The sequence below is a fragment of the Podarcis liolepis genome (genome assembly GCF_965112155.1).
Source record: "Podarcis liolepis genome assembly, chromosome: 17".
NCBI lineage: Eukaryota > Metazoa > Chordata > Lepidosauria > Squamata > Lacertidae > Podarcis > Podarcis liolepis.
The window spans coordinates 15,874,986-15,944,861 of NC_139571.1; positions in this window are offsets into that span (position 1 = coordinate 15,874,986).

The window sequence follows — 69,876 nt, forward strand, 5'->3', positions numbered from 1 at the left end:
AAAAGCCTTCTGTTTCCATCGCCAAAGCATTCAGGGGATCATTTGCAAGCTTCTGGCACCATTTTTCAGTGAACTGCCAAAAGTCAGATTTTTGCTGAATTTGTGACCCCGGGGCTTAGGGATTTTTTCAAAAAAATATTTTCTGCCGGTTAAGTTTTTGAGGGCTGATTTCTTGTCCTGTGATAAAAAGCCTTCTGTTTCCATCGCCAAAGCTTTCAGGGGATCATTTGCAACCTTCTGGCACCATTTTTGAGTGAATTGCCAAAAGTCAGATTTTTGCTGAAATTGTGAAATTGCAAGCTTCTGGCACCATTTTTGAGTGAATTGCCAAAAGTCAGATTTTTGCGGAAATTGTGACCCCGGGGCTTAGGGATTTTTTCAAAAAAATATTTTCTGCCGGTTAAGTTTTTGAGGGCTGATTTCTTGTCCTGTGATAAAAAGCCTTCTGTTTCCATCGCCAAAGCTTTCAGGGGATCATTTGCAACCTTCTGGCACCATTTTTGAGTGAATTGCCAAAAGTCAGATTTTTGCTGAAATTGTGAAATTGCAAGCTTCTGGCACCATTTTTGAATGAATTGCCAAAAGTCAGATTTTTGCTGAAATTGTGACCCCGGGACTTAGGGATTTTTTCAAAAAAATATTTTCTGCCGGTTAAGTTTTTGAGGGCTGATTTCTTGTCCTGTGATAAAAAGCCTTCTGTTTCGAGTGCCAAACCTTTCAGGGGAGCATTTTTAAGCTCTTGGAACCATTTTTGAGTGAACTGCCAAAAGTCAGATTTTTGCTGAAATTGTGACCCCGGGGCTTAGGGATTTTTTCAAAAAAATATTTTCTGCCGGTTAAATTTTTTGAGGGCTGATTTCTGAGGGCTTAGGGATTTTTTCAAAAAAATATTTTCTGCCGGTTAAGTTTTTGAGGGCTGATTTCTTGTCCTGTGATAAAAAGCCTTCTGTTTCCATCGCCAAAGCTTTCAGGGGATCATTTACAAGCTTCTGGCACCATTTTTGAATGAATTGCCAAAAGTCAGATTTTTGCTGAAATTGTGACCCCGGGACTTAGGGATTTTTTCAAAAAAATATTTTCTGCCGGTTAAGTTTTTGAGGGCTGATTTCTTGTCCTGTGATAAAAAGCCTTCTGTTTCCATCGCCAAAGCTTTCAGGGGATCATTTGTAAGCTTCTGGCACCATTTTTGAGTGAATTGTCAAAAGTCAGATTTTTGCTGAAATTGTGACCCCGGGGCTTAGGGATTTTTTCAAAAAAATATTTTCTGCCGGTTAAGTTTTTCAGGGCTGATTTCTTGTCCTGTGATAAAAAGCCTTCTGTTTCCATCGCCAAAGCTTTCAGGGGATCATTTGCAACCTTCTGGCACCATTTTTGAGTGAATTGCCAAAAGTCAGATTTTTGCTGAAATTGTGAAATTGCAAGCTTCTGGCACCATTTTTGAGTGAATTGCCAAAAGTCAGATTTTTGCTGAAATTGTGACCCCGGGGCTTAGGGATTTTTTCAAAAAAATATTTTCTGCCGGTTAAGTTTTTGAGGGCTGATTTCTTGTCCTGTGATAAAAAGCCTTCTGTTTCCATCGCCAAAGCTTTCAGGGGATCATTTGCAACCTTCTGGCACCATTTTTGAGTGAATTGCCAAAAGTCAGATTTTTGCTGAAATTGTGAAATTGCAAGCTTCTGGCACCATTTTTGAATGAATTGCCAAAAGTCAGATTTTTGCTGAAATTGTGACCCCGGGACTTAGGGATTTTTTCAAAAAAATATTTTCTGCCGGTTAAGTTTTTGAGGGCTGATTTCTTGTCCTGTGATAAAAAGCCTTCTGTTTCGAGTGCCAAACCTTTCAGGGGAGCATTTTTAAGCTCTTGGAACCATTTTTGAGTGAACTGCCAAAAGTCAGATTTTTGCTGAAATTGTGACCCCGGGGCTTAGGGATTTTTTCAAAAAAATATTTTCTGCCGGTTAAATTTTTTGAGGGCTGATTTCTGAGGGCTTAGGGATTTTTTCAAAAAAATATTTTCTGCCGGTTAAGTTTTTGAGGGCTGATTTCTTGTCCTGTGATAAAAAGCCTTCTGTTTCCATCGCCAAAGCTTTCAGGGGATCATTTACAAGCTTCTGGCACTATTTTTGAGTGAATTGCCAAAAGTCAGATTTTTGCTGAAATTGTGACCCCGGGGCTTAGGGATTTTTTCAAAAAAATATTTTCTGCCGGTTAAGTTTTTGAGGGCTGATTTCTTGTCCTGTGATAAAAAGCCTTCTGTTTCCATCGCCAAAGCTTTCAGGGGATCATTTGCAACCTTCTGGCACCATTTTTGAGTGAATTGCCAAAAGTCAGATTTTTGCTGAAATTGTGAAATTGCAAGCTTCTGGCACCATTTTTGAGTGAATTGCCAAAAGTCAGATTTTTGCTGAAATTGTGACCCCGGGGCTTAGGGATTTTTTCAAAAAAATATTTTCTGCCGGTTAAGTTTTTGAGGGCTGATTTCTTGTCCTGTGATAAAAAGCCTTCTGTTTCCATCGCCAAAGCTTTCAGGGGATCATTTGCAACCTTCTGGCACCATTTTTGAGTGAATTGCCAAAAGTCAGATTTTTGCTGAAATTGTGAAATAGCAAGCTTCTGGCACCATTTTTGAATGAATTGCCAAAAGTCAGATTTTTGCTGAAATTGTGACCCCGGGACTTAGGGATTTTTTCAAAAAAATATTTTCTGCCGGTTAAGTTTTTGAGAGCTGATTTCTTGTCCTGTGATAAAAAGCCTTCTGTTTCGAGTGCCAAACCTTTCAGGGGAGCATTTTTAAGCTCTTGGAACCATTTTTGAGTGAACTGCCAAAAGTCAGATTTTTGCTGAAATTGTGACCCCGGGGCTTAGGGATTTTTTCAAAAAAATATTTTCTGCCGGTTAAATTTTTTGAGGGCTGATTTCTGAGGGCTTAGGGATTTTTTCAAAAAAATATTTTCTGCCGGTTAAGTTTTTGAGGGCTGATTTCTTGTCCTGTGATAAAAAGCCTTCTGTTTCCATCGCCAAAGCTTTCAGGGGATCATTTACAAGCTTCTGGCACTATTTTTGAGTGAATTGCCAAAAGTCAGATTTTTGCTGAAATTGTGACCCCGGGGCTTAGGGATTTTTTCAAAAAAATATTTTCTGCCGGTTAAGTTTTTGAGGGCTGATTTCTTGTCCTGTGATAAAAAGCCTTCTGTTTCCATCGCCAAAGCATTCAGGGGATCATTTGCAAGCTTCTGGCACCATTTTTCAGTGAACTGCCAAAAGTCAGATTTTTGCTGAATTTGTGACCCCGGGGCTTAGGGATTTTTTCAAAAAAATATTTTCTGCCGGTTAAGTTTTTGAGGGCTGATTTCTTGTCCTGTGATAAAAAGCCTTCTGTTTCCATCGCCAAAGCTTTCAGGGGATCATTTGCAACCTTCTGGCACCATTTTTGAGTGAATTGCCAAAAGTCAGATTTTTGCTGAAATTGTGAAATTGCAAGCTTCTGGCACCATTTTTGAATGAATTGCCAAAAGTCAGATTTTTGCTGAAATTGTGACCCCGGGACTTAGGGATTTTTTCAAAAAAATATTTTCTGCCGGTTAAGTTTTTGAGGGCTGATTTCTTGTCCTGTGATAAAAAGCCTTCTGTTTCGAGTGCCAAACCTTTCAGGGGAGCATTTTTAAGCTCTTGGAACCATTTTTGAGTGAACTGCCAAAAGTCAGATTTTTGCTGAAATTGTGACCCCGGGGCTTAGGGATTTTTTCAAAAAAATATTTTCTGCCGGTTAAATTTTTTGAGGGCTGATTTCTGAGGGCTTAGGGATTTTTTCAAAAAAATATTTTCTGCCGGTTAAGTTTTTGAGGGCTGATTTCTTGTCCTGTGATAAAAAGCCTTCTGTTTCCATCGCCAAAGCTTTCAGGGGATCATTTGCAACCTTCTGGCACCATTTTTGAGTGAATTGCCAAAAGTCAGATTTTTGCTGAAATTGTGAAATAGCAAGCTTCTGGCACCATTTTTGAATGAATTGCCAAAAGTCAGATTTTTGCTGAAATTGTGACCCCGGGACTTAGGGATTTTTTCAAAAAAATATTTTCTGCCGGTTAAGTTTTTGAGAGCTGATTTCTTGTCCTGTGATAAAAAGCCTTCTGTTTCGAGTGCCAAACCTTTCAGGGGAGCATTTTTAAGCTCTTGGAACCATTTTTGAGTGAACTGCCAAAAGTCAGATTTTTGCTGAAATTGTGACCCCGGGGCTTAGGGATTTTTTCAAAAAAATATTTTCTGCCGGTTAAATTTTTTGAGGGCTGATTTCTGAGGGCTTAGGGATTTTTTCAAAAAAATATTTTCTGCCGGTTAAGTTTTTGAGGGCTGATTTCTTGTCCTGTGATAAAAAGCCTTCTGTTTCCATCGCCAAAGCTTTCAGGGGATCATTTACAAGCTTCTGGCACTATTTTTGAGTGAATTGCCAAAAGTCAGATTTTTGCTGAAATTGTGACCCCGGGGCTTAGGGATTTTTTCAAAAAAATATTTTCTGCCGGTTAAGTTTTTGAGGGCTGATTTCTTGTCCTGTGATAAAAAGCCTTCTGTTTCCATCGCCAAAGCATTCAGGGGATCATTTGCAAGCTTCTGGCACCATTTTTCAGTGAACTGCCAAAAGTCAGATTTTTGCTGAATTTGTGACCCCGGGGCTTAGGGATTTTTTCAAAAAAATATTTTCTGCCGGTTAAGTTTTTGAGGGCTGATTTCTTGTCCTGTGATAAAAAGCCTTCTGTTTCCATCGCCAAAGCTTTCAGGGGATCATTTGCAACCTTCTGGCACCATTTTTGAGTGAATTGCCAAAAGTCAGATTTTTGCTGAAATTGTGAAATTGCAAGCTTCTGGCACCATTTTAGAGTGAATTGCCAAAAGTCAGATTTTTGCTGAAATTGTGACCCCGGGGCTTAGGGATTTTTTCAAAAAAATATTTTCTGCCGGTTAAGTTTTTGAGGGCTGATTTCTTGTCCTGTGATAAAAAGCCTTCTGTTTCCATCGCCAAAGCTTTCAGGGGATCATTTGCAACCTTCTGGCACCATTTTTGAGTGAATTGCCAAAAGTCAGATTTTTGCTGAAATTGTGAAATTGCAAGCTTCTGGCACCATTTTTGAATGAATTGCCAAAAGTCAGATTTTTGCTGAAATTGTGACCCCGGGACTTAGGGATTTTTTCAAAAAAATATTTTCTGCCGGTTAAGTTTTTGAGGGCTGATTTCTTGTCCTGTGATAAAAAGCCTTCTGTTTCGAGTGCCAAACCTTTCAGGGGAGCATTTTTAAGCTCTTGGAACCATTTTTGAGTGAACTGCCAAAAGTCAGATTTTTGCTGAAATTGTGACCCCGGGGCTTAGGGATTTTTTCAAAAAAATATTTTCTGCCGGTTAAATTTTTTGAGGGCTGATTTCTGAGGGCTTAGGGATTTTTTCAAAAAAATATTTTCTGCCGGTTAAGTTTTTGAGGGCTGATTTCTTGTCCTGTGATAAAAAGCCTTCTGTTTCCATCGCCAAAGCTTTCAGGGGATCATTTACAAGCTTCTGGCACTATTTTTGAGTGAATTGCCAAAAGTCAGATTTTTGCTGAAATTGTGACCCCGGGGCTTAGGGATTTTTTCAAAAAAATATTTTCTGCCGGTTAGGTTTTTGAGGGCTGATTTCTTGTCCTGTGATAAAAAGCCTTCTGTTTCGAGTGCCAAAGCTTTCAGGGGAGCATTTTTAAGCTCTTGGAACCATTTTTGAGTGAACTGCCAAAAGTCAGATTTTTGCTGAAATTGTGACCCCGGGGCTTAGGGATTTTTTCAAAAAAATATTTTCTGCCGGTTAGGTTTTTGAGGGCTGATTTCTTGTCCTGTGATCAAAAGCCTTCTGTTTCCATCGCCAAAGCTTTCAGGGGATCATTTGCAAGCTTCTGGCACCATTTTTGAGTGAATTGCCAAAAGTCAGATTTTTGCTGAAATTGTGACCCCGGGGCTTAGGGATTTTTTCAAAAAAATATTTTCTGCCGGTTAAGTTTTTCAGGGCTGATTTCTTGTCCTGTGATAAAAAGCCTTCTGTTTCCATCGCCAAAGCTTTCAGGGGATCATTTCCAACCTTCTGGCACCATTTTTGGGTGAATTGCCAAAAGTCAGATTTTTGCTGAAATTGTGAAATTGCAAGCTTCTGGCACCATTTTTGAGTGAATTGCGAAAAGTCAGATTTTTGCTGAAATTGTGACCCCGGGGCTTAGGGATTTTTTCAAAAAAATATTTTCTGCCGGTTAAGTTTTTGAGGGCTGATTTCTTGTCCTGTGATAAAAAGCCTTCTGTTTCCATCGCCAAAGCTTTCAGGGGATCATTTCCAACCTTCTGGCACCATTTTTGGGTGAATTGCCAAAAGTCAGATTTTTGCTGAAATTGTGAAATTGCAAGCTTCTGGCACCATTTTTGAGTGAATTGCCAAAAGTCAGATTTTTGCTGAAATTGTGACCCCGGGGCTTAGGGATTTTTTCAAAAAAATATTTTCTGCCGGTTAAGTTTTTGAGGGCTGATTTCTTGTCCTGTGATAAAAAGCCTTCTGTTTCCATCGCCAAAGCTTTCAGGGGATCATTTGCAACCTTCTGGCACCATTTTTGAGTGAATTGCCAAAAGTCAGATTTTTGCTGAAATTGTGAAATTGCAAGCTTCTGGCACCATTTTTGAATGAATTGCCAAAAGTCAGATTTTTGCTGAAATTGTGACCCCGGGACTTAGGGATTTTTTCAAAAAAATATTTTCTGCCGGTTAAGTTTTTGAGGGCTGATTTCTTGTCCTGTGATAAAAAGCCTTGTTTCGAGTGCCAAAGCTTTCAGGGGATCATTTACAAGCTTCTGGCACTATTTTTGAGTGAATTGCCAAAAGTCAGATTTTTGCTGAAATTGTGACCCCGGGGCTTAGGGATTTTTTCAAAAAAATATTTTCTGCCGGTTAAGTTTTTGAGGGCTGATTTCTTGTCCTGTGATAAAAAGCCTTCTGTTTCCATCGCCAAAGCATTCAGGGGATCATTTGCAAGCTTCTGGCACCATTTTTCAGTGAACTGCCAAAAGTCAGATTTTTGCTGAATTTGTGACCCCGGGGCTTAGGGATTTTTTCAAAAAAATATTTTCTGCCGGTTAAGTTTTTGAGGGCTGATTTCTTGTCCTGTGATAAAAAGCCTTCTGTTTCCATCGCCAAAGCTTTCAGGGGATCATTTGCAACCTTCTGGCACCATTTTTGAGTGAATTGCCAAAAGTCAGATTTTTGCTGAAATTGTGAAATTGCAAGCTTCTGGCACCATTTTAGAGTGAATTGCCAAAAGTCAGATTTTTGCTGAAATTGTGACCCCGGGGCTTAGGGATTTTTTCAAAAAAATATTTTCTGCCGGTTAAGTTTTTGAGGGCTGATTTCTTGTCCTGTGATAAAAAGCCTTCTGTTTCCATCGCCAAAGCTTTCAGGGGATCATTTGCAACCTTCTGGCACCATTTTTGAGTGAATTGCCAAAAGTCAGATTTTTGCTGAAATTGTGAAATTGCAAGCTTCTGGCACCATTTTTGAATGAATTGCCAAAAGTCAGATTTTTGCTGAAATTGTGACCCCGGGACTTAGGGATTTTTTCAAAAAAATATTTTCTGCCGGTTAAGTTTTTGAGGGCTGATTTCTTGTCCTGTGATAAAAAGCCTTCTGTTTCGAGTGCCAAACCTTTCAGGGGAGCATTTTTAAGCTCTTGGAACCATTTTTGAGTGAACTGCCAAAAGTCAGATTTTTGCTGAAATTGTGACCCCGGGGCTTAGGGATTTTTTCAAAAAAATATTTTCTGCCGGTTAAATTTTTTGAGGGCTGATTTCTGAGGGCTTAGGGATTTTTTCAAAAAAATATTTTCTGCCGGTTAAGTTTTTGAGGGCTGATTTCTTGTCCTGTGATAAAAAGCCTTCTGTTTCCATCGCCAAAGCTTTCAGGGGATCATTTACAAGCTTCTGGCACTATTTTTGAGTGAATTGCCAAAAGTCAGATTTTTGCTGAAATTGTGACCCCGGGGCTTAGGGATTTTTTCAAAAAAATATTTTCTGCCGGTTAAGTTTTTGAGGGCTGATTTCTTGTCCTGTGATAAAAAGCCTTCTGTTTCCATCGCCAAAGCATTCAGGGGATCATTTGCAAGCTTCTGGCACCATTTTTCAGTGAACTGCCAAAAGTCAGATTTTTGCTGAATTTGTGACCCCGGGGCTTAGGGATTTTTTCAAAAAAATATTTTCTGCCGGTTAGGTTTTTGAGGGCTGATTTCTTGTCCTGTGATAAAAAGCCTTCTGTTTCGAGTGCCAAAGCTTTCAGGGGAGCATTTTTAAGCTCTTGGAACCATTTTTGAGTGAACTGCCAAAAGTCAGATTTTTGCTGAAATTGTGACCCCGGGGCTTAGGGATTTTTTCAAAAAAATATTTTCTGCCGGTTAGGTTTTTGAGGGCTGATTTCTTGTCCTGTGATCAAAAGCCTTCTGTTTCCATCGCCAAAGCTTTCAGGGGATCATTTGCAAGCTTCTGGCACCATTTTTGAGTGAATTGCCAAAAGTCAGATTTTTGCTGAAATTGTGACCCCGGGGCTTAGGGATTTTTTCAAAAAAATATTTTCTGCCGGTTAAGTTTTTCAGGGCTGATTTCTTGTCCTGTGATAAAAAGCCTTCTGTTTCCATCGCCAAAGCTTTCAGGGGATCATTTCCAACCTTCTGGCACCATTTTTGGGTGAATTGCCAAAAGTCAGATTTTTGCTGAAATTGTGAAATTGCAAGCTTCTGGCACCATTTTTGAGTGAATTGCCAAAAGTCAGATTTTTGCTGAAATTGTGACCCCGGGGCTTAGGGATTTTTTCAAAAAAATATTTTCTGCCGGTTAAGTTTTTGAGGGCTGATTTCTTGTCCTGTGATAAAAAGCCTTCTGTTTCCATCGCCAAAGCTTTCAGGGGATCATTTGCAACCTTCTGGCACCATTTTTGAGTGAATTGCCAAAAGTCAGATTTTTGCTGAAATTGTGAAATTGCAAGCTTCTGGCACCATTTTTGAATGAATTGCCAAAAGTCAGATTTTTGCTGAAATTGTGACCCCGGGACTTAGGGATTTTTTCAAAAAAATATTTTCTGCCGGTTAAGTTTTTGAGGGCTGATTTCTTGTCCTGTGATAAAAAGCCTTCTGTTTCGAGTGCCAAACCTTTCAGGGGAGCATTTTTAATCTCTTGGAACCATTTTTGAGTGAACTGCCAAAAGTCAGATTTTTGCTGAAATTGTGACCCCGGGGCTTAGGGATTTTTTCAAAAAAATATTTTCTGCCGGTTAAATTTTTTGAGGGCTGATTTCTGAGGGCTTAGGGATTTTTTCAAAAAAATATTTTCTGCCGGTTAAGTTTTTGAGGGCTGATTTCTTGTCCTGTGATAAAAAGCCTTCTGTTTCCATCGCCAAAGCTTTCAGGGGATCATTTACAAGCTTCTGGCACTATTTTTGAGTGAATTGCCAAAAGTCAGATTTTTGCTGAAATTGTGACCCCGGGGCTTAGGGATTTTTTCAAAAAAATATTTTCTGCCGGTTAAGTTTTTGAGGGCTGATTTCTTGTCCTGTGATAAAAAGCCTTCTGTTTCCATCGCCAAAGCATTCAGGGGATCATTTGCAAGCTTCTGTCACCATTTTTCAGTGAACTGCCAAAAGTCAGATTTTTGCTGAATTTGTGACCCCGGGGCTTAGGGATTTTTTCAAAAAAATATTTTCTGCCGGTTAGGTTTTTGAGGGCTGATTTCTTGTCCTGTGATAAAAAGCCTTCTGTTTCGAGTGCCAAAGCTTTCAGGGGAGCATTTTTAAGCTCTTGGAACCATTTTTGAGTGAACTGCCAAAAGTCAGATTTTTGCTGAAATTTTGACCCCGGGGCTTAGGGATTTTTTCAAAAAAATATTTTCTGCCGGTTAAGGTTTTGAGGGCTGATTTCTTGTCCTGTGATAAAAAGCCTTCTGTTTCCATCGCCAAAGCTTTCAGGGGATCATTTGTAAGCTTCTGGCACCATTTTTGAGTGAATTGCCAAAAGTCAGATTTTTGCTGAAATTGTGACCACGGGGCTTAGGGTTTTTTTTTCAAAAAAATATTTTCTGCCGGTTAAGTTTTTGAGGGCTGATTTCTTGTCCTGTGATAAAAAGCCTTCTTTTTCCATCGCCAAAGCTTTTAGGGGATCATTTGCAACCTTCTGGCACCATTTTTGAGTGAATTGCCAAAAGTCAGATTTTTGCTGAAATTGTGAAATTGCAAGCTTCTGGCACCATTTTTGAATGAATTGCCAAAAGTCAGATTTTTGCTGAAATTGTGACCCCGGGGCTTAGGGATTTTTTCAAAAAAATATTTTCTGCCGGTTAAGTTTTTGAGGGCTGATTTCTTGTCCTGTGATAAAAAGCCTTCTGTTTCGAGTGCCAAACCTTTCAGGGGAGCATTTTTAAGCTCTTGGAACCATTTTTGAGTGAACTGCCAAAAGTCAGATTTTTGCTGAAATTGTGACCCCGGGGCTTAGGGATTTTTTCAAAAAACTATTTTCTGCCGGTTAAGTTTTTGAGGGCTGATTTCTGAGGGCTTAGGGATTTTTTCAAAAAAATATTTTCTGCCGGTTAAGTTTCTGAGGGCTGATTTCTTGTCCTGTGATAAAAAGCCTTCTGTTTCGAGTGCCAAAGCTTTCAGGGGAGCATTTTTAAGCTCTTGGAACCATTTTTGAGTGAACTGCCAAAAGTCAGATCTTTGCTGAAATTGTGACCCCGGGGCTTAGGGATTTTTTCAAAAAAATATTTTCTGCCGGTTAGGTTTTCGAGGGCTGATTTCTTGTCCTGTGATCAAAAGCCTTCTGTTTCCATCGCCAAAGCTTTCAGGGGATCATTTGCAAGCTTCTGGCACCATTTTTGAGTGAATTGCCAAAAGTCAGATTTTTGCTGAAATTGTGACCCCGGGGCTTAGGGATTTTTTCAAAAAAATATTTTCTGCCGGTTAAGTTTTTGAGGGCTGATTTCTTGTCCTGTGATAAAAAGCCTTCTGTTTCGAGTGCCAAACCTTTCAGGGGAGCATTTTTAAGCTCTTGGAACCATTTTTGAGTGAACTGCCAAAAGTCAGATCTTTGCTGAAATTGTGACTCCGGGGCTTAGGGATTTTTTCAAAAAAATATTTTCTGCCGGTTAAGTTTTTGAGGGCTGATTTCTTGTCCTGTGATAAAAAGCCTTCTGTTTCGAGTGCCAAACCTTTCAGGGGATCATTTGCAAGCTTCTGGCACTATTTTTGAGTGAATTGCCAAAAGTCAGATTTTTGCTGAAATTGTGACCCCGGGGCTTAGGGATTTTTTCAAAAAAATATTTTCTGCCGGTTAAGTTTTTGAGGGCTGATTTCTTGTCCTGTGATAAAAAGCCTTCTGTTTCCATCGCCAAAGCATTCAGGGGATCATTTGCAAGCTTCTGGCACCATTTTTCAGTGAACTGCCAAAAGTCAGATTTTTGCTGAATTTGTGACCCCGGGGCTTAGGGATTTTTTCAAAAAAATATTTTCTGCCGGTTAGGTTTTTGAGGGCTGATTTCTTGTCCTGTGATAAAAAGCCTTCTGTTTCGAGTGCCAAAGCTTTCAGGGGAGCATTTTTAAGCTCTTGGAACCATTTTTGAGTGAACTGCCAAAAGTCAGATTTTTGCTGAAATTTTGACCCCGGGGCTTAGGGATTTTTTCAAAAAAATATTTTCTGCCGGCTAGGTTTTTGAGGGCTGATTTCTTGTCCTGTGATAAAAAGCCTTCTGTTTCCATCGCCAAAGCTTTCAGGGGATCATTTGTAAGCTTCTGGCACCATTTTTGAGTGAATTGCCAAAAGTCAGATTTTTGCTGAAATTGTTACCCCGGGGCTTAGGGATTTTTTCAAAAAACTATTTTCTGCCGGTTAAGTTTTTGAGGGCTGATTTCTGAGGGCTTAGGGATTTTTTCAAAAAAATATTTTCTGCCGGTTAAGTTTTTGAGGGCTGATTTCTTGTCCTGTGATAAAAAGCCTTCTGTTTCCATCGCCAAAGCTTTCAGGGGATCATTTGTAAGCTTCTGGCACCATTTTTGAGTGAATTGCCAAAAGTCAGATTTTTGCTGAAATTGTGACCACGGGGCTTAGGGTTTTTTTTTCAAAAAAATATTTTCTGCCGGTTAAGTTTTTGAGGGCTGATTTCTTGTCCTGTGATAAAAAGCCTTCTTTTTCCATCGCCAAAGCTTTTAGGGGATCATTTGCAACCTTCTGGCACCATTTTTGAGTGAATTGCCAAAAGTCAGATTTTTGCTGAAATTGTGAAATTGCAAGCTTCTGGCACCATTTTTGAATGAATTGCCAAAAGTCAGATTTTTGCTGAAATTGTGACCCCGGGGCTTAGGGATTTTTTCAAAAAAATATTTTCTGCCGGTTAAGTTTTTGAGGGCTGATTTCTTGTCCTGTGATAAAAAGCCTTCTGTTTCGAGTGCCAAACCTTTCAGGGGAGCATTTTTAAGCTCTTGGAACCATTTTTGAGTGAACTGCCAAAAGTCAGATTTTTGCTGAAATTGTGACCCCGGGGCTTAGGGATTTTTTCAAAAAACTATTTTCTGCCGGTTAAGTTTTTGAGGGCTGATTTCTGAGGGCTTAGGGATTTTTTCAAAAAAATATTTTCTGCCGGTTAAGTTTCTGAGGGCTGATTTCTTGTCCTGTGATAAAAAGCCTTCTGTTTCGAGTGCCAAAGCTTTCAGGGGAGCATTTTTAAGCTCTTGGAACCATTTTTGAGTGAACTGCCAAAAGTCAGATCTTTGCTGAAATTGTGACCCCGGGGCTTAGGGATTTTTTCAAAAAAATATTTTCTGCTGGTTAGGTTTTCGAGGGCTGATTTCTTGTCCTGTGATCAAAAGCCTTCTGTTTCCATCGCCAAAGCTTTCAGGGGATCATTTGCAAGCTTCTGGCACCATTTTTGAGTGAATTGCCAAAAGTCAGATTTTTGCTGAAATTGTGACCCCGGGGCTTAGGGATTTTTTCAAAAAAATATTTTCTGCCGGTTAAGTTTTTGAGGGCTGATTTCTTGTCCTGTGATAAAAAGCCTTCTGTTTCGAGTGCCAAACCTTTCAGGGGAGCATTTTTAAGCTCTTGGAACCATTTTTGAGTGAACTGCCAAAAGTCAGATCTTTGCTGAAATTGTGACTCCGGGGCTTAGGGATTTTTTCAAAAAAATATTTTCTGCCGGTTAAGTTTTTGAGGGCTGATTTCTTGTCCTGTGATAAAAAGCCTTCTGTTTCGAGTGCCAAACCTTTCAGGGGATCATTTGCAAGCTTCTGGCACCATTTTTGAGTGAATTGCCAAAAGTCAGATTTTTGCTGAAATTGTGACCCCGGGGCTTAGGGATTTTTTCAAAAAACTATTTTCTGCCGGTTAAGTTTTTGAGGGCTGATTTCTGAGGGCTTAGGGATTTTTTCAAAAAAATATTTTCTGCCGGTTAAGTTTTTGAGGGCTGATTTCTTGTCCTGTGATAAAAAGCCTTCTGTTTCCATCGCCAAAGCTTTCAGCGGATCATTTGCAACCTTCTTGCACCATTTTTGAGTGAATTGCCAAAAGTCAGATTTTTGCTGAAATTGTGAAATTACAAGCTTCTGGCACCATTTTTGAGTGAATTGCGAAAAGTCAGATTTTTGCTGAAATTGTGACCCCGGGGCTTAGGGATTTTTTCAAAAAAATATTTTCTGCCGGTTAAGTTTTTGAGGGCTGATTTCTTGTCCTGTGATAAAAAGCCTTCTGTTTCGAGTGCCAAACCTTTCAGGGGAGCATTTTTAAGCTCTTGGAACCATTTTTGAGTGAACTGCCAAAAGTCAGATTTTTGCTGAAATTGTGACCCCGGGGCTTAGAGATTTTTTCAAAAAACTATTTTCTGCCGGTTAAGTTTTTGAGGGCTGATTTCTGAGGGCTTAGGGATTTTTTCAAAAAAATATTTTCTGCCGGTTAAGTTTCTGAGGGCTGATTTCTTGTCCTGTGATAAAAAGCCTTCTGTTTCGAGTGCCAAAGCTTTCAGGGGAGCATTTTTAAGCTCTTGGAACCATTTTTGAGTGAACTGCCAAAAGTCAGATCTTTGCTGAAATTGTGACCCCGGGGCTTAGGGATTTTTTCAAAAAAATATTTTCTGCCGGTTAGGTTTTCGAGGGCTGATTTCTTGTCCTGTGATCAAAAGCCTTCTGTTTCCATCGCCAAAGCTTTCAGGGGATCATTTGCAAGCTTCTGGCACCATTTTTGAGTGAATTGCCAAAAGTCAGATTTGTGCTGAAATTGTGACCCCGGGGCTTAGGGATTTTTTCAAAAAAATATTTTCTGCCGGTTAAGTTTTTGAGGGCTGATTTCTTGTCCTGTGATAAAAAGCCTTGTTTCGAGTGCCAAACCTTTCAGGGGAGCATTTTTAAGCTCTTGGAACCATTTTTGAGTGAACTGCCAATAGTCAGATCTTTGCTGAAATTGTGACTCCGGGGCTTAGGGATTTTTTCAAAAAAATATTTTCTGCCGGTTAAGTTTTTGAGGGCTGATTTCTTGTCCTGTGATAAAAAGCCTTCTGTTTCGAGTGCCAAACCTTTCAGGGGATCATTTGCAAGCTTCTGGCACCATTTTTGAATGAATTGCCAAAAGTCAGATCTTTGCTGAAATTGTGACCCCGGGGCTTAGGGATTTTTTCAAAAAAATATTTTCTGCCGGTTAGGTTTTCGAGGGCTGATTTCTTGTCCTGTGATCAAAAGCCTTCTGTTTCCATCGCCAAAGCTTTCAGGGGATCATTTGCAAGCTTCTGGCACCATTTTTGAGTGAATTGCCAAAAGTCAGATTTGTGCTGAAATTGTGACCCCGGGGCTTAGGGATTTTTTCAAAAAAATATTTTCTGCCGGTTAAGTTTTTGAGGGCTGATTTCTTGTCCTGTGATAAAAAGCCTTGTTTCGAGTGCCAAACCTTTCAGGGGAGCATTTTTAAGCTCTTGGAACCATTTTTGAGTGAACTGCCAATAGTCAGATCTTTGCTGAAATTGTGACTCCGGGGCTTAGGGATTTTTTCAAAAAAATATTTTCTGCCGGTTAAGTTTTTGAGGGCTGATTTCTTGTCCTGTGATAAAAAGCCTTCTGTTTCGAGTGCCAAACCTTTCAGGGGATCATTTGCAAGCTTCTGGCACCATTTTTGAATGAATTGCCAAAAGTCAGATCTTTGCTGAAATTGTGACCCCGGGGCTTAGGGATTTTTTCAAAAAAATATTTTCTGCCGGTTAGGTTTTCGAGGGCTGATTTCTTGTCCTGTGATCAAAAGCCTTCTGTTTCCATCGCCAAAGCTTTCAGGGGATCATTTGCAAGCTTCTGGCACCATTTTTGAGTGAATTGCCAAAAGTCAGATTTGTGCTGAAATTGTGACCCCGGGGCTTAGGGATTTTTTCAAAAAAATATTTTCTGCCGGTTAAGTTTTTGAGGGCTGATTTCTTGTCCTGTGATAAAAAGCCTTGTTTCGAGTGCCAAACCTTTCAGGGGAGCATTTTTAAGCTCTTGGAACCATTTTTGAGTGAACTGCCAATAGTCAGATCTTTGCTGAAATTGTGACTCCGGGGCTTAGGGATTTTTTCAAAAAAATATTTTCTGCCGGTTAAGTTTTTGAGGGCTGATTTCTTGTCCTGTGATAAAAAGCCTTCTGTTTCGAGTGCCAAACCTTTCAGGGGATCATTTGCAAGCTTCTGGCACCATTTTTGAGTGAATTGCCAAAAGTCAGATTTTTGCTGAAATTGTGACCCCGGGGCTTAGGGATTTTTTCAAAAAACTATTTTCTGCCGGTTAAGTTTTTGAGGGCTGATTTCTGAGGGCTTAGGGATTTTTTCAAAAAAATATTTTCTGCCGGTTAAGTTTTTGAGGGCTGATTTCTTGTCCTGTGATAAAAAGCCTTCTGTTTCCATCGCCAAAGCTTTCAGGGGATCATTTGTAAGCTTCTGGCACCATTTTTGAGTGAATTGCCAAAAGTCAGATTTTTGCTGAAATTGTGACCACGGGGCTTAGGGATTTTTTTTAAAAAAATATTTTCTGCCGGTTAAGCTTTTGAGGGCTGATTTCTTGTCCTGTGATAAAAAGCCTTCTGTTTCCATCGCCAAAGCTTTTAGGGGATCATTTGCAACCTTCTGGCACCATTTTTGAGTGAATTGCCAAAAGTCAGATTTTTGCTGAAATTGTGAAATTGCAAGCTTCTGGCACCATTTTTGAATGAATTGCCAAAAGTCAGATTTTTGCTGAAATTGTGACTCCGGGGCTTAGGGATTTTTTCAAAAAAATATTTTCTGCCGGTTAAGTTTTTGAGGGCTGATTTCTTGTCCTGTGATAAAAAGCCTTCTGTTTCCATCGCCAAAGCTTTCAGGGGATCATTTGCAACCTTCTGGCACCATTTTTGAGTGAATTGCCAAAAGTCAGATTTTTGCTGAAATTGTGAAATTACAAGCTTCTGGCACCATTTTTGAGTGAATTGCGAAAAGTCAGATTTTTGCTGAAATTGTGACCCCGGGGCTTAGGGATTTTTTCAAAAAAATATTTTCTGCCGGTTAAGTTTTTGAGGGCTGATTTCTTGTCCTGTGATAAAAAGCCTTCTGTTTCGAGTGCCAAACCTTTCAGGGGAGCATTTTTAAGCTCTTGGAACCATTTTTGAGTGAACTGCCAAAAGTCAGATTTTTGCTGAAATTGTGACCCCGGGGCTTAGGGATTTTTTCAAAAAACTATTTTCTGCCGGTTAAGTTTTTGAGGGCTGATTTCTGAGGGCTTAGGGATTTTTTCAAAAAAATATTTTCTGCCGGTTAAGTTTCTGAGGGCTGATTTCTTGTCCTGTGATAAAAAGCCTTCTGTTTCCATCGCCAAAGCTTTCAGGGGATCATTTGTAAGCTTCTGGCACCATTTTTGAGTGAATTGCCAAAAGTCAGATTTTTGCTGAAATTGTGACCCCGGGGCTTAGGGATTTTTTTTTAAAAAAATATTTTCTGCCGGTTAAGTTTTTGAGGGCTGATTTCTTGTCCTGTGATAAAAAGCCTTCTGTTTCCATCGCCAAAGCTTTCAGGGGATCATTTGCAACCTTCTGGCACTATTTTTGAGTGAATTGTCAAAAGTCAGATTTTTGCTGAAATTGTGAAATTGCAAGCTTCTGGCACCATTTTTGAATGAATTGCCAAAAGTCAGATTTTTGCTGAAATTGTGACCCCGGGGCTTAGGGATTTTTTCAAAAAAATATTTTCTGCCGGTTAAGTTTTTGAGGGCTGATTTTTGTCCTGTGATAAAAAGCCTTCTGTTTCCATCGCCAAAGCTTTCAGGGGATCATTTGCAACCTTCTGGTACCATTTTTGAGTGAATTGCCAAAAGTCAGATTTTTGCTGAAATTGTGAAATTGCAAGCTTCTGGCACCATTTTTGAATGAATTGCCAAAAGTCAGATTTTTGCTGAAATTGTGACCCCGGGGCTTAGGGATTTTTTCAAAAAAATATTTTCTGCCGGTTAAGTTTTTGAGGGCTGATTTCTTGTCCTGTGATAAAAAGCCTTCTGTTTCCATCGCCAAAGCTTTCAGGGGATCATTTGCAACCTTCTGGCACCATTTTTGAGTGAATTGCCAAAAGTCAGATTTTTGCTGAAATTGTGAAATTACAAGCTTCCGGCACCATTTTTGAGTGAATTGCGAAAAGTCAGATTTTTGCTGAAATTGTGACCCCGGGGCTTAGGGATTTTTTCAAAAAAATATTTTCTGCCGGTTAAGTTTTTGAGGGCTGATTTCTTGTCCTGTGATAAAAAGCCTTCTGTTTCGAGTGCCAAACCTTTCAGGGGAGCATTTTTAAGCTCTTGGAACCATTTTTGAGTGAACTGCCAAAAGTCAGATTTTTGCTGAAATTGTGACCCCGGGGCTTAGGGATTTTTTCAAAAAACTATTTTCTGCCGGTTAAGTTTTTGAGGGCTGATTTCTGAGGGCTTAGGGATTTTTTCAAAAAAATATTTTCTGCTGGTTAAGTTTCTGAGGGCTGATTTCTTGTCCTGTGATAAAAAGCCTTCTGTTTCCATCGCCAAAGCTTTCAGGGGATCATTTGTAAGCTTCTGGCACCATTTTTGAGTGAATTGCCAAAAGTCAGATTTTTGCTGAAATTGTGACCCCGGGGCTTAGGGATTTTTTTAAAAAAAATATTTTCTGCCGGTTAAGTTTTTGAGGGCTGATTTCTTGTCCTGTGATAAAAAGCCTTCTGTTTCCATCGCCAAAGCTTTCAGGGGATCATTTGCAACCTTCTGGCACTATTTTTGAGTGAATTGTCAAAAGTCAGATTTTTGCTGAAATTGTGAAATTGCAAGCTTCTGGCACCATTTTTGAGTGAATTGCCAAAAGTCAGATTTTTGCTGAAATTGTGACCCCGGGGCTTAGGGATTTTTTCAAAAAAATATTTTCTGCCGGTTAAGTTTTTGAGGGGTGATTTCTTGTCCTGTGATAAAAAGCCTTCTGTTTCCATCGCCAAAGCTTTCAGGGGATCATTTGCAACCTTCTGGCACCATTTTTGAGTGAATTGCCAAAAGTCAGATTTTTGCTGAAATTGTGAAATTGCAAGCTTCTGGCACCATTTTTGAATGAATTGCCAAAAGTCAGATTTTTGCTGAAATTGTGACCCCGGGGCTTAGGGATTTTTTCAAAAAAATATTTTCTGCCGGTTAAGTTTTTGAGGGCTGATTTCTTGTCCTGTGATAAAAAGCCTTCTGTTTCCATCGCCAAAGCTTTCAGGGGATCATTTGCAACCTTCTGGCACCATTTTTGAGTGAATTGCCAAAAGTCAGATTTTTGCTGAAATTGTGAAATTACAAGCTTCTGGCACCATTTTTGAGTGAATTGCGAAAAGTCAGATTTTTGGTGAAATTGTGACCCCGGGGCTTAGGGATTTTTTCAAAAAAATATTTTCTGCCGGTTAAGTTTTTGAGGGCTGATTTCTTGTCCTGTGATAAAAAGCCTTCTGTTTCGAGTGCCAAACCTTTCAGGGGAGCATTTTTAAGCTCTTGGAACCATTTTTGAGTGAACTGCCAAAAGTCAGATTTTTGCTGAAATTGTGACCCCGGGGCTTAGGGATTTTTTCAAAAAACTATTTTCTGCCGGTTAAGTTTTTGAGGGCTGATTTCTGAGGGCTTAGGGATTTTTTCAAAAAAATATTTTCTGCCGGTTAAGTTTCTGAGGGCTGATTTCTTGTCCTGTGATAAAAAGCCTTCTGTTTCCATCGCCAAAGCTTTCAGGGGATCATTTGTAAGCTTCTGGCACCATTTTTGAGTGAATTGCCTAAAGTCAGATTTTTGCTGAAATTGTGAAATTGCAAGCTTCTGGCACCATTTTTGAATGAATTGCCAAAAGTCAGATTTTTGCTGAAATTGTGACCCCGGGGCTTAGGGATTTTTTCAAAAAAATATTTTCTGCCGGTTAAGTTTTTGAGGGGTGATTTCTTGTCCTGTGATAAAAAGCCTTCTGTTTCCATCGCCAAAGCTTTCAGGGGATCATTTGCAACCTTCTGGCACCATTTTTGAGTGAATTGCCAAAAGTCAGATTTTTGCTGAAATTGTGAAATTGCAAGCTTCTGGCACCATTTTTGAATGAATTGCCAAAAGTCAGATTTTTGCTGAAATTGTGACCCCGGGGCTTAGGGATTTTTTCAAAAAAATATTTTCTGCCGGTTAAGTTTTTGAGGGCTGATTTCTTGTCCTGTGATAAAAAGCCTTCTGTTTCCATCGCCAAAGCTTTCAGGGGATCATTTGCAACCTTCTGGCACCATTTTTGAGTGAATTGCCAAAAGTCAGATTTTTGCTGAAATTGTGAAATTACAAGCTTCTGGCACCATTTTTGAGTGAATTGCGAAAAGTCAGATTTTTGGTGAAATTGTGACCCCGGGGCTTAGGGATTTTTTCAAAAAAATATTTTCTGCCGGTTAAGTTTTTGAGGGCTGATTTCTTGTCCTGTGATAAAAAGCCTTCTGTTTCGAGTGCCAAACCTTTCAGGGGAGCATTTTTAAGCTCTTGGAACCATTTTTGAGTGAACTGCCAAAAGTCAGATTTTTGCTGAAATTGTGACCCCGGGGCTTAGGGATTTTTTCAAAAAACTATTTTCTGCCGGTTAAGTTTTTGAGGGCTGATTTCTGAGGGCTTAGGGATTTTTTCAAAAAAATATTTTCTGCCGGTTAAGTTTCTGAGGGCTGATTTCTTGTCCTGTGATAAAAAGCCTTCTGTTTCCATCGCCAAAGCTTTCAGGGGATCATTTGTAAGCTTCTGGCACCATTTTTGAGTGAATTGCCTAAAGTCAGATTTTTGCTGAAATTGTGAAATTGCAAGCTTCTGGCACCATTTTTGAATGAATTGCCAAAAGTCAGATTTTTGCTGAAATTGTGAAATTGCAAGCTTCTGGCACCATTTTTGAATGAATTGCCAAAAGTCAGATTTTTGCTGAAATTGTGACCCCGGGGCTTAGGGATTTTTTCAAAAAAATATTTTCTGCCGGTTAAGTTTTTGAGGGCTGATTTCTTGTCCTGTGATAAAAAGCCTTCTGTTTCCATCGCCAAAGCTTTCAGGGGATCATTTGCAACCTTCTGGCACCATTTTTGAGTGAATTGCCTAAAGTCAGATTTTTGCTGAAATTGTGAAATTGCAAGCTTCTGGCACCATTTTTGAATGAATTGCCAAAAGTCAGATTTTTGCTGAAATTGTGACCCCGGGGCTTAGGGATTTTTTCAAAAAAATATTTTCTGCCGGTTAAGTTTCTGAGGGCTGATTTCTTGTCCTGTGATAAAAAGCCTTCTGTTTCCATCGCCAAAGCTTTCAGGGGATCATTTGTAAGCTTCTGGCACCATTTTTGAGTGAATTGCCAAAAGTCAGATTTTTGCTGAAATTGTGACCCCGGGGCTTAGGGATTTTTTTAAAAAAAATATTTTCTGCCGGTTAAGTTTTTGAGGGCTGATTTCTTGTCCTGTGATAAAAAGCCTTCTGTTTCCATCGCCAAAGCTTTCAGGGGATCATTTGCAACCTTCTGGCACTATTTTTGAGTGAATTGTCAAAAGTCAGATTTTTGCTGAAATTGTGAAATTGCAAGCTTCTGGCACCATTTTTGAATGAATTGCCAAAAGTCAGATTTTTGCTGAAATTGTGACCCCGGGGCTTAGGGATTTTTTCAAAAAAATATTTTCTGCCGGTTAAGTTTTTGAGGGCTGATTTCTTGTCCTGTGATAAAAAGCCTTCTGTTTCCATCGCCAAAGCTTTCAGGGGATCATTTGCAACCTTCTGGCACCATTTTTGAGTGAATTGCCAAAAGTCAGATTTTTGCTGAAATTGTGAAATTGCAAGCTTCTGGCACCATTTTTGAATGAATTGCCAAAAGTCAGATTTTTGCTGAAATTGTGACCCCGGGGCTTAGGGATTTTTTCAAAAAAATATTTTCTGCCGGTTAAGTTTTTGAGGGCTGATTTCTTGTCCTGTGATAAAAAGCCTTCTGTTTCCATCGCCAAAGCTTTCAGGGGATCATTTGCAACCTTCTGGCACCATTTTTGAGTGAATTGCCAAAAGTCAGATTTTTGCTGAAATTGTGAAATTACAAGCTTCTGGCACCATTTTTGAGTGAATTGCGAAAAGTCAGATTTTTGGTGAAATTGTGACCCCGGGGCTTAGGGATTTTTTCAAAAAAATATTTTCTGCCGGTTAAGTTTTTGAGGGCTGATTTCTTGTCCTGTGATAAAAAGCCTTCTGTTTCGAGTGCCAAACCTTTCAGGGGAGCATTTTTAAGCTCTTGGAACCATTTTTGAGTGAACTGCCAAAAGTCAGATTTTTGCTGAAATTGTGACCCCGGGGCTTAGGGATTTTTTCAAAAAACTATTTTCTGCCGGTTAAGTTTTTGAGGGCTGATTTCTGAGGGCTTAGGGATTTTTTCAAAAAAATATTTTCTGCCGGTTAAGTTTCTGAGGGCTGATTTCTTGTCCTGTGATAAAAAGCCTTCTGTTTCCATCGCCAAAGCTTTCAGGGGATCATTTGTAAGCTTCTGGCACCATTTTTGAGTGAATTGCCTAAAGTCAGATTTTTGCTGAAATTGTGAAATTGCAAGCTTCTGGCACCATTTTTGAATGAATTGCCAAAAGTCAGATTTTTGCTGAAATTGTGAAATTGCAAGCTTCTGGCACCATTTTTGAATGAATTGCCAAAAGTCAGATTTTTGCTGAAATTGTGACCCCGGGGCTTAGGGATTTTTTCAAAAAAATATTTTCTGCCGGTTAAGTTTTTGAGGGCTGATTTCTTGTCCTGTGATAAAAAGCCTTCTGTTTCCATCGCCAAAGCTTTCAGGGGATCATTTGCAACCTTCTGGCACCATTTTTGAGTGAATTGCCTAAAGTCAGATTTTTGCTGAAATTGTGAAATTGCAAGCTTCTGGCACCATTTTTGAATGAATTGCCAAAAGTCAGATTTTTGCTGAAATTGTGACCCCGGGGCTTAGGGATTTTTTCAAAAAAATATTTTCTGCCGGTTAAGTTTTTGAGGGCTGATTTCTTGTCCTGTGATAAAAAGCCTTCTGTTTCCATCGCCAAAGCTTTCAGGGGATCATTTGCAACCTTCTGGCACCATTTTTGAGTGAATTGCCAAAAGTCAGATTTTTGCTGAAATTGTGAAATTGCAAGCTTCTGGCACCATTTTTGAATGAATTGCCAAAAGTCAGATTTTTGCTGAAATTGTGACCCCGGGGCTTAGGGATTTTTTCAAAAAAATATTTTCTGCCGGTTAAGTTTTTGAGGGCTGATTTCTTGTCCTGTGATAAAAAGCCTTCTGTTTCCATCGCCAAAGCTTTCAGGGGATCATTTGCAACCTTCTGGCACCATTTTTGAGTGAATTGCCAAAAGTCAGATTTTTGCTGAAATTGTGAAATTGCAAGCTTCTGGCACCATTTTTGAGTGAATTGCCAAAAGTCAGATTTTTGCTGAAATTATGACCCCGGGGCTTAGGGATTTTTTCAAAAAAATATTTTCTGCCGGTTAGGTTTTTGAGGGCTGATTTCTTTTCCTGTGATAAAAAGCCTTCTGTTTCCATCGCCAAAGCTTTCAGGGGATCATTTGCAAGCTTCTGGCACCATTTTTGAGTGAACTGCCAAAAGTCAGATTTTTGCTGAAATTGTGACCCCGGGGCTTAGGGATTTTTTCAAAAAAATATTTTCTGCGGGTTAAGTTTTTGAGGGCTGATTTCTTGTCCTGTGATAAAAAGCCTTCTGTTTCCATCGCCAAAGCTTTCAGGGGATCATTTGCAAGCTTCTGGCACCATTTTTGAGTGAATTGCCAAAAGTCAGATTTTTGCTGAAATTGTGACCCCAGGGCTTAGGGATTTTTTCAAAAAAATATTTTCTGCCGGTTAGGTTTTTGAGGGCCGATTTCTTGTCCTGTGATAAAAAGCCTTCTGTTTCGAGTGCCAAACCTTTCAGGGGAGCATTTTTAAGCTCTTGGAACCATTTTTGAGTGAACTGCCAAAAGTCAGATTTTTGCTGAAATTGTGACCCCAGGGCTTAGGGATTTTTTCAAAAAAATATTTTCTGCGGGTTAAGTTTTTGAGGGCTGCTTTCTTGTCCTGTGATAAAAAGCCTTCTGTTTCCATCGCCAAAGCTTTCAGGGGATCATTTGCAACCTTCTGGCACCATTTTTGAGTGAATTGCCAAAAGTCAGATTTTTGCTGAAATTGTGAAATTGCAAGCTTCTGGCACCATTTTTGAGTGAATTGCCAAAAGTCAGATTTTTGCTGAAATTGTGACCCCGGGGCTTAGGGATTTTTTCAAAAAAATATTTTCTGCCGGTTAAGTTTTTGAGGGCTGATTTCTGAGGGCTTAGGGATTTTTTCAAAAAAATATTTTCTGCCGGTTACGTTTTTGAGGGCTGATTTCTTGTCCTGTGATAAAAAGCCTTCTGTTTCCATCGCCAAAGCTTTCAGGGGATCATTTGCAAGCTTCTGGCACCATTTTTGAGTGAATTGCCAAAAGTCAGAGTTTTGCTGAAATTGTGACCCCGGGCCTTAGGGATTTTTTCAAAAAAATATTTTCTGCCGGTTAAGTTTTTGACGGCTGCTTTCTTGTCCTGTGATAAAAAGCCTTCTGTTTCCATTGCCAAAGCTTTCAGGGGATCATTTGCAAGCTTCTGGCACTATTTTTGAGTGAATTGCCAAAAGTCAGATTTTTGCTGAAATTGTGACCCCGGGGCTTAGGGATTTTTTCAAAAAAATATTTTCTGCCGGTTAAGTTTTTGAGGGCTGATTTCTGAGGGCTTAGGGATTTTTTCAAAAAAATATTTTCTGCCGGTTACGTTTTTGAGGGCTGATTTCTTGTCCTGTGATAAAAAGCCTTCTGTTTCCATCGCCAAAGCTTTCAGGGGATCATTTGCAAGCTTCTGGCACCATTTTTGAGTGAATTGCCAAAGGTCAGAGTTTTGCTGAAATTGTGACCCCGGGCCTTAGGGATCTTTAAAAAAAATATATTTTCTGCCGGTTAAGTTTTTGAGGGCTGATTTCTTGTCCTGTGATAAAAAGCCTTCTGTTTCCATCACCAAAGCTTTCAGGGGAGCATTTTTAAGCTCTTGGAACCATTTTTGAGTGAATTGCCAAAAGTCAGATTTTTGCTGAAATTGTGACCCCGGGGCTTAGGGATTTTTTCAAAAAAATATTTTCTGCCGGTTAAGTTTTTGAGGGCTGATTTCTTCTCCTGTGATAAAAAGCCTTCTGTTTCCATCGCCAAAGCTTTCAGGGGATCATTTGCAAGCTTCTGGCACCATTTTTGAGTGAATTGCCAAAAGTCAAATTTTTGCTGAAATTGTGACCCCGGGGCTTAGGGATTTTTTCAAAAAAATATTTTCTGCCGGTTAGGTTTTTGAGGGCTGATTTCTTGTCCTGTGATCAAAAGCCTTCTGTTTCCATCGCCAAAGCTTTCAGGGGGTCATTTGCAAGCTTCTGGCACCATTTTTGAGTGAATTGCCAAAAGTCAGATTTTTGCTGAAATTGTGACCCCGGGGCTTAGGGATTTTTTCAAAAAAATATTTTCTGCCGGTTAAGTTTTTGAGGGCTGCTTTCTTGTCCTGTGATAAAAAGCCTTCTGTTTCCATTGCCAAAGCTTTCAGGGGATCATTTGCAAGCTTCTGGCACCATTTTTGAGTGAATTGCCAAAAGTCAGATTTTTGCTGAAATTGTGACCCCGGGGCTTAGGGATTTTTTCAAAAAAATATTTTCTGCCGGTTAGGTTTTTGAGGGCTGATTTCTTGTCCTGTGAAAAAAGCCTTCTGTTTCGAGTGCCAAACCTTTCAGGGGAGCATTTTTAAGCTCTTGGAACCATTTTTGAGTGAACTGCCAAAAGTCAGATTTTTGCTGAAATTGTGACCCCGGGGTTTAGGGATTTTTTCAAAAAAATATTTTCTGCCGGTTAAGTTTTTGAGGGCTGATTTCTTGTCCTGTGATAAAAAGCCTTCTGTTTCCATCGCCACAGCTTTCAGGGGATCATTTGCAAGCTTCTGGCACCATTTTTGAGTGAATTGCCAAAAGTCAGATTTTTGCTGAAATTGTGACCCCGGGGCTTAGGGATTTTTTCAAAAAAATATTTTCTGCCGGTTAGGTTTTTGAGGGCTGATTTCTTGTCCTGTGATAAAAAGCCTTCTGTTTCGAGTGCCAAACCTTTCAGGGGAGCATTTTTAAGCTCTTGGAACCATTTTTGAGTGAATTGCCAAAAGTCAGATTTTTGCTGAAATTGTGACCCCGGGGCTTAGGGATTTTTTCAAAAAAATAATTTCTGCCGGTTAGGTTTTTGAGGGCTGATTTCTTGTCCTGTGATCAAAAGCCTTCTGTTTCCATCGCCAAAGCTTTCAGGGGATCATTTGCAAGCTTCTGGCACCATTTTTGAGTGAATTGCCAAAAGTCAGATTTTTGCTGAAATTGTGACCCCGGGGCTTAGGGATTTTTTCAAAAAAATATTTTCTGCGGGTTAAGTTTTTGAGGGCTGATTTCTTGTCCTGTGATAAAAAGCCTTCTGTTTCGATTGCCAAACCTTTCATGGGAGCATTTTTAAGCTCTTGGAACCATTTTTGAGTGAACTGCCAAAAGTCAGATTTTTGCTGAAATTGTGACCCCAGGGCTTAGAGATTTTTTCAAAAAAATATTTTCTGCCGGTTAGGTTTTTGAGGGCTGATTTCTTGTCCTGTGAAAAACGCCTTGTGTTTCGAGTGCCAAACCTTTCAGGGGAGCATTTTTAAGCTCTTGGAACCATTTTTGAGTGAACTGCCAAAAGTCAGATTTTTGCTGAAATTGTGACCCCGGGGTTTAGGGATTTTTTCAAAAAAATATTTTCTGCCGGTTAAGTTTTTGAGGGCTGATTTCTTGTCCTGTGATAAAAAGCCTTCTGTTTCCATCGCCACAGCTTTCAGGGGATCATTTGCAAGCTTCTGGCACCATTTTTGAGTGAATTGCCAAAAGTCAGATTTTTGCTGAAATTGTGACCCCGGGGCTTAGGGATTTTTTCAAAAAAATATTTTCTGCCGGTTAGGTTTTTGAGGGCTGATTTCTTGTCCTGTGATAAAAAGCCTTCTGTTTCGAGTGCCAAACCTTTCAGGGGAGCATTTTTAAGCTTCTGGCACCCTTTTTGATTGAATTGCCAAAAGTCAGATTTTGGCTGAAATTGTGACCCCGGGGCTTATGGATTTTTTCAAAAAAAAAATTTCTGCCAGTTAAGTTTTTGAGGGCTGCTTTCTTGTCCTGTGATAAAAAGCCTTCTGTTTCCATCACCAAAGCTTTCAGGGGATCATTTGCAAGCTTCTGGCACCATTTTTGAGTGAATTGCCAAAAGTCAGATTTTTGCTGAAATTGTGACCCCGGGGCTTAGGGATTTTTTCAAAAAAATATTTTCTGCCGGTTAAGTTTTTGAGGGCTGATTTCTTGTCCTGTGATAAAAAGCCTTCTGTTTCGAGTGCCAAACCTTTCAGGGGAGCATTTTTAAGCTCTTGGAACCATTTTTGAGTGAACTGCCAAAAGTCAGATTTTTGCTGAAATTGTGACCCCGGGGCTTAGGGATTTTTTCAAAAAAATATTTTCTGCCGGTTAGGTTTTTGAGGGCTGATTTCTTGTCCTGTGATCAAAAGCCTTCTGTTTCCATCGCCAAAACTTTCAGGTGAGCATTTACAACCGGTTGGCACCATTTTTGAGTGAATTGCCAAAAGTCAGATTTTTGCAGAAATTGTAACCCCGGGGCTTAGGGATTTTTTCAAAAAAATATTTTCTGCCGGTTAAGTTTTTGAGGGCTGCTTTCTTGTCCTGTGATAAAAAGCCTTCTGTTTCCATCGCCACAGCTTTCAGGGGATCATTTGCAAGCTTCTGGCACCATTTTTGAGTGAATTGCCAAAAGTCAGATTTTTGCTGAAATTGTGACCCCGGGGCTTAGGGATTTTTTCAAAAAAATATTTTCTGTCGGTTAGGTTTTTAAGGGCTGATTTCTTGTCCTGTGATAAAAAGCCTTCTGTTTCGAGTGCCAAACCTTTCAGGGGAGCATTTTTAAGCTCTTGGAACCATTTTTGAGTGAACTGCCAAAATTCAGATTTTTGCTGAAATTGTGACCCCGGGGCTTAGGGATTTTTTCAAAAAAATATTTTCTGCCGGTTAGGTTTTTGAGGGCTGATTTCTTGTCCTGTGATCAAAAGCCTTCTGTTTCCATCGCCAAAGCTTTCAGGGGATCATTTGCAAGCTTCTGGCACCATTTTTGAGTGAATTGCCAAAAGTCAGATTTTTGCTGAAATTGTGACCCCGGGGCTTAGGGATTTTTTCAAAAAAATATTTTCTGCCGGTTAAGTTTTTGAGGGCTGATTTCTTGTCCTGTGATAAAAAGCCTTCTGTTTCGAGTGCCAAACCTTTCAGGGGAGCATTTTTAAGCTCTTGGAACCATTTTTGAGTGAACTGCCAAAAGTCAGATTTTTGCTGAAATTGTGACCCCAGGGCTTAGAGATTTTTTCAAAAAAATATTTTCTGCCGGTTAAGTTTTTGAGGGCTGATTTCTTGTCCTGTGATAAAAAGCCTTCTGTTTCCATCGCCAAAGCTTTCAGGGGATCATTTGCAAGCTTCTGGCACCATTTTTGAGTGAACTGCCAAAAGTCAGATTTTTGCTGAAGTTGTGACCCCGGGGCTTAGGGATTTTTTCAAAAAAATATTTTCTGCCGGTTAAGTTTTTGAGGGCTGATTTCTTGTCCTGTGATAAAAAGCCTTCTGTTTCCATCACCAAAGCTTTCAGGGGAGCATTTTTAAGCTCTTGGAACCATTTTTGAGTGAATTGCCAAAAGTCAGATTTTTGCTGAAATTGTGACCCCGGGGCTTAGGGATTTTTTCAAAAAAATATTTTCTGCCGGTTAAGTTTTTGAGGGCTGATTTCTTCTCCTGTGATAAAAAGCCTTCTGTTTCCATCGCCAAAGCTTTCAGGGGATCATTTGCAAGCTTCTGGCACCATTTTTGAGTGAATTGCCAAAAGTCAAATTTTTGCTGAAATTGTGACCCCGGGGCTTAGGGATTTTTTCAAAAAAATATTTTCTGCCGGTTAGGTTTTTGAGGGCTGATTTCTTGTCCTGTGAAAAAAGCCTTCTGTTTCGAGTGCCAAACCTTTCAGGGGAGCATTTTTAAGCTCTTGGAACCATTTTTGAGTGAACTGCCAAAAGTCAGATTTTTGCTGAAATTGTGACCCCGGGGTTTAGGGATTTTTTCAAAAAAATATTTTCTGCCGGTTAAGTTTTTGAGGGCTGATTTCTTGTCCTGTGATAAAAAGCCTTCTGTTTCCATCGCCACAGCTTTCAGGGGATCATTTGCAAGCTTCTGGCACCATTTTTGAGTGAATTGCCAAAAGTCAGATTTTTGCTGAAATTGTGACCCCGGGGCTTAGGGATTTTTTCAAAAAAATATTTTCTGCCGGTTAGGTTTTTGAGGGCTGATTTCTTGTCCTGTGATAAAAAGCCTTCTGTTTCGAGTGCCAAACCTTTCAGGGGAGCATTTTTAAGCTTCTGGCACCCTTTTTGATTGAATTGCCAAAAGTCAGATTTTGGCTGAAATTGTGACCCCGGGGCTTATGGATTTTTTCAAAAAAAAAATTTCTGCCAGTTAAGTTTTTGAGGGCTGCTTTCTTGTCCTGTGATAAAAAGCCTTCTGTTTCCATCACCAAAGCTTTCAGGGGATCATTTGCAAGCTTCTGGCACCATTTTTGAGTGAATTGCCAAAAGTCAGATTTTTGCTGAAATTGTGACCCCGGGGCTTAGGGATTTTTTCAAAAAAATATTTTCTGCCGGTTAAGTTTTTGAGGGCTGATTTCTTGTCCTGTGATAAAAAGCCTTCTGTTTCGAGTGCCAAACCTTTCAGGGGAGCATTTTTAAGCTCTTGGAACCATTTTTGAGTGAACTGCCAAAAGTCAGATTTTTGCTGAAATTGTGACCCCGGGGCTTAGGGATTTTTTCAAAAAAATATTTTCTGCCGGTTAGGTTTTTGAGGGCTGATTTCTTGTCCTGTGATCAAAAGCCTTCTGTTTCCATCGCCAAAACTTTCAGGTGAGCATTTACAACCGGTTGGCACCATTTTTGAGTGAATTGCCAAAAGTCAGATTTTTGCAGAAATTGTAACCCCGGGGCTTAGGGATTTTTTCAAAAAAATATTTTCTGCCGGTTAAGTTTTTGAGGGCTGCTTTCTTGTCCTGTGATAAAAAGCCTTCTGTTTCCATCGCCACAGCTTTCAGGGGATCATTTGCAAGCTTCTGGCACCATTTTTGAGTGAATTGCCAAAAGTCAGATTTTTGCTGAAATTGTGACCCCGGGGCTTAGGGATTTTTTCAAAAAAATATTTTCTGTCGGTTAGGTTTTTAAGGGCTGATTTCTTGTCCTGTGATAAAAAGCCTTCTGTTTCGAGTGCCAAACCTTTCAGGGGAGCATTTTTAAGCTCTTGGAACCATTTTTGAGTGAACTGCCAAAATTCAGATTTTTGCTGAAATTGTGACCCCGGGGCTTAGGGATTTTTTCAAAAAAATATTTTCTGCCGGTTAGGTTTTTGAGGGCTGATTTCTTGTCCTGTGATCAAAAGCCTTCTGTTTCCATCGCCAAAGCTTTCAGGGGATCATTTGCAAGCTTCTGGCACCATTTTTGAGTGAATTGCCAAAAGTCAGATTTTTGCTGAAATTGTGACCCCGGGGCTTAGGGATTTTTTCAAAAAAATATTTTCTGCCGGTTAAGTTTTTGAGGGCTGATTTCTTGTCCTGTGATAAAAAGCCTTCTGTTTCGAGTGCCAAACCTTTCAGGGGAGCATTTTTAAGCTCTTGGAACCATTTTTGAGTGAACTGCCAAAAGTCAGATTTTTGCTGAAATTGTGACCCCAGGGCTTAGAGATTTTTTCAAAAAAATATTTTCTGCCGGTTAAGTTTTTGAGGGCTGATTTCTTGTCCTGTGATAAAAAGCCTTCTGTTTCCATCGCCAAAGCTTTCAGGGGATCATTTGCAAGCTTCTGGCACCATTTTTGAGTGAACTGCCAAAAGTCAGATTTTTGCTGAAGTTGTGACCCCGGGGCTTAGGGATTTTTTCAAAAAAATATTTTCTGCCGGTTAAGTTTTTGAGGGCTGATTTCTTGTCCTGTGATAAAAAGCCTTCTGTTTCCATCACCAAAGCTTTCAGGGGAGCATTTTTAAGCTCTTGGAACCATTTTTGAGTGAATTGCCAAAAGTCAGATTTTTGCTGAAATTGTGACCCCGGGGCTTAGGGATTTTTTCAAAAAAATATTTTCTGCCGGTTAAGTTTTTGAGGGCTGATTTCTTCTCCTGTGATAAAAAGCCTTCTGTTTCCATCGCCAAAGCTTTCAGGGGATCATTTGCAAGCTTCTGGCACCATTTTTGAGTGAATTGCCAAAAGTCAAATTTTTGCTGAAATTGTGACCCCGGGGCTTAGGGATTTTTTCAAAAAAATATTTTCTGCCGGTTAGGTTTTTGAGGGCTGATTTCTTGTCCTGTGAAAAAAGCCTTCTGTTTCGAGTGCCAAACCTTTCAGGGGAGCATTTTTAAGCTCTTGGAACCATTTTTGAGTGAACTGCCAAAAGTCAGATTTTTGCTGAAATTGTGACCCCGGGGTTTAGGGATTTTTTCAAAAAAATATTTTCTGCCGGTTAAGTTTTTGAGGGCTGATTTCTTGTCCTGTGATAAAAAGCCTTCTGTTTCCATCGCCACAGCTTTCAGGGGATCATTTGCAAGCTTCTGGCACCATTTTTGAGTGAATTGCCAAAAGTCAGATTTTTGCTGAAATTGTGACCCCGGGGCTTAGGGATTTTTTCAAAAAAATATTTTCTGCCGGTTAGGTTTTTGAGGGCTGATTTCTTGTCCTGTGATAAAAAGCCTTCTGTTTCGAGTGCCAAACCTTTCAGGGGAGCATTTTTAAGCTCTTGGAACCATTTTTGAGTGAATTGCCAAAAGTCAGATTTTTGCTGAAATTGTGACCCCGGGGCTTAGGGATTTTTTCAAAAAAATAATTTCTGCCGGTTAGGTTTTTGAGGGCTGATTTCTTGTCCTGTGATCAAAAGCCTTCTGTTTCCATCGCCAAAGCTTTCAGGGGATCATTTGCAAGCTTCTGGCACCATTTTTGAGTGAATTGCCAAAAGTCAGATTTTTGCTGAAATTGTGACCCCGGGGCTTAGGGATTTTTTCAAAAAAATATTTTCTGCGGGTTAAGTTTTTGAGGGCTGATTTCTTGTCCTGTGATAAAAAGCCTTCTGTTTCGATTGCCAAACCTTTCATGGGAGCATTTTTAAGCTCTTGGAACCATTTTTGAGTGAACTGCCAAAAGTCAGATTTTTGCTGAAATTGTGACCCCAGGGCTTAGAGATTTTTTCAAAAAAATATTTTCTGCCGGTTAGGTTTTTGAGGGCTGATTTCTTGTCCTGTGAAAAACGCCTTGTGTTTCGAGTGCCAAACCTTTCAGGGGAGCATTTTTAAGCTCTTGGAACCATTTTTGAGTGAACTGCCAAAAGTCAGATTTTTGCTGAAATTGTGACCCCGGGGTTTAGGGATTTTTTCAAAAAAATATTTTCTGCCGGTTAAGTTTTTGAGGGCTGATTTCTTGTCCTGTGATAAAAAGCCTTCTGTTTCCATCGCCACAGCTTTCAGGGGATCATTTGCAAGCTTCTGGCACCATTTTTGAGTGAATTGCCAAAAGTCAGATTTTTGCTGAAATTGTGACCCCGGGGCTTAGGGATTTTTTCAAAAAAATATTTTCTGCCGGTTAGGTTTTTGAGGGCTGATTTCTTGTCCTGTGATAAAAAGCCTTCTGTTTCGAGTGCCAAACCTTTCAGGGGAGCATTTTTAAGCTTCTGGCACCCTTTTTGATTGAATTGCCAAAAGTCAGATTTTGGCTGAAATTGTGACCCCGGGGCTTATGGATTTTTTCAAAAAAAAAATTTCTGCCAGTTAAGTTTTTGAGGGCTGCTTTCTTGTCCTGTGATAAAAAGCCTTCTGTTTCCATCACCAAAGCTTTCAGGGGATCATTTGCAAGCTTCTGGCACCATTTTTGAGTGAATTGCCAAAAGTCAGATTTTTGCTGAAATTGTGACCCCGGGGCTTAGGGATTTTTTCAAAAAAATATTTTCTGCCGGTTAAGTTTTTGAGGGCTGATTTCTTGTCCTGTGATAAAAAGCCTTCTGTTTCGAGTGCCAAACCTTTCAGGGGAGCATTTTTAAGCTCTTGGAACCATTTTTGAGTGAACTGCCAAAAGTCAGATTTTTGCTGAAATTGTGACCCCGGGGCTTAGGGATTTTTTCAAAAAAATATTTTCTGCCGGTTAGGTTTTTGAGGGCTGATTTCTTGTCCTGTGATCAAAAGCCTTCTGTTTCCATCGCCAAAACTTTCAGGTGAGCATTTACAACCGGTTGGCACCATTTTTGAGTGAATTGCCAAAAGTCAGATTTTTGCAGAAATTGTAACCCCGGGGCTTAGGGATTTTTTCAAAAAAATATTTTCTGCCGGTTAAGTTTTTGAGGGCTGCTTTCTTGTCCTGTGATAAAAAGCCTTCTGTTTCCATCGCCACAGCTTTCAGGGGATCATTTGCAAGCTTCTGGCACCATTTTTGAGTGAATTGCCAAAAGTCAGATTTTTGCTGAAATTGTGACCCCGGGGCTTAGGGATTTTTTCAAAAAAATATTTTCTGTCGGTTAGGTTTTTAAGGGCTGATTTCTTGTCCTGTGATAAAAAGCCTTCTGTTTCGAGTGCCAAACCTTTCAGGGGAGCATTTTTAAGCTCTTGGAACCATTTTTGAGTGAACTGCCAAAATTCAGATTTTTGCTGAAATTGTGACCCCGGGGCTTAGGGATTTTTTCAAAAAAATATTTTCTGCCGGTTAGGTTTTTGAGGGCTGATTTCTTGTCCTGTGATCAAAAGCCTTCTGTTTCCATCGCCAAAGCTTTCAGGGGATCATTTGCAAGCTTCTGGCACCATTTTTGAGTGAATTGCCAAAAGTCAGATTTTTGCTGAAATTGTGACCCCGGGGCTTAGGGATTTTTTCAAAAAAATATTTTCTGCCGGTTAAGTTTTTGAGGGCTGATTTCTTGTCCTGTGATAAAAAGCCTTCTGTTTCGAGTGCCAAACCTTTCAGGGGAGCATTTTTAAGCTCTTGGAACCATTTTTGAGTGAACTGCCAAAAGTCAGATTTTTGCTGAAATTGTGACCCCAGGGCTTAGAGATTTTTTCAAAAAAATATTTTCTGCCGGTTAAGTTTTTGAGGGCTGATTTCTTGTCCTGTGATAAAAAGCCTTCTGTTTCCATCGCCAAAGCTTTCAGGGGATCATTTGCAAGCTTCTGGCACCATTTTTGAGTGAACTGCCAAAAGTCAGATTTTTGCTGAAGTTGTGACCCCGGGGCTTAGGGATTTTTTCAAAAAAATATTTTCTGCCGGTTAAGTTTTTGAGGGCTGATTTCTTGTCCTGTGATAAAAAGCCTTCTGTTTCCATCACCAAAGCTTTCAGGGGAGCATTTTTAAGCTCTTGGAACCATTTTTGAGTGAATTGCCAAAAGTCAGATTTTTGCTGAAATTGTGACCCCGGGGCTTAGGGATTTTTTCAAAAAAATATTTTCTGCCGGTTAAGTTTTTGAGGGCTGATTTCTTCTCCTGTGATAAAAAGCCTTCTGTTTCCATCGCCAAAGCTTTCAGGGGATCATTTGCAAGCTTCTGGCACCATTTTTGAGTGAATTGCCAAAAGTCAAATTTTTGCTGAAATTGTGACCCCGGGGCTTAGGGATTTTTTCAAAAAAATATTTTCTGCCGGTTAGGTTTTTGAGGGCTGATTTCTTGTCCTGTGATCAAAAGCCTTCTGTTTCCATCGCCAAAGCTTTCAGGGGGTCATTTGCAAGCTTCTGGCACCATTTTTGAGTGAATTGCCAAAAGTCAGATTTTTGCTGAAATTGTGACCCCGGGGCTTAGGGATTTTTTCAAAAAAATATTTTCTGCCGGTTAAGTTTTTGAGGGCTGCTTTCTTGTCCTGTGATAAAAAGCCTTCTGTTTCCATTGCCAAAGCTTTCAGGGGATCATTTGCAAGCTTCTGGCACCATTTTTGAGTGAATTGCCAAAAGTCAGATTTTTGCTGAAATTGTGACCCCGGGGCTTAGGGATTTTTTCAAAAAAATATTTTCTGCCGGTTAGGTTTTTGAGGGCTGATTTCTTGTCCTGTGAAAAAAGCCTTCTGTTTCGAGTGCCAAACCTTTCAGGGGAGCATTTTTAAGCTCTTGGAACCATTTTTGAGTGAACTGCCAAAAGTCAGATTTTTGCTGAAATTGTGACCCCGGGGTTTAGGGATTTTTTCAAAAAAATATTTTCTGCCGGTTAAGTTTTTGAGGGCTGATTTCTTGTCCTGTGATAAAAAGCCTTCTGTTTCCATCGCCACAGCTTTCAGGGGATCATTTGAAAGCTTCTGGCACCATTTTTGAGTGAATTGCCAAAAGTCAGATTTTTGCTGAAATTGTGACCCCGGGGCTTAGGGATTTTTTCAAAAAAATATTTTCTGCCGGTTAGGTTTTTGAGGGCTGATTTCTTGTCCTGTGATAAAAAGCCTTCTGTTTCGAGTGCCAAACCTTTCAGGGGAGCATTTTTAAGCTCTTGGAACCATTTTTGAGTGAATTGCCAAAAGTCAGATTTTTGCTGAAATTGTGACCCCGGGGCTTAGGGATTTTTTCAAAAAAATAATTTCTGCCGGTTAGGTTTTTGAGGGCTGATTTCTTGTCCTGTGATCAAAAGCCTTCTGTTTCCATCGCCAAAGCTTTCAGGGGATCATTTGCAAGCTTCTGGCACCATTTTTGAGTGAATTGCCAAAAGTCAGATTTTTGCTGAAATTGTGACCCCGGGGCTTAGGGATTTTTTCAAAAAAATATTTTCTGCGGGTTAAGTTTTTGAGGGCTGATTTCTTGTCCTGTGATAAAAAGCCTTCTGTTTCGATTGCCAAACCTTTCATGGGAGCATTTTTAAGCTCTTGGAACCATTTTTGAGTGAACTGCCAAAAGTCAGATTTTTGCTGAAATTGTGACCCCAGGGCTTAGAGATTTTTTCAAAAAAATATTTTCTGCCGGTTAGGTTTTTGAGGGCTGATTTCTTGTCCTGTGAAAAACGCCTTGTGTTTCGAGTGCCAAACCTTTCAGGGGAGCATTTTTAAGCTCTTGGAACCATTTTTGAGTGAACTGCCAAAAGTCAGATTTTTGCTGAAATTGTGACCCCGGGGTTTAGGGATTTTTTCAAAAAAATATTTTCTGCCGGTTAAGTTTTTGAGGGCTGATTTCTTGTCCTGTGATAAAAAGCCTTCTGTTTCCATCGCCACAGCTTTCAGGGGATCATTTGCAAGCTTCTGGCACCATTTTTGAGTGAATTGCCAAAAGTCAGATTTTTGCTGAAATTGTGACCCCGGGGCTTAGGGATTTTTTCAAAAAAATATTTTCTGCCGGTTAGGTTTTTGAGGGCTGATTTCTTGTCCTGTGATAAAAAGCCTTCTGTTTCGAGTGCCAAACCTTTCAGGGGAGCATTTTTAAGCTTCTGGCACCCTTTTTGATTGAATTGCCAAAAGTCAGATTTTGGCTGAAATTGTGACCCCGGGGCTTATGGATTTTTTCAAAAAAAAAATTTCTGCCAGTTAAGTTTTTGAGGGCTGCTTTCTTGTCCTGTGATAAAAAGCCTTCTGTTTCCATCACCAAAGCTTTCAGGGGATCATTTGCAAGCTTCTGGCACCATTTTTGAGTGAATTGCCAAAAGTCAGATTTTTGCTGAAATTGTGACCCCGGGGCTTAGGGATTTTTTCAAAAAAATATTTTCTGCCGGTTAAGTTTTTGAGGGCTGATTTCTTGTCCTGTGATAAAAAGCCTTCTGTTTCGAGTGCCAAACCTTTCAGGGGAGCATTTTTAAGCTCTTGGAACCATTTTTGAGTGAACTGCCAAAAGTCAGATTTTTGCTGAAATTGTGACCCCGGGGCTTAGGGATTTTTTCAAAAAAATATTTTCTGCCGGTTAGGTTTTTGAGGGCTGATTTCTTGTCCTGTGATCAAAAGCCTTCTGTTTCCATCGCCAAAACTTTCAGGTGAGCATTTACAACCGGTTGGCACCATTTTTGAGTGAATTGCCAAAAGTCAGATTTTTGCAGAAATTGTGACCCCGGGGCTTAGGGATTTTTTCAAAAAAATATTTTCTGCCGGTTAAGTTTTTGAGGGCTGCTTTCTTGTCCTGTGATAAAAAGCCTTCTGTTTCCATCGCCACAGCTTTCAGGGGATCATTTGCAAGCTTCTGGCACCATTTTTGAGTGAATTGCCAAAAGTCAGATTTTTGCTGAAATTGTGACCCCGGGGCTTAGGGATTTTTTCAAAAAAATATTTTCTGTCGGTTAGGTTTTTAAGGGCTGATTTCTTGTCCTGTGATAAAAAGCCTTCTGTTTCGAGTGCCAAACCTTTCAGGGGAGCATTTTTAAGCTCTTGGAACCATTTTTGAGTGAACTGCCAAAATTCAGATTTTTGCTGAAATTGTGACCCCGGGGCTTAGGGATTTTTTCAAAAAAATATTTTCTGCCGGTTAGGTTTTTGAGGGCTGATTTCTTGTCCTGTGATCAAAAGCCTTCTGTTTCCATCGCCAAAGCTTTCAGGGGATCATTTGCAAGCTTCTGGCACCATTTTTGAGTGAATTGCCAAAAGTCAGATTTTTGCTGAAATTGTGACCCCGGGGCTTAGGGATTTTTTCAAAAAAATATTTTCTGCCGGTTAAGTTTTTGAGGGCTGATTTCTTGTCCTGTGATAAAAAGCCTTCTGTTTCGAGTGCCAAACCTTTCAGGGGAGCATTTTTAAGCTCTTGGAACCATTTTTGAGTGAACTGCCAAAAGTCAGATTTTTGCTGAAATTGTGACCCCAGGGCTTAGAGATTTTTTCAAAAAAATATTTTCTGCCGGTTAAGTTTTTGAGGGCTGATTTCTTGTCCTGTGATAAAAAGCCTTCTGTTTCCATCGCCAAAGCTTTCAGGGGATCATTTGCAAGCTTCTGGCACCATTTTTGAGTGAACTGCCAAAAGTCAGATTTTTGCTGAAGTTGTGACCCCGGGGCTTAGGGATTTTTTCAAAAAAATATTTTCTGCCGGTTAAGTTTTTGAGGGCTGATTTCTTGTCCTGTGATAAAAAGCCTTCTGTTTCGAGTGCCAAACCTTTCAGGGGAGCATTTTTAAGCTCTTGGAAACATTTTTGAGTGAACTGCCAAAAGTCAGATTTTTGCTGAAATTGTGACCCCGGGGCTTAGGGATTTTTTCAAAAAAATATTTTCTGCCGGATAAGTTTTTGAGGGCTGATTTCTTGTCCTGTGATAAAAAGGCCTTCTGTTTCGAGTGCCAAACCTTTCAGGGGAGCATTTTTAAGCTCTTGGAACCATTTTTGAGTGAACTGCCAAAAGTCAGATTTTTGCTGAAATTGTGACCCCGGGGCTTAGGGATTTTTTCAAAAAAATATTTTCTGCCGGTTAAGTTTTTGAGGGCTGATTTCTGAGGGCTTAGGGATTTTTTCAAAAAAATATTTTCTGCCGGTTAAGTTTTTGAGGGCTGATTTCTTGTCCTGTGATAAAAAGCCTTCTGTTTCCATCGCCAAAGCTTTCAGGGGATCATTTGCCAGCTTCTGGCCCCATTTTTGAGTGAATTGCCAAAAGTCAGATTTTTGCTGAAATTGTGACCCCGGGGCTTAGGGATTTTTTCAAAAAAATATTTTCTGCCGGTTACGTTTTTGAGTGCTGATTTCTTGTCCTGTTATAAAAAGCCTTCTGTTTCCATCGCCAAAGCTTTCAGGGGATCATTTGCCAGCTTCTGGCAGCATTTTTGAGTGAATTGCCAAAAGTCAGATTTTTGCTGAAATTGTGACCCTGGGCCTTAGGGATTTTTTCAAAAAAATATTTTCTGCCGGTTAAGTTTTTGAGGGCTGATTTCTTGTCCTGTGATAAAAAGCCTTCTGTTTCCATCGCCAAAGCTTTCAGGGGATCATTTGCAAGCTTCTGGCACCATTTTTGAGTGAATTGCCAAAAGTCAGATTTTTGCTGAAATTGTGACCCCGGGGCTTAGGGATTTTTTCAAAAAAATATTTTCTGCCGGTTAAGTTTTTGAGGGCTGATTTCTTGTCCTGTGATAAAAAGCCTTCTGTTTCCATCGCCAAAGCTTTCAGGGGATCATTTGCAAGCTTCTGGCACCATTTTTGAGTGAATTGCCAAAAGTCAGATTTTTCCTGAAATTGTGACCCCGGGGCTTAGGGATTTTTTCAAAAAAATATTTTCTGCCGGTTAAGTTTTTGAGAGCTGATTTCTTGTCCTGTGATAAAAAGCCTTCTGTTTCCATCGCCAAAGCTTTCAGGGGATCATTTGCAAGCTTCTGGCACCATTTTTGAGTGAATTGCCAAAAGTCAGATTTTTGCTGAAATTGTGACCCCGGGGCTTAGGGATTTTTTCAAAAAAATATTTTCTGCCGGTTAATTTTTTGAGGGCTGATTTCTTGTCCTGTGATAAAAAGCCTTCTGTTTAAATCGCAAAAGCTTTCAGGGGATCATTTGCAAGCTTCTGGCACCATTTTTGAGTGAATTGCCAAAAGTCAGATTTTTGCTGAAATTGTGACCCCGGGGCTTAGGGATTTTTTCAAAAAAATATTTTCTGCCGGTTACGTTTTTGAGGGCTGATTTCTTGTCCTGTGATAAAAAGCCTTCTGTTTCCATCGCCAAAGCTTTCAGGGGATCATTTGCAAGCTTCTGGCACCATTTTTGAGTGAATTGCCAAAAGTCAGATTTTTCCTGAAATTATGACCCCGGGGCTTAGGGATTTTTTCAAAAAAATATTTTCTGCCGGTTAAGTTTTTGAGGGCTGATTTCTTGTCCTGTGATAAAAAGCCTTCTGTTTCGAATGCCAAACCTTTCAGGGGAGCATTTCTAAGCTCTTGGAACCATTTTTGTGTGAACTGCCAAAAGTCAGATTTTTGCTGAAATTGTGACCCCGGGGCTTAGAGATTTTTTCAAAAAAATATTTTCTGCCGGTTAAGTTTTTGAGCGCTAATTTCTTGTCCTGTGATAAAAAGCCTTCTGTTTCCATCGCCAAAGCTTTGAGGGGATCATTTGTAAGCGTCTGGCACCATTTTTGAGTGAATTGCCAAAAGTCAGATTTAGGGATTTTTTCAAAAAAATATTTTCTGCCGGTTAAGTTTTTGAGGGCTGATTTCTTGTCCTGTGATAAAAAGCCTACTGCTTCGAGTGCCAAACCTTTCAGGGGATCATTTGCAAGCTTCTGGCACCATTTTTGAGTGAATTGCCAAAAGTCAGTTTTTTGCTGAAATTGTGACCCCGGGGCTTAGGGATTTTTTCCAAAAAATATTTTCTGCCGGTTAAGTTTTTGAGGGCTGATTTCTTGTCCTGTGATAAAAAGCCTTCTGTTTCCATCGCCAAAGCTTTGAGGGGATCATTTGTAAGCGTCTGGCACCATTTTTGAGTGAATTGCCAAAAGTCAGATTTAGGGATTTTTTCAAAAAAATATTTTCTGCCGGTTAAGTTTTTGAGGGCTGATTTCTTGTCCTGTGATAAAAAGCCTACTGTTTCCATCGCCAAAGCTTTCAGGGGATCATTTGCAAGCTTCTGCCACCATTTTTGAGTGAAGTGCCAAAAGTCAGATTTTTGCTGAAATTGTGACCCCGGGGCTTAGGGATTTTTTCAAAAAAATATTTTCTGCCGGTTAAGTTTTTGAGGGCTGATTTCTTGTCCTGTGATAAAAAGCCTTCTGTTTCCATCGCCAAAGCTTTCAGGGGATCATTTGTAAGCTTCTGGCACCATTTTTGAGTGAATTGCCAAAAGTCAGATTTTTACTGAAATTGTGACCCCGGGGCTTAGAGATTTTTTCAAAAAAATATTTTCTGCCGGTTAAGTTTTTGAGGGCTGATTTCTTGTCCTGTGATAAAAAGCCTTCTGTTTCCATCGACAAAGCTTTCAGGGGATCATTTGTAAACTTCTGGCACCATTTTTGAGTAAATTGCCAAAAGTCAGATTTTTACTGAAATTGTGACCCCGGGGCTTAGAGATTTTTTCAAAAAAATATTTTCTGCCGGTTAAGTTTTTGAGGACTGATTTCTTGTCCTGTGATAAAAAGCCTTCTGTTTCCATCGCCAAAGCTTTCAGGGGATCATTTGCAAGCTTCTGGCACCATTTTTGAGTGAATTGCCAAAAGTCAGATTTTTGCTGAAATTGTGACCCCGGGGCTTAGGGATTTTTTCAGAAAAATATTTTCTGCCGGTTAAGTTTTTGAGGGCTGATTTCTTGTCGTGTGATAAAAAGGATCTGTTTCCATCGCCAAAGCTTTCAGGGGTTCATTTGCAAGCGTCTGGCACCATTTTTGAGTGAATTGCCAAAAGTCATATTTTTGCTGAAATTGTGACCCCCGGGGCTTAGGGATTTTTTCAAAAAAATATTTTCTGCCTGTTAAGTTTTTGAGGGCTGATTTCTTGTCCTGTGATAAAAAGCCTTCTGTTTCGAGTGCCAAACCTTTCAGGGGAGCATTTTTAAGCTCTTGGAACCATTTTTGAGTGAACTGCCAAAAGTCAGATTTTTGCTGAAATTGTGACCCTGGGGCTTAGGGATTTTTTCAAAAAAATATTTTCAGCAGGTTAAGTTTTTGAGGGCTGCTTTCTTGTCCTGTGATAAAAAGCCTTCTGTTTCCATTGCCAAAGCTTTCAGGTGAGCATTTACAACCGGTTGGCACCATTTTTGAGTGAATTGCCAAAAGTCAGATTTTTGCAGAAATTGTGACCCCGGGGCTTAGGGATTTTTTCAAAAAAATATTTTCTGCCGGTTAAGTTTTTGAGGGCTGATTTCTTGTCCTGTGATAAAAAGCCTTCTGTTACCATCGCCAAAGCTTTCAGGGGATCATTTGCAAGCTTCTGGCACCATTTTTGAGTGAATTGCCAAAAGTCAGATTTTTGCTGAAATTGTGACCCCGGGGCTTAGGGATTTTTTCAAAAAAATATTTTCTGCCGGTTAAGTTTTTGAGGGCTGATTTCTTGTCCTGTGATAAAAAAGCCTTCTGTTTCCATCGCCAAAGCTTTCAGGGGATCATTTGCAAGCTTCTGGCACCATTTTTGAGTGAATTGCCAAAAGTCAGATTTTTGCTGAAATTGTGACCCCGGGGCTTAGGGATTTTTTCAAAAAAATATTTTCTGCCGGTTAAGTTTTTGAGGGCTGATTTCTTGTCCTGTGATAAAAAGCCTTCTGTTTCCATCGCCAAAGCTTTCAAGGGATCATTTGCAAGCTTCTGGCACCATTTTTGAGTGAATTGCCAAAAGTCAAATTTTTGCTGAAATTGTGACCCCGGGGCTTAGGGATTTTTTCAAAAAAATACTTTCTGCCGGTTAAGTTTTTGAGGGCTGATTTCTTGTCCTGTGATAAAAAGCCTTTTGTTTCCATCGCCAAAGCTTTCAGGGGATCATTTGCAAGCTTCTGGCACCATTTTTGAGTGAATTGCCAAAAGTCAGATTTTTGCTGAAATTGTGACCCCAGGGCTTAGGGATTTTTTCAAAAAAATATTTTCTGCCGGTTAAGTTTTTGAGGGCTGATTTCTTGTCCTGTGATAAAAAGCCTTCTGTTTCGAGTGCCAAACCTTTCAGGAGAGCATTTTCAAGCTTTTGGCACCATTTTTGAGTGAATTGCCAAAAGTCAGATTTTTGCTGAAATTGTGACCCCGGGGCTTAGGGAGTTTTTCAAAAAAATATTTTCTGCCGGTTACGTTTTTGAGGGCTGATTTCTTGTCCTGTGATAAAAAGCCTTCTGTTTCCATCGCCTAAGCTTTCAGGGGATCATTTGCAAGCTTCTGGCACCATTTTTGAGTGAATTGCCAAAAGTCAGATTTTTGCTGAAATTGTGACCCCGGGGCTTAGGGATTTTTTCAAAAAAATATTTTCTGCCGGTTAAGTTTTTGAGGGCTGATTTCTTGTCCTGTGATAAAAAGCCTTCTGTTTCGAGTGCCAAACCTTTCAGGAGAGCATTTTCAAGCTTTTGGCACCATTTTTGAGTGAATTGCCAAAAGTCAGATTTTTGCTGAAATTGTGACCCCGCGGCATAGGGAGTTTTTCAAAAAAATATTTTCTGCCGGTTAAGTTTTTGAGGGCTGATTTCTTGTCCTGTGATAAAAAGCCTTCTGTTTCCATCGCCAAAGATTTCAGGCGATCATTTGCAAGCTTCTGGCACCATTTTTGAGTGAATTGCCAAAAGTCAGATTTTTGCTGAAATTGTGACCCCGGGGCTTAGGGAGTTTTTCAAAAAAATATTTTCTGCCGGTTAAGTTTTTGAGGGCTGATTTCTTGTCCTGTGATAAAAAGCCTTCTGTTTCCATCGCCAAAGCTTTCAGGGGATCATTTGCAAGCTTCTGGCACCATTTTTGAGTGAATTGCCAAAAGTCAAATTTTTGCTGAAATTGTGACCCCGGGGCTTAGGGATTTTTTCAAAAAAATATTTTCTGCCAGTTAAGTTTTTGAGGGCTGATTTCTTGTCCTGTGATAAAAAGCCTTTTGTTTCCATCGCCAAAGCTTTCGGGGGATCATTTGCAAACTTCTGGCACCATTTTTGAGTGAATTGCCAAAAGTCAGATTTTTGCTGAAATTGTGACCCCAGGGCTTAGGGATTTTTTCAAAAAGATATTTTCTGCCGGTTAAGTTTTTGAGGGCTGATTTCTTGTCCTGTGATAAAAAGCCTTCTGTTTCGAGTGCCAAACCTTTCAGGAGAGCATTTTCAAGCTTTTGGCACCATTTTTGAGTGAATTGCCAAAAGTCAGATTTTTGCTGAAATTGTGACCCCGGGGCTTAGGGAGTTTTTCAAAAAAATATTTTCTGCCGGTTAAGTTTTTGAGGGCTGATTTCTTGTCCTGTGATAAAAAGCCTTTTGTTTCCATCGCCAAAGCTTTCAGGGGATCATTTGCAAGCTTCTGGCACCATTTTTGAGTGAATCGCCAAAAGTCAGATTTTTGCTGAAATTGTGACCCCAGGGCTTAGGGATTTTTTCAAAAAAATATTTTCTGCCGGTTAAGTTTTTGAGGGCTGATTTCTTGTCCTGTGATAAAAAGCCTTCTGTTTCGAGTGCCAAACCTTTCAGGAGAGCATTTTCAAGCTTTTGGCACCATTATTGAGTGAATTGCCAAAAGTCAGATTTTTGCTGAAATTGTGACCCCGGGGCTTAGGGATTTTTTCAAAAAAATATTTTCTGCCGGTTACGTTTTTGAGGGCTGATTTCTTGTCCTGTGATAAAAAGCCTTCTGTTTCCATCGCCAAAGCTTTCAGGGGATCATTTGCAAGCTTCTGGCACCATTTTTGAGTGAATTGCCAAAAGTCAGATTTTTGGTGAAATTGTGACCCCGGGGCTTAGGGAGTTTTTCAAAAAAATATTTTCTGCCGGTTAAGTTTTTGAGGGCTGATTTCTTGTCCTGTGATAAAAAGCCTTCTGTTTCCATCGCCAAAGATTTCAGGGGATCATTTGCAAGCTTCTGGCACCATTTTTGAGTGAATTGCCAAAAGTCAGATTTTTGCTGAAATTGTGACCCCGGGGCTTAGGGATTTTTTCAAAAAAATATTTTCTGCCGGTTAAGTTTTTGAGGGCTGATTTCTTGTCCTGTGATAAAAAGCCTTCTGTTTCCATCGCCAAAGCTTTCAGGGGATCATTTGCAAGCTTCTGGCACCATTTTTGAGTGAATTGCCAAAAGTCAAATTTTTGCTGAAATTGTGACCCCGGGGCTTAGGGATTTTTTCAAAAAAATATTTTCTGCCGGTTAAGTTTTTGAGGGCTGATTTCTTGTCCTGTGATAAAAAGCCTTTTGTTTCCATCGCCAAAGCTTTCAGGGGATCATTTGCAAGCTTCTGGCACCATTTTTGAGTGAATCGCCAAAAGTCAGATTTTTGCTGAAATTGTGACCCCAGGGCTTAGGGATTTTTTCAAAAAAATATTTTCTGCCGGTTAAGTTTTTGAGGGCTGATTTCTTGTCCTGTGATAAAAAGCCTTCTGTTTCGAGTGCCAAACCTTTCAGGAGAGCATTTTCAAGCTTTTGTCACCATTTTTGAGTGAATTGCCAAAAGTCAGATTTTTGCTGAAATTGTGACCCCGGGGCTTAGGGAGTTTTTCAAAAAAATATTTTCTGCCGGTTAAGTTTTTGAGGGCTGATTTCTTGTCCTGTGATAAAAAGCCTTTTGTTTCCATCGCCAAAGCTTTCAGGGGATCATTTGCAAGCTTCTGGCACCATTTTTGAGTGAATCGCCAAAAGTCAGATTTTTGCTGAAATTGTGACCCCAGGGCTTAGGGATTTTTTCAAAAAAATATTTTCTGCCGGTTAAGTTTTTGAGGGCTGATTTCTTGTCCTGTGATAAAAAGCCTTCTGTTTCGAGTGCCAAACCTTTCAGGAGAGCATTTTCAAGCTTTTGGCACCATTATTGAGTGAATTGCCAAAAGTCAGATTTTTGCTGAAATAGTGACCCCGGGGCTTAGGGATTTTTTCAAAAAAATATTTTCTGCCGGTTACGTTTTTGAGGGCTGATTTCTTGTCCTGTGATAAAAAGCCTTCTGTTTCCATCGCCAAAGCTTTCAGGGGATCATTTGCAAGCTTCTGGCACCATTTTTGAGTGAATTGCCAAAAGTCAGATTTTTGGTGAAATTGTGACCCCGGGGCTTAGGGAGTTTTTCAAAAAAATATTTTCTGCCGGTTAAGTTTTTGAGGGCTGATTTCTTGTCCTGTGATAAAAAGCCTTCTGTTTCCATCGCCAAAGATTTCAGGGGATCATTTGCAAGCTTCTGGCACCATTTTTGAGTGAATTGCCAAAAGTCAGATTTTTGCTGAAATTCTGACCCCGGGGCTTAGGGATTTTTTCAAAAAAATATTTTCTGCCGGTTAAGTTTTTGAGGGCTGATTTCTTGTCCTGTGATAAAAAGCCTTCTGTTTCCATCGCCAAAGCTTTCAGGGGATCATTTGCAAGCTTCTGGCACCATTTTTGAGTGAATTGCCAAAAGTCAAATTTTTGCTGAAATTGTGACCCTTAGGGATTTTTTCAAAAAAATATTTTCTGCCGGTTAAGTTTTTGGGGGCTGATTTCTTGTCCTGTGATAAAAAGCCTTTTGTTTCCATCGCCAAAGCTTTCGGGGGATCATTTGCAAGCTTCTGGCACCATTTTTGAGTGAATTGCCAAAAGTCAGATTTTTGCTGAAATTGTGACCCCAGGGCTTAGGGATTTTTTCAAAAAGATATTTTCTGCCGGTTAAGTTTTTGAGGGCTGATTTCTTGTCCTGTGATAAAAAGCCTTCTGTTTCGAGTGCCAAACCTTTCAGGAGAGCATTTTCAAGCTTTTGGCACCATTTTTGAGTGAATTGCCAAAAGTCAGATTTTTGCTGAAATTGTGACCCCGGGGCTTAGGGAGTTTTTCAAAAAAATATTTTCTGCCGGTTAAGTTTTTGAGGGCTGATTTCTTGTCCTGTGATAAAAAGCCTTTTGTTTCCATCGCCAAAGCTTTCAGGGGATCATTTGCAAGCTTCTGGCACCATTTTTGAGTGAATCGCCAAAAGTCAGATTTTTGCTGAAATTGTGACCCCAGGGCTTAGGGATTTTTTCAAAAAAATATTTTCTGCCGGTTAAGTTTTTGAGGGCTGATTTCTTGTCCTGTGATAAAAAGCCTTCTGTTTCGAGTGCCAAACCTTTCAGGAGAGCATTTTCAAGCTTTTGGCACCATTATTGAGTGAATTGCCAAAAGTCAGATTTTTGCTGAAATTGTGACCCCGGGGCTTAGGGATTTTTTCAAAAAAATATTTTCTGCCGGTTACGTTTTTGAGGGCTGATTTCTTGTCCTGTGATAAAAAGCCTTCTGTTTCCATCGCCAAAGCGTTCAGGCGATCATTTGCAAGCTTCTGGCACCATTTTTGAGTGAATTGCCAAAAGTCAGATTTTTGCTGAAATTGTGACCCCAGGGCTTAGGGATTTTTTCAAAAAGATATTTTCTGCCGGTTAAGTTTTTGAGGGCTGATTTCTTGTCCTGTGATAAAAAGCCTTCTGTTTCGAGTGCCAAACCTTTCAGGAGAGCATTTTCAAGCTTTTGGCACCATTTTTGAGTGAATTGCCAAAAGTCAGATTTTTGCTGAAATTGTGACCCCAGGGCTTAGGGAGTTTTTCAAAAAAATATTTTCTGCCGGTTAAGTTTTTGAGGGCTGATTTCTTGTCCTGTGATAAAAAGCCTTCTGTTTCCATCGCCAAAGCTTTCAGGGGATCATTTGCAAGCTTCTGGCACCATTTTTGAGTGAATTGCCAAAAGTCAGATTTTTGCTGAAATTGTGACCCCGGGGCTTAGGGATTTTTTCAAAAAAATATTTTCTGCCGGTTAAGTTTTTGAGGGCTGATTTCTTGTCCTGTGATAAAAAGCCTTCTGTTTCCATCGCCAAAGCTTTCAGGGGATCATTTGCAAGCTTCTGGCACCATTTTTGAGTGAATTGCCAAAAGTCAAATTTTTGCTGAAATTGTGACCCCGGGGCTTAGGGATTTTTTCAAAAAAATATTTTCTGCCGGTTAAGTTTTTGAGGGCTGATTTCTTGTCCTGTGATAAAAAGCCTTCTGTTTCCATCGCCAAAGCTTTCAAGGGATCATTTGCAAGCTTCTGGCACCATTTTTGAGTGAATTGCCAAAAGTCAAATTTTTGCTGAAATTGTGACCCCGGGGCTTAGGGATTTTTTCAAAAAAATATTTTCTGCCGGTTAAGTTTTTGAGGGCTGATTTCTTGTCCTGTGATAAAAAGCCTTTTGTTTCCATCGCCAAAGCTTTCAGGGGATCATTTGCAAGCTTCTGGCACCATTTTTGAGTGAATTGCCAAAAGTCAGATTTTTGCTGAAATTGTGACCCCAGGGCTTAGGGATTTTTTCAAAAAAATATTTTCTGCCGGTTAAGTTTTTGAGGGCTGATTTCTTGTCCTGTGATAAAAAGCCTTCTGTTTCGAGTGCCAAACCTTTCAGGAGAGCATTTTCAAGCTTTTGGCACCATTTTTGAGTGAATTGCCAAAAGTCAGATTTTTGCTGAAATTGTGACCCCAGGGCTTAGGGATTTTTTCAAAAAAATATTTTCTGCCCCTTAAGTTTTTGAGGGCTGATTTCTTGTCCTGTGATAAAAAGCCTTCTGTTTCCATCGCCAAAGCTTTCAGGGGATCATTTGCAAGCTTCTGGCACCATTTTTGAGTGAATTGCCAAAAGTCAGATTTTTGGTGAAATTGTGACCCCGGGGCTTAGGGATTTTTTCAAAAAAATATTTTCTGCCGGTTAAGTTTTTGAGGGCTGATTTCTTGTCCTGTGATAAAAAGCCTTTTGTTTCCATCGCCAAAGCTTTCAGGGGATCATTTGCAAGCTTCTGGCACCATTTTGAGTGAATTGCCAAAAGTCAGATTTTTGCTGAAATTGTGACCCCAGGGCTTAGGGATTTTTTCAAAAAAATATTTTCTGCCGGTTAAGTTTTTGAGGGCTGATTTCTTGTCCTGTGATAAAAAGCCTTCTGTTTCGAGTGCCAAACCTTTCAGGAGAGCATTTTCAAGCTTTTGGCACCATTTTTGAGTGAATTGCCAAAAGTCAGATTTTTGCTGAAATTGTGACCCCGGGGCTTAGGGAGTTTTTCAAAAAAATATTTTCTGCCGGTTACGTTTTTGAGGGCTGATTTCTTGTCCTGTGATAAAAAGCCTTCTGTTTCCATCGCCAAAGCTTTCAGGGGATCATTTGCAAGCTTCTGGCACCATTATTGAGTGAATTGCCAAAAGTCAGATTTTTGGTGAAATTGTGACCCCGGGGCTTAGGGAGTTTTTCAAAAAAATATTTTCTGCCGGTTAAGTTTTTGAGGGCTGATTTCTTGTCCTGTGATAAAAAGCCTTCTGTTTCCATCGCCAAAGCTTTCAGGGGATCATTTGCAAGCTTCTGGCACCATTTTTGAGTGAATTGCCAAAAGTCAAATTTTTGCTGAAATTGTGACCCCGGGGCTTAGGGATTTTTTCAAAAAAATATTTTCTGCCGGTTAAGTTTTTGAGGGCTGATTTCTTGTCCTGTGCTAAAAAGCCTTTTGTTTCCATCGCCAAAGCTTTCGGGGGATCATTTGCAAGCTTCTGGCACCATTTTTGAGTGAATTGCCAAAAGTCAGATTTTTGCTGAAATTGTGACCCCAGGGCTTAGGGATATTTTCAAAAAGATATTTTCTGCCGGTTAAGTTTTTGAGGGCTGATTTCTTGTCCTGTGATAAAAAGCCTTCTGTTTCGAGTGCCAAACCTTTCAGTAGAGCATTTTCAAGCTTTTGGCACCATTTTGCAGTGAATTGCCAAAAGTCAGATTTTTGCTGAAATTGTGACCCCGGGGCTTAGGGAGTTTTTCAAAAAAATATTTTCTGCCGGTTAAGTTTTTGAGGGCAGATTTCTTGTCCTGTGATAAAAAGCCTTCTGTTTCGAGTGCCAAACCTTTCAGGAGAGCATTTTCAAGCTTTTGGCACCATTATTGAGTGAATTCCCAAAAGTCAGATTTTTGCTGAAATTGTGACCCCGGGGCTTAGGGATTTTTTCAAAAAAATATTTTCTGCCCCTTAAGTTTTTGAGGGCTGATTTCTTGTCCTGTGATAAAAAGCCTTCTGTTTCCATCGCCAAAGCTTTCAGGGGATCATTTGCAAGCTTCTGGCACCATTTTTGAGTGAATTGCCAAAAGTCAGATTTTTGGTGAAATTGTGACCCCGGGGCTTAGGGATTTTTTCAAAAAAATATTTTCTGCCGGTTAAGTTTTTGAGGGCTGATTTCTTGTCCTGTGATAAAAAGCCTTCTGTTTCTAGTGCCAAACCTTTCAGGAGAGCATTTTCAAGCTTCTGGCACCATTTTTGAGTGAATTGCCAAAAGTCAGATTTTTGCTGAAATTGTGACCCCGGGGCTTAGGGAGTTTTTCAAAAAAATATTTTCTGCCGGTTAAGTTTTTGAGGGCTGATTTCTTGTCCTGTGATAAAAAGCCTTCTGTTTCCATCGCCAAAGCTTTCAGGGGATCATTTGAAAGCTTCTGGCACCATTTTTGAGTGAATTGCCAAAAGTCAAATTTTTGCTGAAATTGTGACCCCGGGGCTTAGGGATTTTTTCAAAAAAATATTTTCTGCCGGTTAAGTTTTTGAGGGCTGATTTCTTGTCCTGTGATAAAAAGCCTTTTGTTTCCATCGCCAAAGCTTTCAGGGGATCATTTGCAAGCTTCTGGCACCATTTTTGAGTGAATTGCCAAAAGTCAGATTTTTGCTGAAATTGTGACCCCAGGGCTTAGGGATTTTTTCAAAAAGATATTTTCTGCCGGTTAACTTTTTGAGGGCTGATTTCTTGTCCTGTGATAAAAAGCCTTCTGTTTCGAGTGCCAAACCTTTCAGGAGAGCATTTTCAAGCTTTTGGCACCATTTTTGAGTGAATTGCCAAAAGTCAGATTTTTGCTGAAATTGTGACCCCGGGGCTTAGGGAGTTTTTCAAAAAAATATTTTCTGCCGGTTAAGTTTTTGAGGGCTGATTTCTTGTCCTGTGATAAAAAGCCTTCTGTTTCCATCGCCAAAGCTTTCAGGGGATCATTTGCAAGCTTTTGGCACCATTTTTGAGTGAATTGCCAAAAGTCAGATTTTTGCTGAAATTGTGACCCCGGGGCTTAGGGAGTTTTTCAAAAAAATATTTTCTGGCGGTTAAGTTTTTGAGGGCTGATTTCTTGTCCTGTGATAAAAAGCCTTCTGTTTCCATCGCCAAAGCTTTCAGGGGATCATTTGCAAGCTTCTGGCACCATTTTTGAGTGAATTGCCAAAAGTCAGATTTTTGCTGAAATTGTGACCCCGGGGCTTAGGGAGTTTTTCAAAAAAATATTTTCTGCCGGTTAAGTTTTTGAGGGCTGATTTCTTGTCCTGTGATAAAAAAGCCTTCTGTTTCAATCGCCAAACTTTCAGGGGATCATTTGCAAGCTTCTGGCACCATTTTTGAGTGAATTGCCAAAAGTCAGATTTTTGCTGAAATTGTGACCCCGGGGCTTAGGGATTTTTTCAAAAAAATATTTTCTGCCGGTTAAGTTTTTGAGGGCTGATTTCTTGTCCTGTGATAAAAAGCCTTCTGTTTCCATCGCCAAAGCTTTCAGGGGATCATTTGCAAGCTTCTGGCACCATTTTTGAGTGAATTGCCAAAAGTCAGATTTTTGCTGAAATTGTGACCCCGGGGCTTAGGGATTTTTTCAAAAAAATATTTTCTGCCGGTTAAGTTTTTGAGGGCTGATTTCTTGTCCTGTGATAAAAAGCCTTCTGTTTCCATCGCCAAAGCTTTCAGGGGATCATTTGCAAGCTTCTGGCACCATTTTTGAGTGAATTGCCAAAAGTCAAATTTTTGCTGAAATTGTGACCCCGGGGCTTAGGGATTTTTTCAAAAAAATATTTTCTGCCGGTTAAGTTTTTGAGGGCTGATTTCTTGTCCTGTGATAAGAAGCCTTCTGTTTCCATCGCCAAAGCTTTCAAGGGATCATTTGCAAGCTTCTGGCACCATTTTTGAGTGAATTGCCAAAAGTCAAATTTTTGCTGAAATTGTGACCCCGGGGCTTAGGGAGTTTTTCAAAACAATATTTTCTGCCGGTTACGTTTTTGAGGGCTGATTTCTTGTCCTGTGATAAAAAGCCTTCTGTTTCCATCGCCAAAGCTTTCAGGGGATCATTTGCAAGCTTCTGGCACCATTTTTGAGTGAATTGCCAAAAGTCAGATTTTTGGTGAAATTGTGACCCCGGGGCTTAGGGATTTTTTCAAAAAAATATTTTCTGCCGGTTAAGTTTTTGAGGGCTGATTTCTTGTCCTGTGATAAAAAGCCGTCTGTTTCGAGTGCCAAACCTTTCAGGAGAGCATTTTCAAGCTTTTGGCACCATTTTTGAGTGAATGGCCAAAAGTCAGATTTTTGCTGAAATTGTGACCCCGGGGCTTAGGGAGTTTTTCAAAAAAAAATTTTCTGCCGGTTAAGTTTTTGAGGGCTGATTTCTTGTCCTGTGATAAAAAGCCTTCTGTTTCCATCGCCAAAGCTTTCAGGGGATCATTTGCAAGCTTTTGGCACCATTTTTGAGTGAATTGCCAAAAGTCAGATTTTTGCTGAAATTGTGACCCCGGGGCTTAGGGAGTTTTTCAAAAAAATATTTTCTGGCGGTTAAGTTTTTGAGGGCTGATTTCTTGTCCTGTGATAAAAAGCCTTCTGTTTCCATCGCCAAAGCTTTCAGGGGATCATTTGCAAGCTTCTGGCACCATTTTTGAGTGAATTGCCAAAAGTCAGATTTTTGCTGAAATTGTGACCCCGGGGCTTAGGGAGTTTTTCAAAAAAATATTTTCTGCCGGTTAAGTTTTTGAGGGCTGATTTCTTGTCCTGCGATAAAAAGCCTTCTGTTTCCATCGCCAAAGCTTTCAGGGGATCATTTGCAAGCTTCTGGCACCATTTTTGAGTGAATTGCCAAAAGTCAGATTTTTGCTGAAATTGTGACCCCGGGGCTTAGGGATTTTTTCAAAAAAATATTTTCTGCCGGTTAAGTTTTTGAGGGCTGATTTCTTGTCCTGTGATAAAAAAGCCTTCTGTTTCCATCGCCAAACTTTCAGGGGATCATTTGCAAGCTTCTGGCACCATTTTTGAGTGAATTGCCAAAAGTCAGATTTTTGCTGAAATTGTGACCCCGGGGCTTAGGGATTTTTTCAAAAAAATATTTTCTGCCGGTTAAGTTTTTGAGGGCTGATTTCTTGTCCTGTGATAAAAAACCTTTTGTTTCCATCGCCAAAGCTTTCAGGGGATCATTTGCAAGCTTCTGGCACCATTTTTGAGTGAATTGCCAAAAGTCAGTGTCAGAGCTGCTTGAAGATCCTAGCTCACAGAGGATCACGCTAGCCAGCGGTCATTAAGTAAAAGTCTTTATTGAATTACAGTTTCCATTCTCACGCTGCTGCGCGCAACTCTACGCCTAGTAGCTAGGTCGGCGAAGCTCCGTCTGAGTCTCCGCCCTGTGTGCACCAACTTAATATCCTAGCCTTGCTCCACCTTTTCCTCCTGACTGTCCTCCTCTGGGTCCCTCTACCCCCCGGGGCTTCTTCCTTCCGGGATTCTTCTGACGCTGACCCAGCCCCTCCTGCCTCCTTGCGCCGGGCTTTAGGACCTGGCTCTCTTTCGGGGCTGCTTACTGCGCCGCCTTCCTCTGCATTTGAACTTGGCGCGCGCGCCCAACCTTCGACTTTCCTCTCAACCGTTTCTTCGCTCCCCGATGGAGGTGTGGCCATCCCCGACTCATGTCCTCCCTCCTGTGGAGGTGTGGCCACTCCTGACTCATGTCCTCCCTCCTGTGGTGAGCTGCCAGCGCTTCCCCCCTGGCTCCCTTCCTCTTCCCTGCTTCCTGGCAATGACGCTGGTCCCGATTTCCAGCTGCTCCCCCCTGAGTCCTCTCTGGCTCTGTCTTCCTGGGGTGCCCCCCTAGACTCCCCCCTTGCCCTCGCCACTGGTGCTCCTTTCTGTGAATCCTCTGATTCACTGGAAAGACTAGGAGATCTCGGGTCGTCGTCGTCACTCATCGTTTCTTCTGCCTCCTCCCCTTCGCTCTCTGTTTCCTCCCTTGCCCGTGCTTCTGCTCCTAAACCCCTGACATCCATCCCCCCCTCGAAGCCCCCCATTCCCCCCTCCCCTCCTTCCGGTGCTGGAGCTGGGGGCTGCTGTTGCAAAGGGACGAACGTCGGGTATCGGTCGCTTCCCGTGGCAGGCCTCCATCTGAAGTCTCCCGGGTCTTCCTCCCCGCTCTCGTCGACGACAGTCACCTCCGCTTCCATCTCTGTGCCGCCGTGCTCGAAACCAGGGTCGTCCCCGAAAACGTCCATGTCCGTCTCTCCCTCACTTCCTCCTGTCGGTGTTGCTCGTCCTGGGCCTTCCAGCCACCGTCTGCGCCACTGCTCCTCTGGCCTATCGTCCCACCAATACGAGGGTTCTGATGCAGATCCCGAGGGTGACCCCTCCGGGGAACGGACGTCTTGTGTCGGGTCCTCGTCCGAGTCGAACCCCCGGAAAGTGCTGGCCGAAAGTGTGGGCGTGAAAAGCCAGTCGTCAAAATATTCTGCTGGCATAGGTCTATGGGGAAAGAGGGCATGAAATCGTCTTTGAGGAGAGGTTCGTCCAAGGCGTAGCCCGGCACCCAGCTGTTCGCACTGGCCGGGGTGCCCTCCTTGGCGAGAAAGTATTCTACCCCCTCTTCCCCCCATCTGGAGTCCAAAATCTCAGTGACCTCGTTGATGCGCTCCTTCTGTGCCACTTCCGCGTGCCCTGTTCTGTCTCTGACCGGACTCGGCGCTGTTCCGGGTTCCTGGAACCTGTGCGGTGCCTTGTAGGGAGTGAGCACCGATCTGTGGAATACCGGATGCATCCTGGAACCCTCCGGAAGTGCCAGTCTGAAAGCTACCGGGTTGACCTGCTCTTCGACTTGGTAGGGCCCCAGTTGCTTATGCCCTAGTTTCTTCTTGGCCAACGACCTGGCCGGCACTGCGTGGGCTGCTAACCAAACCCAGTCTCCCACGTGGAGCTCTTCTCCAACCCTTCTGTGCTTGTCCGCTTGTACCTTGTATGCGTGCTTGGCCAGCTCCAGGTGGCGCCTCAGCTGATCGTGGACCTCCTGTAGCTCCGACGCGAACGCATCTGCTGTCTGCGGCTCCCCCTCCCCCATTCTTTCCAGTCCTGGGAAGGTTCTGGGGTGCCTCCCGTTGTTGGCGAAGAACGGCGTGACCCCCGTGGACACGTGCTTCGTGTTGTTGTAGGCGAACTCGGCAAGCGGTAGGTAATCCACCCACGTCGCAGGCTGTTGATTTGCATAACATCTCAGGTACTGCTGCATGATGGCATTGACCCGCTCCGCTTGCCCGTTGGTCTGCGGGTGTCTCGCCGACGCCAGGTTGATCTTGACGTTCAGGAAGCCCATCAGCTTCTGCCAGAAATTCGAGATGAACTGCCGCCCCCGGTCGGACAGAATAGACCGTGGCAGACCATGAACCTTGAACACGTGGTCTATGAACAGTTTGGCGGTTTGCTCCGCCGTGGCCACCTTCGCACACGGAATGAAATGCGCCATCTTGGAAAACAGGTCCACCACCACCAGCACTGCCGTCTTGCCCCTTGAGCTGGGCAGATCCGTGACAAAGTCCAGCGCCACCCTTTCCCAAGGTTCGACCGGAGTTTGCAGCGGTTCCAACAGTCCGGCCGGCGGTTTGTGCACTGGTTTGGCCCTCTGGCAGGTGTCGCACCTCGCCACGTAGTCTGCGACCTCCCCTCTCATTCCAGGCCACCAGAAATCCCTGGCTACTAATTCCACCGTCTTCTCCTTGCCAAAGTGCCCGGCCGTGGGCGCGTCGTGCAGCTGCTGCAGCACCTTGGCTCGAAGTTCGTCTCCCGGCACGTAGATGGCCCCTTTTCGGATGAGCAATCCATCTCGTAGCCGGAAACCGTCGGCCGCTGCCTTGCCCCTTTGCACCTCTGCCATCTTTGCTTGTGCGAAGGAGTCCTCCTGCAACGCACGTCGCACCGCCTCTAGGTCCACGGTCGCCGCGGCGCACGCCCACACTGCTGGTGCGAAGATGTGCATGGCGGCCGCTGGCGTTGCGTCCTCCAGATACTGTGGCTTACGGGAGAGAGCGTCCGCCATGATGTTGGTGTCCCCCGGGACATACTCTATTCGGAAGTCGAAGTTTGCAAAGAACTCAGCCCAACGTATCTGCCTCTGGTTCAGGAACTGTGCCGTGCGCCAGTGCTCTAGATTCTTGTGGTCCGTGCAAACCTGCACCGTGTGCTTGGCGCCGATCAGAAAGTGCCTCCACGCCTTGAACGCTGCGTGAATGGCCAGCAACTCCCTGTCCCAGATGGTGTAGTTCTGTTCGGACTTGCTGAGCTTCCTGGAGTAAAACGCTCCCGGTCGCCACACCCCCTGCGGGTCTTTCTGCAACAGGACCGCCCCCACGGCTCTGTCCGAGGCGTCTGTCTCCACCCTCATCGGCTTGCTGGGGTTGACATGAAGCAGCTGCTCTTCCGACGCGAAGAGACGCTTGAGTGCCTGAAAGGACTGCTCCGCCTGCGCTGTCCAAACGAACTTCTTCTTCTTGGAGCTAAGCGTGTCAGTGATGGCCGCTGTCTGCATCGCGAAGCCCTTGATAAACTTGCGATAGAAGTTCGCAAAGCCGACAAACCGTTGGACCTCCTTCCGGTTGCGCGGACTCTTCCAATCCAACACCGCTCGAACCTTGGCGCTGTCCATGGCGAGCCCCTTGTCAGACAGCTTGTAGCCCAGAAAATCCACCTCCGGCACGTCAAATTGGCACTTCTCCAGCTTGGCGTAGAGCCTATGTTGCTTTAGCCTGCTCAGCACTTCCTTGACGTGTCCGTCATGCTCCTGCTGCGACTCCGAAAAGATCAGGATGTCGTCTAAGAAACAGACGCACGTCTTGTAGAGAAGTCCCGCCAACACGTGATGCATAAACGCTTGAAAAACGTGGGAGCCATTTTGCAATCCAAAAGGCATAACTCTATATTCGTAGGTCCCCAGTGGCGTGAACATGGCTGTCTTCCACTCATCTCCTTCCCGCATGCGAATGAGGTTGTACGCCCCCCGCAGGTCCAACTTGGTGAACACTCTGCCCTTCCGTACCTTTGCGAGGAGGTCGTCAATACGGGGCATGGGGAAGTCCGATGGCCTAGTCAGACTGTTCAAAATCCTGTAATCCACTACCAGTCTTTTCTGGGGCGTGTCCCGCTTCTTAACAAAGAATACGGGACTGCCCCCCACTGCCCTGGACTCCCGGATGAAGCCGCGTTGCAAGTTATGGTCAATGAACTCTTTGAGTTCCTGCAGTTCGTCCTCTGACATGGAATACAGTTTCCCTTTCGGCAGCGCCGCCCCCGGCAGCAGGTCAATTTTGCAGTCATATGGTCTGTGAGGGGGTAGCCTGTCTGCCTCCTTCTCGCAGAAAACTTCCAAAAATTCAGCGTACTTGTGTGGAATCGCTTGCAGCGTGCCTAGCAGCAGCTGTGACTCCTCTTCCTCTCCTTCCTGCCTGGGCACGATGCAGTGTTCAGCACAAAAGGAAGAGCCGAAGGTCAGCTGCCTCTGGTACCAAGCCATCGCTGGGCTGTGCTTGTCCAGCCAACTCATGCCCAATACAATGGGCGTGTCAGATAGTCGAGTGACGTTGAAGCTGATGATTTCTCTGTGATTCCCAAGTCGCATCACCATTGGTGGCGTCTGCTTCACCACTTGCCCCCCGAGCAGCTCCCTGCCATCCACCGTGACAACCTGCAGGGGCAGTGTGGCCGGCAGCAACTGCACAGGGTGCCTGTCGACAAAGTCCTGCCCTATAAAGTCCGCATTGCTGCCTGAGTCAATGGTGATTGGCACGTCCATGGTGATTCCATTGGGCAGTTGGAGAGACGCTGTGAGCCTCACTACTGGTTTGGGCGGGAGGGGGTTCACGGGCTGTAAAATCGCTGGGGACTGCGTCACTAACACGTCTGGCTGGGCCCCAGTGCCTCTTCCTCCAGCCAGACAGCCTCGTTTCCCTGCTGTGGTCCTCCTTGCTGTGTTGCTGCAGTCACCATTGCTGAGGCTGCAGTGAGCTTGTGGGGCCTCTGGGGACACTCTTTCGCCATATGCCCTGGCTCCTCACAGACGTAACACTTCCTGGTCCCTCTAGGAGGCTTCGCTTTCACTGCTGCTGGTGCTAGGGCTCTGGTTGCTGACTGAGCCCTTGCACCTCCCACCTCCATAGGTTCGGCTCCTCCTCCTGGCGGAGGCGTGGATTGCGCCCGCGCTGCTTCCCTGGGAAAGAAGGAGGGGCCCCCGGCTGGTTCGCGCCCTCCACGCCCTTCGTCCCTGTTCCACGGACGTCCTTCCAGCCTCACCCCCACTGCCAGCGCCCTCTGAACGATCTCCTGGGTGGTTCGGGGTCTCTCCCCCCTGGCGATCTCATCTTTAATCGAGTTATGCAGCCCCTCCCAAAAGAGGTCTCTTACAGGAGCCGAATCTCTGTCCCATTCCAGGGCACTGACCAAGGCGAAAAAGCGGGCATGGTACTGCCTGACGCTGGCCCTCCCTTGTCTCAGCCCATGCACCTCCTTCCGTGCAAGATCCACGTCAATACTTGATAAAAAACACCCATCCATTGCTTTAATAAAGGCATCTGCATTCTGTAGCGCCGGATCCTTATCTCTCCATAAATTGCGTAGCCATGCTCTCGCATCCCCATGCAGATGGGACATGATGAACCCCACTCTCTCTTGTTCATCTCTAAAGTCTTTATGCAGCAGTTGCAGTGCGCACAGTACGTCGGCTCTAAAGTTGGGATACTGTTGCAGGTTCCCATCGAAGTGAGAGACCAGCCCGCCTGTCCGTCTCGCCAACCCAATGCCCTCCTGCCGGGGTGTCTGCTTTGTCAGCACGTCTAACCTGACCTGGAGATCCCTGCAGGCTGCGGCTGCTTCCTCCTCCCTCTTCCTGGATGCTAGAGCCTCGGCGTTCAGTTGTGCCACCGCGTTTCTGAGTTCCTCTATCTGCTGCTCAGCCGTCATGTCGTCTGCCGTTCGTGAGCTTGCTAGTAGGCACCTGTGTCTCTCCCCTCCTCGAGGCTGTAGATGCCCACAAGTGGAGACGGAGCTTACTGTCAGAGCTGCTTGAAGATCCTAGCTCACAGAGGATCACGCTAGCCAGCGGTCATTAAGTAAAAGTCTTTATTGAATTACAGTTTCCATTCTCACGCTGCTGCGCGCAACTCTACGCCTAGTAGCTAGGTCGGCGAAGCTCCGTCTGAGTCTCCGCCCTGTGTGCACCAACTTAATATCCTAGCCTTGCTCCACCTTTTCCTCCTGACTGTCCTCCTCTGGGTCCCTCTACCCCCCGGGGCTTCTTCCTTCCGGGATTCTTCTGACGCTGACCCAGCCCCTCCTGCCTCCTTGCGCCGGGCTTTAGGACCTGGCTCTCTTTCGGGGCTGCTTACTGCGCCGCCTTCCTCTGCATTTGAACTTGGCGCGCGCGCCCAACCTTCCACTTTCCTCTCAACCGTTTCTTCGCTCCCCGATGGAGGTGTGGCCATCCCCGACTCATGTCCTCCCTCCTGTGGAGGTGTGGCCACTCCTGACTCATGTCCTCCCTCCTGTGGTGAGCTGCCAGCGCTTCCCCCCTGGCTCCCTTCCTCTTCCCTGCTTCCTGGCAATGACGCTGGTCCCGATTTCCAGCTGCTCCCCCCTGAGTCCTCTCTGGCTCTGTCTTCCTGGGGTGCCCCCCTAGACTCCCCCCTTGCCCTCGCCACTGGTGCTCCTTTCTGTGAATCCTCTGATTCACTGGAAAGACTAGGAGATCTCGGGTCGTCGTCGTCACTCATCTTTTCTTCTGCCTCCTCCCCTTCGCTCTCTGTTTCCTCCCTTGCCCGTGCTTCTGCTCCTAAACCCCTGACAGTCAGATTTTTGCTGAAATTGTGACCCCAGGGTTTAGGGATTTTTTCAAAAAAATATTTTCTGCCGGTTAAGTTTTTGAGGGCTGATTTCTTGTCCTGTGATAAAAAGCCTTCTGTTTCCATCGACAAAGCTTTCAGGGGATCATTTGCAAGCTTCTGGCACCATTTTTGAGTGAATTGCCAAAAGTCAGATTTTTGCTGAAATTGTGACCCCGGGGCTTAGGGAGTTTTTCAAAAAAATATTTTCTGCCGGTTAAGTTTTTGAGGGCTGATTTCTTGTGCTGTGATAAAAAGCCTTCTGTTTCCATCGCCAAAGGTTTCAGGGGATCATTTGCAAGCTTCTGGCACCATTTTTGAGTGAATTGCCAAAAGTCAGATTTTTGCTGAAATTGTGACCCCGGGGCTTAGGGAGTTTTTCAAAAAAATATTTTCTGCCGGTTAAGTTTTTGAGGGCTGATTTCTTGTCCTGTGATAAAAAGCCTTCTGTTTCCATCGCCAAAGCTTTCAGGGGATCATTTGCAAGCTTCTGGCACCATTTTTGAGTGAATTGCCAAAAGTCAGATTTTTGCTGAAATTGTGACCCCGGGGCTTAGGGAATTTTTCAAAAAAATATTTTCTGCCGGTTAAGTTTTTGAGGGCTGATTTCTTGTCCTGCGATAAAAAGCCTTCTGTTTCCATCGCCAAAGGTTTCAGGGGATCATTTGCAAGCTTCTGGCACCATTTTTGAGTGAATTGCCAAAAGTCAGATTTTTTCTGAAATTGTGACCCCGGGGCTTAGGGAGTTTTTCAAAAAAATATTTTCTGCCGGTTAAGTTTTTGAGGGCTGATTTCTTGTCCTGTGATAAAAAGCCTTCTGTTTCCATCGCCAAAGCTTTCAGGGGATCATTTGCAAGCTTCTGGCACCATTTTTGAGTGAATTGCAAAAAGTCAGATTTTTGCTGAAATTGTGACCCCGGGGCTTAGGGAATTTTTCAAAAAAATATTTTCTGCCGGTTAAGTTTTTGAGGGCTGATTTCTTGTCCTGCGATAAAAAGCCTTCTGTTTCCATCGCCAAAGCTTTCAGGGGATCATTTGCAAGCTTCTGGCACCATTTTTGAGTGAATTGCCAAAAGTCAGATTTTTGCTGAAATTGTGACCCCGGGGCTTAGGGATTTTTTCAAAAAAATATTTTCTGCCGGTTAAGTTTTTGAGGGCTGATTTCTTGTCCTGTGATAAAAAAGCCTTCTGTTTCCATCGCCAAACTTTCAGGGGATCATTTGCAAGCTTCTGGCACCATTTTTGAGTGAATTGCCAAAAGTCAGATTTTTGCTGAAATTGTGACCCCGGGGCTTAGGGATTTTTTCAAAAAAATATTTTCTGCCGGTTAAGTTTTTGAGGGCTGATTTCTTGTCCTGTGATAAAAAACCTTTTGTTTCCATCGCCAAAGCTTTCAGGGGATCATTTGCAAGCTTCTGGCACCATTTTTGAGTGAATTGCCAAAAGTCAGATTTTTGCTGAAATTGTGACCCCAGGGTTTAGGGATTTTTTCAAAAAAATATTTTCTGCCGGTTAAGTTTTTGAGGGCTGATTTCTTGTCCTGTGATAAAAAGCCTTCTGTTTCCATCGCCAAAGCTTTCAGGGGATCATTTGCAAGCTTCTGGCACCATTTTTGAGTGAATTGCCAAAAGTCAGATTTTTGCTGAAATTGTGACCCCGGGGCTTAGGGATTTTTTCAAAACAATATTTTCTGCCGGTTAAGTTTTTGGGGGCTGATTTCTTGTCCTGTGATAAAAAGCCTTCTGTTTCCATCGCCAAAGCTTTCAGGGGATCATTTGCAAGCTTCTGGCACCATTTTTGAGTGAATTGCCAAAAGTCAGATTTTTGCTGAAATTGTGACCCCGGGGTTTAGGGATTTTTTTAAAAAAATATTTTCTGCCGATTACGTTTTTGAGGGCTGATTTCTTGTCCTGTGATAAAAAAGCCTTCTGTTTCCATCGCCAAACTTTCAGGGGATCATTTGCAAGCTTCTGGCACCATTTTTGAGTGAATTGCCAAAAGTCAGATCTTTGCTGAAATTGTGACCCCGGGGCTTAGGGAGTTTTTCAAAAAAATATTTTCTGCCGGTTAAGTTTTGAGGGCTGATTTCTTGTGCTGTGATAAAAAGCCTTCTGTTTCCATCGCCAAAGGTTTCAGGGGATCATTTGCAAGCTTCTGGCACCATTTTTGAGTGAATTGCCAAAAGTCAGATTTTTGCTGAAATTGTGACCCCGGGGCTTAGGGAGTTTTTCAAAAAAATATTTTCTGCCGGTTAAGTTTTTGAGGGCTGATTTCTTGTCCTGTGATAAAAAGCCTTCTGTTTCCATCGCCAAAGCTTTCAGGGGATCATTTGCAAGCTTCTGGCACCATTTTTGAGTGAATTGCCAAAAGTCAGATTTTTGCTGAAATTGTGACCCCGGGGCTTAGGGATTTTTTCAAAACAATATTTTCTGCCGGTTAAGTTTTTGGGGGCTGATTTCTTGTCCTGTGATAAAAAGCCTTCTGTTTCCATCGCCAAAGCTTTCAGGGGATCATTTGCAAGCTTCTGGCACCATTTTTGAGTGAATTGCCAAAAGTCAGATTTTTGCTGAAATTGTGACCCCGGGGTTTAGGGATTTTTTTAAAAAAATATTTTCTGCCGATTACGTTTTTGAGGGCTGATTTCTTGTCCTGTGATAAAAAAGCCTTCTGTTTCCATCGCCAAACTTTCAGGGGATCATTTGCAAGCTTCTGGCACCATTTTTGAGTGAATTGCCAAAAGTCAGATCTTTGCTGAAATTGTGACCCCGGGGCTTAGGGAGTTTTTCAAAAAAATATTTTCTGCCGGTTAAGTTTTGAGGGCTGATTTCTTGTGCTGTGATAAAAAGCCTTCTGTTTCCATCGCCAAAGGTTTCAGGGGATCATTTGCAAGCTTCTGGCACCATTTTTGAGTGAATTGCCAAAAGTCAGATTTTTGCTGAAATTGTGACCCCGGGGCTTAGGGAGTTTTTCAAAAAAATATTTTCTGCCGGTTAAGTTTTTGAGGGCTGATTTCTTGTCCTGTGATAAAAAGCCTTCTGTTTCCATCGCCAAAGCTTTCAGGGGATCATTTGCAAGCTTCTGGCACCATTTTTGAGTGAATTGCCAAAAGTCAGATTTTTGCTGAAATTGTGACCCCGGGGCTTAGGGATTTTTTCAAAACAATATTTTCTGCCGGTTAAGTTTTTGGGGGCTGATTTCTTGTCCTGTGATAAAAAGCCTTCTGTTTCCATCGCCAAAGCTTTCAGGGGATCATTTGCAAGCTTCTGGCACCATTTTTGAGTGAATTGCCAAAAGTCAGATTTTTGCTGAAATTGTGACCCCGGGGTTTAGGGATTTTTTTAAAAAAATATTTTCTGCCGATTACGTTTTTGAGGGCTGATTTCTTGTCCTGTGATAAAAAAGCCTTCTGTTTCCATCGCCAAACTTTCAGGGGATCATTTGCAAGCTTCTGGCACCATTTTTGAGTGAATTGCCAAAAGTCAGATCTTTGCTGAAATTGTGACCCCGGGGCTTAGGGAGTTTTTCAAAAAAATATTTTCTGCCGGTTAAGTTTTGAGGGCTGATTTCTTGTGCTGTGATAAAAAGCCTTCTGTTTCCATCGCCAAAGGTTTCAGGGGATCATTTGCAAGCTTCTGGCACCATTTTTGAGTGAATTGCCAAAAGTCAGATTTTTGCTGAAATTGTGACCCCGGGGCTTAGGGAGTTTTTCAAAAAAATATTTTCTACCGGTTAAGTTTTTGAGGGCTGATTTCTTGTCCTGTGATAAAAAGCCTTCTGTTTCCATCGCCAAAGCTTTCAGGGGATCATTTGCAAGCTTCTGGCACCATTTTTGAGTGAATTGCCAAAAGTCAGATTTTTGCTGAAATTGTGACCCCGGGGCTTAGGGATTTTTTCAAAACAATATTTTCTGCCGGTTAAGTTTTTGGGGGCTGATTTCTTGTCCTGTGATAAAAAGCCTTCTGTTTCCATCGCCAAAGCTTTCAGGGGATCATTTGCAAGCTTCTGGCACCATTTTTGAGTGAATTGCCAAAAGTCAGATTTTTGCTGAAATTGTGACCCCGGGGTTTAGGGATTTTTTTAAAAAAATATTTTCTGCCGATTACGTTTTTGAGGGCTGATTTCTTGTCCTGTGATAAAAAAGCCTTCTGTTTCCATCGCCAAACTTTCAGGGGATCATTTGCAAGCTTCTGGCACCATTTTTGAGTGAATTGCCAAAAGTCAGATCTTTGCTGAAATTGTGACCCCGGGGCTTAGGGAGTTTTTCAAAAAAATATTTTCTGCCGGTTAAGTTTTGAGGGCTGATTTCTTGTCCTGTGATAAAAAGCCTTCTGTTTCCATCGCCAAACCTTTCAGGAGAGCATTTTCAAGCTTTTGGCACCATTTTTGAGTGAATTGCCAAAAGTCAGATTTTTGCTGAAATTGTGACCCCGGGGCTTAGGGAGTTTTTCAAAAAAATATTTTCTGCCGGTTAAGTTTTTGAGGGCTGATTTCTTGTCCTGTGATAAAAAGCCTTCTGTTTCCATCGCCAAAGCTTTCAGGGGATCATTTGCAAGCTTCTGGCACCATTTTTGAGTGAATTGCCAAAAGTCAGATTTTTGCTGAAATTGTGACCCCGGGGCTTATGGATTTTTTCAAAAAAATATTTTCTGCCGGTTAAGTTTTTGAGGGCTGATTTCTTGTCCTGTGATAAAAAGCCTTCTGTTTCCATCGCCAAAGCTTTCAGGGGATCATTTGCAAGCTTCTGGCACCATTTTTGAGTGAATTGCCAAAAGTCAGATTTTTGCTGAAATTGTGACCCCAGGGCTTAGGGATTTTTTCAAAAAGATATTTTCTGCCGGTTAAGTTTTTGAGGACTGATTTCTTGTCCTGTGATAAAAAGCCTTCTGTTTCCATCGCCAAAGCTTTCAGGGGATCATTTGCAAGCTTCTGGCACCATTTTTGAGTGAATTGCCAAAAGTCAGATTTTTGCTGAAATTGTGACCCCGGGGCTTAGGGAATTTTTCAAAAAAATATTTTCTGCCGGTTAAGTTTTTGAGGGCTGATTTCTTGTCCTGCGATAAAAAGCCTTCTGTTTCCATCGCCAAAGCTTTCAGGGGATCATTTGCAAGCTTCTGGCACCATTTTTGAGTGAATTGCCAAAAGTCAGATTTTTGCTGAAATTGTGACCCCGGGGCTTAGGGATTTTTTCAAAAAAATATTTTCTGCCGGTTAAGTTTTTGAGGGCTGAATTCTTGTCCTGTGATAAAAAAGCCTTCTGTTTCCATCGCCAAACTTTCAGGGGATCATTTGCAAGCTTCTGGCACCATTTTTGAGTGAATTGCCAAAAGTCAGATTTTTGCTGAAATTGTGACCCCGGGGCTTAGGGATTTTTTCAAAAAAATATTTTCTGCCGGTTAAGTTTTTGAGGGCTGATTTCTTGTCCTGTGATAAAAAACCTTTTGTTTCCATCGCCAAAGCTTTCAGGGGATCATTTGCAAGCTTCTGGCACCATTTTTGAGTGAATTGCCAAAAGTCAGATTTTTGCTGAAATTGTGACCCCAGGGCTTAGGGATTTTTTCAAAAAAATATTTTCTGCCGGTTAAGTTTTTGAGGGCTGATTTCTTGTCCTGTGATAAAAAGCCTTCTGTTTCCATCGCCAAAGCTTTCAGGGGATCATTTGCAAGCTTCTGGCACCATTTTTGAGTGAATTGCCAAAAGTCAGATTTTTGCTGAAATTGTGACCCCGGGGCTTAGGGAGTTTTTCAAAAAAATATTTTCTGCCGGTTAAGTTTTTGAGGGCTGATTTCTTGTCCTGTGATAAAAAGCCTTCTGTTTCCATCGCCAAAGCTTTCAGGGGATCATTTGCAAGCTTCTGGCACCATTTTTGAGTGAATTGCCAAAAGTCAGATTTTTGCTGAAATTGTGACCCCGGGGCTTACGGATTTTTTCAAAAAAATATTTTCTGCCCGTTAAGTTTTTGAGGGCTGATTTCTTGTCCTGTGATAAAAAGCCTTCTGTTTCGAGTGCCAAACCTTTCAGGGGAGCATTTTTAAGCTCTTGGAACCATTTTTGAGTGAACTGCCAAAAGTCAGATTTTTGCTGAAATTGTGACCCCAGGGCTTAGAGATTTTTTCAAAAAAAAATTTTCTGCCGGTTAAGTTTTTGAGGGCTGATTTCTTGTCCTGTGATAAAAAGCCTTCTGTTTCCATCGCCAAAGCTTTCAGGGGATCATTTGCAAGCTTCTGGCACCATTTTTGAGTGAATTGCCAAAAGTCAGATTTTTGCTGAAATTGTGACCCCGGGGCTTAGGGATTTTTTCAAAAAAATATTTTCTGCCGGTTAAGTTTTTGAGGGCTGATTTCTTGTGCTGTGATAAAAAGCCTTCTGTTTCCATCGCCAAAGGTTTCAGGGGATCATTTGCAAGCTTCTGGCACCATTTTTGAGTGAATTGCCAAAAGTCAGATTTTTGCTGAAATTGTGACCCCGGGGCTTAGGGAGTTTTTCAAAAAAATATTTTCTGCCGGTTAAGTTTTTGAGGGCTGATTTCTTGTCCTGTGATAAAAAGCCTTCTGTTTCCATCGCCAAAGCTTTCAGGGGATCATTTGCAAGCTTCTGGCACCATTTTTGAGTGAATTGCCAAAAGTCAGATTTTTGCTGAAATTGTGACCCCGGGGCTTAGGGAATTTTTCAAAAAAATATTTTCTGCCGGTTAAGTTTTTGAGGGCTGATTTCTTGTCCTGCGATAAAAAGCCTTCTGTTTCCATCGCCAAAGGTTTCAGGGGATCATTTGCAAGCTTCTGGCACCATTTATGAGTGAATTGCCAAAAGTCAGATTTTTTCTGAAATTGTGACCCCGGGGCTTAGGGAGTTTTTCAAAAAAATATTTTCTGCCGGTTAAGTTTTTGAGGGCTGATTTCTTGTCCTGTGATAAAAAGCCTTCTGTTTCCATCGCCAAAGCTTTCAGGGGATCATTTGCAAGCTTCTGGCACCATTTTTGAGTGAATTGCAAAAAGTCAGATTTTTGCTGAAATTGTGACCCCGGGGCTTAGGGAATTTTTCAAAAAAATATTTTCTGCCGGTTAAGTTTTTGAGGGCTGATTTCTTGTCCTGCGATAAAAAGCCTTCTGTTTCCATCGCCAAAGCTTTCAGGGGATCATTTGCAAGCTTCTGGCACCATTTTTGAGTGAATTGCCAAAAGTCAGATTTTTGCTGAAATTGTGACCCCGGGGCTTAGGGATTTTTTCAAAAAAATATTTTCTGCCGGTTAAGTTTTTGAGGGCTGATTTCTTGTCCTGTGATAAAAAAGCCTTCTGTTTCCATCGCCAAACTTTCAGGGGATCATTTGCAAGCTTCTGGCACCATTTTTGAGTGAATTGCCAAAAGTCAGATTTTTGCTGAAATTGTGACCCCGGGGCTTAGGGATTTTTTCAAAAAAATATTTTCTGCCGGTTAAGTTTTTGAGGGCTGATTTCTTGTCCTGTGATAAAAAACCTTTTGTTTCCATCGCCAAAGCTTTCAGGGGATCATTTGCAAGCTTCTGGCACCATTTTTGAGTGAATTGCCAAAAGTCAGATTTTTGCTGAAATTGTGACCCCAGGGTTTAGGGATTTTTTCAAAAAAATATTTTCTGCCGGTTAAGTTTTTGAGGGCTGATTTCTTGTCCTGTGATAAAAAAGCCTTCTGTTTCCATCGCCAAACTTTCAGGGGATCATTTGCAAGCTTCTGGCACCATTTTTGAGTGAATTGCCAAAAGTCAGATTTTTGCTGAAATTGTGACCCCGGGGCTTAGGGATTTTTTCAAAAAAATATTTTCTGCCGGTTAAGTTTTTGAGGGCTGATTTCTTGTCCTGTGATAAAAAACCTTTTGTTTCCATCGCCAAAGCTTTCAGGGGATCATTTGCAAGCTTCTGGCACCATTTTTGAGTGAATTGCCAAAAGTCAGATTTTTGCTGAAATTGTGACCCCAGGGTTTAGGGATTTTTTCAAAAAAATATTTTCTGCCGGTTAAGTTTTTGAGGGCTGATTTCTTGTCCTGTGATAAAAAGCCTTCTGTTTCCATCGCCAAAGCTTTCAGGGGATCATTTGCAAGCTTCTGGCACCATTTTTGAGTGAATTGCCAAAAGTCAGATTTTTGCTGAAATTGTGACCCCGGGGCTTAGGGAGTTTTTCAAAAAAATATTTTCTGCCGGTTAAGTTTTTGAGGGCTGATTTCTTGTCCTGTGATAAAAAGCCTTCTGTTTCCATCGCCAAAGCTTTCAGGGGATCATTTGCAAGCTTCTGGCACCATTTTTGAGTGAATTGCAAAAAGTCAGATTTTTGCTGAAATTGTGACCCCGGGGCTTAGGGAATTTTTCAAAAAAATATTTTCTGCCGGTTAAGTTTTTGAGGGCTGATTTCTTGTCCTGCGATAAAAAGCCTTCTGTTTCCATCGCCAAAGCTTTCAGGGGATCATTTGCAAGCTTCTGGCACCATTTTTGAGTGAATTGCCAAAAGTCAGATTTTTGCTGAAATTGTGACCCCGGGGCTTAGGGATTTTTTCAAAAAAATATTTTCTGCCGGTTAAGTTTTTGAGGGCTGATTTCTTGTCCTGTGATAAAAAAGCCTTCTGTTTCCATCGCCAAACTTTCAGGGGATCATTTGCAAGCTTCTGGCACCATTTTTGAGTGAATTGCCAAAAGTCAGATTTTTGCTGAAATTGTGACCCCGGGGCTTAGGGATTTTTTCAAAAAAATATTTTCTGCCGATTACGTTTTTGAGGGCTGATTTCTTGTCCTGTGATAAAAAACCTTTTGTTTCCATCGCCAAAGCTTTCAGGGGATCATTTGCAAGCTTCTGGCACCATTTTTGAGTGAATTGCCAAAAGTCAGATTTTTGCTGAAATTGTGACCCCAGGGTTTAGGGATTTTTTCAAAAAAATATTTTCTGCCGGTTAAGTTTTTGAGGGCTGATTTCTTGTCCTGTGATAAAAAGCCTTCTGTTTCCATCGCCAAAGCTTTCAGGGGATCATTTGCAAGCTTCTGGCACCATTTTTGAGTGAATTGCCAAAAGTCAGATTTTTGCTGAAATTGTGACCCCGGGGCTTAGGGAGTTTTTCAAAAAAATATTTTCTGCCGGTTAAGTTTTTGAGGGCTGATTTCTTGTGCTGTGATAAAAAGCCTTCTGTTTCCATCGCCAAAGGTTTCAGGGGATCATTTGCAAGCTTCTGGCACCATTTTTGAGTGAATTGCCAAAAGTCAGATTTTTGCTGAAATTGTGACCCCGGGGCTTAGGGAGTTTTTCAAAAAAATATTTTCTGCCGGTTAAGTTTTTGAGGGCTGATTTCTTGTCCTGTGATAAAAAGCCTTCTGTTTCCATCGCCAAAGCTTTCAGGGGATCATTTGCAAGCTTCTGGCACCATTTTTGAGTGAATTGCCAAAAGTCAGATTTTTGCTGAAATTGTGACCCCGGGGCTTAGGGATTTTTTCAAAACAATATTTTCTGCCGGTTAAGTTTTTGGGGGCTGATTTCTTGTCCTGTGATAAAAAGCCTTCTGTTTCCATCGCCAAAGCTTTCAGGGGATCATTTGCAAGCTTCTGGCACCATTTTTGAGTGAATTGCCAAAAGTCAGATTTTTGCTGAAATTGTGACCCCGGGGTTTAGGGATTTTTTTAAAAAAATATTTTCTGCCGATTACGTTTTTGAGGGCTGATTTCTTGTCCTGTGATAAAAAAGCCTTCTGTTTCCATCGCCAAACTTTCAGGGGATCATTTGCAAGCTTCTGGCACCATTTTTGAGTGAATTGCCAAAAGTCAGATCTTTGCTGAAATTGTGACCCCGGGGCTTAGGGAGTTTTTCAAAAAAATATTTTCTGCCGGTTAAGTTTTGAGGGCTGATTTCTTGTGCTGTGATAAAAAGCCTTCTGTTTCCATCGCCAAAGGTTTCAGGGGATCATTTGCAAGCTTCTGGCACCATTTTTGAGTGAATTGCCAAAAGTCAGATTTTTGCTGAAATTGTGACCCCGGGGCTTAGGGAGTTTTTCAAAAAAATATTTTCTGCCGGTTAAGTTTTTGAGGGCTGATTTCTTGTCCTGTGATAAAAAGCCTTCTGTTTCCATCGCCAAAGCTTTCAGGGGATCATTTGCAAGCTTCTGGCACCATTTTTGAGTGAATTGCCAAAAGTCAGATTTTTGCTGAAATTGTGACCCCGGGGCTTAGGGATTTTTTCAAAACAATATTTTCTGCCGGTTAAGTTTTTGGGGGCTGATTTCTTGTCCTGTGATAAAAAGCCTTCTGTTTCCATCGCCAAAGCTTTCAGGGGATCATTTGCAAGCTTCTGGCACCATTTTTGAGTGAATTGCCAAAAGTCAGATTTTTGCTGAAATTGTGACCCCGGGGTTTAGGGATTTTTTTAAAAAAATATTTTCTGCCGATTACGTTTTTGAGGGCTGATTTCTTGTCCTGTGATAAAAAAGCCTTCTGTTTCCATCGCCAAACTTTCAGGGGATCATTTGCAAGCTTCTGGCACCATTTTTGAGTGAATTGCCAAAAGTCAGATCTTTGCTGAAATTGTGACCCCGGGGCTTAGGGAGTTTTTCAAAAAAATATTTTCTGCCGGTTAAGTTTTGAGGGCTGATTTCTTGTCCTGTGATAAAAAGCCTTCTGTTTCCATCGCCAAACCTTTCAGGAGAGCATTTTCAAGCTTTTGGCACCATTTTTGAGTGAATTGCCAAAAGTCAGATTTTTGCTGAAATTGTGACCCCGGGGCTTAGGGAGTTTTTCAAAAAAATATTTTCTGCCGGTTAAGTTTTTGAGGGCTGATTTCTTGTCCTGTGATAAAAAGCCTTCTGTTTCCATCGCCAAAGCTTTCAGGGGATCATTTGCAAGC